This window comes from Impatiens glandulifera, chromosome 7 (genome assembly GCF_907164915.1).
Source record: "Impatiens glandulifera chromosome 7, dImpGla2.1, whole genome shotgun sequence".
Lineage (NCBI taxonomy): Eukaryota > Viridiplantae > Streptophyta > Magnoliopsida > Ericales > Balsaminaceae > Impatiens > Impatiens glandulifera.
In genome coordinates, this window is record NC_061868.1 from 35,093,137 (window position 1) to 35,165,225 (window position 72,089).

The window sequence follows — 72,089 nt, forward strand, 5'->3', positions numbered from 1 at the left end:
GTGTTGTGTGCTAGGAGTTCGGAAATAGGCAGTGTTCTAAGTTCTGGTTGTCCGACTGGGTTTGTGTACGCGTTGTAGTCAAACCAAATCTTCTAGTAAAATTATTCTCGAGGTTGAGAAGAAGGGGTGACGTATGAGAGTTTTACTCCGAACATCCATAAAAACTCTTGTGTCTTGTGTTCCTTTTAATTCAGTACTTTCCATCCCTTTTATTTGTTGCTTCAAGTCTAAATAAACACTTCCGCGCTTGACTCCGTTCAAGAGTTTGTTACGACTTGTGAAGAATAGAAACGAATATTAACTTTTAATAGAGTTAATATCAAACGAAGTGTGTAAGCGTTCAACATAGTAAGACCTCCGTCTCTATTGTTGTACCCGACCCTAACATACCTAGATGATATGATATAATCGAGGTATTATACTTAAATGAATGTTATGTCTTTTGAAAAAATAAAATGAAATAAAATGTAAATATCATATTCTTAAAAATTAAAAGAATTTATAATAGAGGACGTCTTTTAGACGAGTACGAGGGAAATATCGTGGAATTATTTTCTAAGTGTAACCAACATCGAACCAATCATAATCTATTTATTTGGGTTTTGACGCAACATCATTCTTTCTTGGTTTCTAATTTAGAAAATCGAATTACGACTTTTAAAACTAAGCTAACATAATTGAGTTTATCATTTTTTTCATCTCATTTTATGAGACAATCTCCAAACATTGTCCACTTTCATTTTATCTTATATAGAATAATATATATGTGATAATATTTCTACTCAAACGCAAGATCTAAGAGACTTAAACAATTTAAGATTGAAGACGATATTATGAAATGTTGATAATATAATCTTTAAGTTTAATGAACTTGTGAGTGTCAAGATCCATCCAACGACATAATAGTAATGTGTTGACTAAATAAACTAGCGAAGAAGTAGAACCCCATTAGAATAAAATGTTGGGGGTAAAACAACTAAAAAGAAAATCAATCATAACGATAGAATGACAGTGTGTTGATTAAAAAAAACCAGCGAATAAGTTGAATTCAATGGTTATAAAATGTTTGGATAAAACAACAACCGAAAAGAAAATTCATCATAATGATAGGATGACAATGTATTGATTTAATAAACTAGTAAAAATTAAATCCTATAAGAATATAATGATGGGGTGAAACAACAACTAAAAATAAACTTCAAAACTATGATAGTTGAAGAAATAGAAACATCAATAAGAAAATCTTAAAAAATAATGAAAAATTATTATTAAAAATAAAATATAATAATAAATTTATGAGAGCTCTCAATTAATAATTAGAGTAATAATTGATAGAGGCAATAAAAGACTATTGACTTAATGTGTTCAAAACCAAAAACAAGGATATGATACAATGTTAGAATATAAAAAGATTGTATTAAATAATTAGATATAAATGATTTATAAAACTACATCAATCATGTATATATATATATATATATATATATATATATATATATATATATATATATATATATATATATGATAATAATTGATATTCAAGATCACAACTCAGTTTAAGCGTTAGATTTCTTAACTATTGTAACCCCTGAAAAACGTGTTCGCTTTATTCGTAGCTTAGCACGTGTCGTGGATGCGTGGAAATATGGGGGCACATCGCGGGGTGGCTCGAGGTTCGATGCGTTTTAACCTTGGTTTGCGTGTCAATCATATTTTAAAATGAAACATTTAGTTTTAAAAGATTTTGATAATACTTGGAGCGGTATGCATTAACTATGTAAAAATAATTAATTTTTTGTTCAAATTTTAATAATTTTGGGGCTAAACAACAATTTAACCAGAACCTAGTTTAAATTAATAAAACATAACTAATTTAAATGATTATTTATTTGAAAATCAGAATGCCAAGTGATTTTATAATCAATAAAATGATACGTGTATAAACGTATTTATACCAGAATTTCTTAAAAAATGGGTTCGTGTTCCGGTTACCCTCGGGAAAGAACTTTCGCGCTATGTCGTCTATGCCCGTCAAATGACGATATTTTTTTTATTTAAAAAAATACTCTAGCTATTAAAACTTTCTTTATAACATTTATTTTCTTCAATTAGTAGTATGAGGGTATTGAACAATGATGGACTTAGGTTACATAAATAATTGTACAAAATTATTTAGAATGACATACTTGTGATTGCATTGATATATATGAGTAAAAACCCTGAAAATATCAGAAAAAGTGTTAGCCAAAACATTGGTTTAGGAAGTATCCCGAAAATATTAAAATATCATTTTTTAATCTTTCGGGATTATTTGAAAATGGATTTAGGTTCCAAAATTATAAAAATAGTTTTGGATTTTAAAAAGTGGAACCAAACAGGCCTTAGGACCCGATCCTAGGTTCTGGTCTGGTTTAACCGATTTAGGCTCGGTCAAGACCGGGGTGGTCCGGACTAGGGCTCGGGCGCATGGGTCAAGGGACTAGAGGGCTCGGTCCTGGGTTCCAGAGGCTCGGTCCCAGGTCAAGTTCGTTGGTCGTGGTCTTCGGTTCTAGGTTTAGGGTTAGGTTTATCGGCCCTAAGATAAGAGAATGGTTGGTCCTAGGGTTAGAATCATCGTTCTTAGGCTAAATGGGGTGCTCGGTCCTAGGTTAGAAACATTGGTTCTAGGGCTCGGTCCTAAGCTAAAAACTAGGTTGAGTTCCTCGGTCCTAGGTTCGAAAAATCAGCCCTGGGCTAAGTGGAGGACTCGGTCTAAGTTTAGAAACTCGGTGGGTTCCTCAGTCCTAAGTTAAAACCATCGGTCGTGGGGCTCTGTCCTTCCTCAAGAACACCGGTCATAATTATCGGTCGGAGTTGAAGAACACTAGTCCTGGTCCACGATTGGAGCTGAAGAACACTAGTCATGGTCTTCGGTTGGAGGCTAAGTTTTCTCGGTCACAGCTGAAGAATAAGACCAATGTGTTCTTATTTTGGATGAAATTTCAGAAGTCCATAATTTTTTTTCAGGTCATGAAATCATGATATGTAAGCTACAGTTAGTTCATATGATCATGAAGAACAAAAGCCCTAACATAAATCACGATTTCAAGATCTTTACAAAGATCAATTTCAAAACACCATTTCTAGGTTAAATTTTAAGATTTTTCAAATTAGGATATTTCAAGTTCTGATTTTTGTTCCATTAGTTTTGAAATGATGAATATAATTGAATTCAACCAAAACAAGAACATCATTCAAACAATAAAACAATTTTTGAAGATTGAATCAAAATCTAAAAAATTTTAAAAACACAATTTGATCAAACATGCTTCAAATTGATGTAATAGTTGCTTGAAAATCATTCTAACATGTTAACAAACATGTATACCAACTAATTGGATCAAAAATCTATATTAAAACCAAGAACACGAAATTTATAAAAATCCAGTTTTAAGCACAATTTTTTAAAAGTTTCAGTTTGATCAAACATGATCAAAACGTTGTTACAGTTACTTGGAAATCATTCTAACATGTTAACAAATATGTATAGCAACTAATTGAATAAAAAAATCAGATTAAACTCAAGAATATGAGATTTTAAAAAATTCAGTTTTAAAATTTCAATTTTCAAAATTCTTAATTCAAGTTGATTTGATTTGTTTTTCTTTCAAAAGAAAGTTCATACATGATATATGTAATGATTCTAAACAAAGAAATCACACAATCAAGCTCAAGAACATATCAAATATGATCAAACAAGAAAATTTGAAAACCTGCAATCACATATCATGATACAAATGATATGGAAGCATACCAACAGCTGAAGAACACTCACGAGGCGTGTTAGAAGCTATCCCAAGTCCTAGATCGAGGCTTGGATCATCTGAGTAGGTTTAAAAAAAAACAGTTCGCCAAAATGTTCAAGGCTTTGATTCAGGTGGTGATTGTTCGGTGTTCGTTTGATCATCTACTTTACAAAGAAAATGGGAGTATTTATAGTCGAGAGGTTAGTTGAAGAAGGCCAATTCAACTCGAATTCGTCGATTTTCAGTCTTATCCCTAATCATATCCTCAGTCGTGGCAGCCTATTTCCAACGCGAGGTGTATAATCTAACTAGGGAGCTATTGTAGGCGATGACGAGGCAGAGATGTGGGTGAAAAAAATATCGGATAAGATCAAATATCGAATAAGCTAGAGCTTCTAGAAGAAAAACACCGACAAGATCGTGTTTTCGGCGAGGGTCGCAATCCCAATGAAGAAGAAAACTAAAACAACATCGTTTTGTCTGACGTCGTTCGCGTTGCATCCGCGGTCAGTGGTTTTGACTAACGAGGTTAATCCATCCCGTTAGTTGATCCGGTGTGGCAGGCGCGCACAAACTTGGCTACAACCGATTGTGTGGCGCGTTTCTGAGCACTGGATGAAAATCCAGATCGATTTGATGGCCCAAAATCCTACTACAAAAATTAAAAATAACTTTTGTTACACCAAAATATCATATTTTATTTTTTTTATTGAAAGTTATTAAAAATTGATTTTTAATTGATTTTTAATTATTTATTAACCAAAATTTCCACAAAAATACTTCTATCAACACAAGAACAATTATGTTCATATTTTATTTTATTTTATTTTGAGTATTTTAGGGTATTTTATTTAATTGGTAGATTTAAACATATAATTCATGATTAAATCACAATTAAATATTTTTGACCTCTTCTGGTCTAATTTGGATAAAATAAATACAATATTTTATTCTCAAATTATTTTTGGAATTCTGAACAATTTTTCTAATTATGGTTTAATTATCACAATAATTAACTCTTAATTATGTTTTAATTCCTTTTAAAATTATTTTAAATAAATAAAATAAAAAAGTTATTTAATATTATCTTGAATATAGCGTAAGTCAATTTTTCATGCTTACAACTACCTCTTAAATTAATAAACAATAATGTTAAGAGAGAAGTATGAACAAAGGAAAATAATTTAATTGGACCTATTTCTTTAAACTTTAAATTGTCAGGCTGGACCAATAATTTATAGTTGGGATGAACTTGAAAAATATTTAAAGTAGACTCAAAAAAATAATGAAAAAATTTTGAACAAAATGAGTGGATAAAAGTAATTTTTATCATTATTTTAATAATTAGATAAACAAACAGTTAATTATAGTGAAAAGTTTTTAAAAATTATAGGTAATGTCACATTTCTACTGTAAAATATAAAATTGGGTACACTCTATTCCAACCAAACTCCTCTTTAGATCCGTCTATGTAAATTGTGCAATAATCCTAGTCATACTCTTTCAAATAATATTCACATGCAACAAAATTTAATTTATAAATTATTTGAACGTTGAAATCTTCACTTATTTATTAATGTATGGACTAATTGACCCGTCACAGATTCATGAAAGCAAGAAATTATGCAGTTATATGAAATTAGTCATTCTAAATTAATAATTTCTTTAGAAAATATAATTATTTCATTAATCAATTTTTATTGTGAAGTTCACAAAGAAATGATGAAAACCAATAAAAAAATAATTTATTATAAGTTTTAACATAATTTGTTGTGAAATATTTATAGATACAAAATAATCATTTAAACATATTTTTATTAGTCCTCAATGTATCAATACAAATTTGGCACGATTCTCTTTGTATGGTCATTATGATGTTCATTTCCAGACATAGTTAAGATTTTATAATCTTTCCTTTCTGTAGACGTTATCTTTACCTTTTTAGTCTATCACATTTTCAATGAATTCAACTAATTAATCATCATATTTTTTTTTGGGAACACCCTTTATAAAATTGGTAACCAAAGTTAGTGTGAACAAGATTTTTTGTCACGATCATGTTTCTTTCATTCATTGAATTTTTGCTTGCGAGATAATATATACGTTGTCATCATGACAATACCCTTGACTCATTTTATGGTGTCGTCTCTCATATGTGGTCTTCATGAAATCCACTTAGTCAACACAAAATTCGCTCGAAATTCCTTAATGTTCATCGGTTTCATTGACAATATTCATCTCTGTTGCAATTTGGTCCTTCGGGTTGAGATGCTCTCCATGTCGCTCTTAACCACATTGTTAGTGATAGTAAGAGTGGTATTTGTAAGTTGAACATGAGGTCTTTGAGAGACCTTATTTGTAGCCTTAATTACCAATAGGGTTTCCATCTCCATGATATAATCTTTTATTAATTAGATTCTCAATTGATTAATAATTCATACTTTTTTATTATTATTATAATCAAACGCTCCTTTCTCAACGGATGGATTGGTCCTATGTTAATTTCAATGTTCACAATTCAAACAACATACAGGCTGTTTTCCTTTTTTGTTTGAAAATTTGGTATAAAAAGAAGAATTTCAATTGCTTTGAAACCAGAGTTCAGTTTCCAAGTTTTCAAAAATATTGTCACATTTAATTAATACGGTCTAGAAATCTAATTATTTCTTAGTATACTAAATCTTTTCTTACCTCTCCCTCTATTTTCTATCTAAATTTGAATTAATATATATTATTAAACTTTAATAAATATGTTTATATAGTTCAAAATTTTAGTTATCAAGATTTTTTTTAATTTACTTTAATTATAAATGGTTCTTTGAGAGGCAATGCCGACGTTAAATGTCAGAAATCTGTTTCTATTGATCTTTAGCTATAATAAATTTTCCATTGCCGGGGATTATTATTGGTTTGTGCCCTTAATTTTGTCATTTAAATCTACCGTCTCAAAAACTATTTAATGAATCGAGTACAGTCAGTGAAGATTTATCATGACTTGTCGATTTTAACATTGTTTCGTGAGGTTTTCAATTCCAATCAAAGCGATGATAGTGTTGTTGAAATTGAATCTTAATTTTATTAAATTTAAGTAAATGTATTTAATTTTTAAATAATTGTAAAAAAAAATAATTTTATGCAATGAATAAAATGACATTTAATACCTACTTAAGAAAAAAGAGAGGAAGAATTAGTATTAAAATAAATAGATAGGAGGTGGTTGTTAGTCTATTCTTGCCATGTTTTATAATATTCTTAATTATTGGTAAAAAAAAAACTAATATAAAAAATATTAAAAGAAAATAATAATTCAAATATCAATATTCAATTCAATATTAAATAATAAAATAATTCTAGATTATGTGAAACAATAATTTGCTACATCTTAATTTTGTTTATTGAATTTTTAGTAAAGTTTTTTTCTATCAAACTTTCTTTGTTTATTATCTATATATGTGACCAAGGAGCCGTCATTTCACCTTGTGGAAATCATTGGGCATCCCTAACATGTTGTAGATGAGGTGTTATTTATGTGAGTATTTTGAGTAACGATTAATAGAAATATATCAACGACGATATTTGTGTCACTTACTTTCTATGAATCGGCTAACATTTATTGATATTGTTCATACTTCTCAAGATTTGGAAATACCCTCTAGAACTGATCAATAACCATGCAATGGGTTGTGCCTATTTCATTGATATGTTTTTGGGATGATTATCAAATGTAATCGATATCTATTTTTTTGATAAATTATTTGGTTTGAGAACAATTTGTACTTCTGTGTCTTATCATGATTTCTATTCTTATGACACTTGTTGTGGTGCGATCGAGTGTGTTGCTTTTGCATGATGGATCATTGTGAATCAAACTAGGATTGAGATTTTTTTTGATAAACCAATCAATATCTTTACGAACATTTGATCCGCTTAAAAAGTTATATCTAATCCATCTAAACCAAAGAAGTTTACTGTTTCTACATTGGTTTTTAAGTATTTGATCAACATCACTTTGTTTTATCATCATAATTTTCAGTTTTTTTAGCAATGTTATTTTCTTCATTTGTCTTGCAAAATAAATTTTTATTAGATTTTATTGTCACATCTGTCTTAAACTACAGGTGCACATTAGTTAATAAGCCTAACTACATTTTGTAAATTATAAAATATGGATTTTCTTAAGTGGTAAGAGGTTGGGCTCAATTCCTTCTTTTGGGTTACGTCTTTGTCATCAAGTGAAATACATGTCTAAAGTTATCGACAAAAAAATTTGTCTAAATCACCTCGTTTTGTCCAAGTCATTTTTTTTCTGTCCAAATTGCTTCTCTTTTTGTCTAACTCACTTTCTTTTTTCTTTGTGAGTTTCGGGAATATTCTCATTCATAGGTCCGAAATCTACATCTATGAATTGAAAGGTCTAAATGATCAACTCTGCAGATAAAAATCACGGGTTCAATTCCCAATTAAAATGTTTTAAATTAAAGTTTTTTCATAACACTCCGTCTCCAATCTAACATAAATTTTGTCAATGATATACTAATGTCACAAATTCCTAATTAATCACATCCCTTGTTGACAGTCTAGAGAGTAATATTGTTATGTATTTTTTTAATGTCTTAAACGATAATAAAGACACTTCAACAACTCTTCTAGCTAGAATGAAAATAATTATTTTTATTTGACATTATTCTTAAAATGCCCTTATTAAATACCGATCACTTAAATAATTAAATTGTGGTAGTGGGTGCATTGCAGTTGCAAGTCCTGTCTGTGGTTATTATATTATAAATTTAAATAGTGTGACAACAACGGCATTAAGAGAAATTGTGGTGTATTTTAAATAGTATTAATTTTCAAGGTCAAGTTATTTTCACAAATAAATAAATAAATAAATTCTAGAAACTATCTTCTAAACATGGACGACTATATATACTATAAGTAGTACAAGTTTATTATCAATCACATCATTATAAGTGGAAATTTGAAAAACTTACAAAAATGGACCAATTCAAGTATTTTATATTCATTTAAATTCATAAACCATTTATTCTTTCATAAATTGCAATTTAATACCAATTAAATAAAATTCAAAATTGGACGGATGAATGATGACTTTATCAATCCATCTCCACCAACTAATTCAGCTATAAGAAATAAAATATTTATTGACCCGATCGATCAGACAAAAATTAATCAGTGGATTCAATCAAAATATTTTAAATATCTCTAAATTTACAAATAAGCTGTAGACAGATTAATAATACAAATTAAAGAATATATATTTATAATCACATTATTATATATAAAAGTATACATATATAAAAACTATATATTTGGGATTTCCCACAGTCTTCCCCTCCTTCAACTTGTATCATTTGAAAAATAATATATCCCTCAGTCTTCCCCTCCTTCAACTTGTATCATTTGAAAAAAAATAAAGAATAAATATAAAAGAAGATATAGATACATGAATTAAAACTATATCGTTTTATAAATGTTTTTCAAATAATACATTGTTAAAATGGTAGAGTTAAAACTTAGACACACAATCCTACATTTTCTTAAGAAAACAAGATTCATATATATATATATATATATATATATATATATATATATATATATATATATATATTATATTAAAAGAAAAAGGTTAAATATATATATAATTTTGTATAAATTTAAACAATTATTAACATTATTTTTTTTTTAAATAAATTGCTCGAATGTGAATATCAAAATCATAACTTTAAAAACATAAATTATTGTGGATCACTTAATTATGAGTATACACTTAAACAATAATTAACATTAATAATTAACATTCATAAACAAGTCAAATTTGGGATTTTGAGTGATATATATGTAGGGTCGGAAAATGAGTTTAGCGGTATAAACTCTTATTAATCATTTTCTTATTTAAAGATGTTACAAATTAATGAAAAAAAAATAAAAGATCAAGTCTTCAACCATAAAATAAATCATTAAAATAATTTAAGGGAGAAAATTGGTTGAGAGACCAAATACCAAACATTTAATTCTCAGTCTTAAATAAAAAATAAAAATCATAGCTTTGTAAGGTCATGTTAACTTTTCTATATTAAAAAAATGTTATTAAACTAAAATTGGGATAGTTCAAATATCCTAACATAATTCAAAATTTAAGTCTTATTTGATAAAATAAAAAAAGTAATTGGAATCTCAAATAACAATTAGTATATAATTGATTAAATTACCCAACAAATACACTTTTAAGAAATTTTTATTAAATTAATAAATAAACAATAAGATTTTTTATTAAATTTTGTTGCTCCTTTAATTAAAAGTCTTATTTTGATGTTTGCTTGGTTTGACGAACATATGTGTATGTATTCTACATGTAATAATCTATTTTTTGGGTTTAATTTTATATAATTTTGGGGTTTTACAACTCTAAATTATTTTTTTATGAAAAGATTAGGCTAAAACATCGGTTTCTTTGAATAAATGATTTAGATATTACAATAACATAACAAAATAATGTGTTAAGCTTGAAATAATAACCGAGCCTTTCGAGTTCTTAATTCAAGAAACGAGTTCTTGATAGTTGGGACCGATGATGAAATTCAATACTCAAGCGCATCGGACATAAAGTGAGAAGAGAATTCGAGGTTAAGGAGAGAAGAGCCGAAGGTGAGAAGAGAAATACTACTAGAATACACCTAGTAGTTCAAGATAGGGGTCCAAGACCGAGAGAATAACTTAGAGTAACAAGTTTCACAAACTTCAATTCATAAGCCAAAAAGTGGGGTGGGCATCAGCATTTAAAGCGGCTGAATTACCCAAGAGTATTCGGTTACAAACTTGTTACAACAACTTTCAAATAACAGAATTCGGTTTAAGAGAAATAAGAGAGAAAGGAAACAAAACGAAATTATTCAATAAAAAACATAAACCGGCCCAAGTGTTCCATAGGACCGAGAAGGGTGCACTTTCTTATTCGTGGATCGTAACATCATCTCCCCCATCAGAAGTTTGTCGCCCTCGACAAAAAGACCGTGGACTGGTTAGCCTCTAATGCGCATCTTCAGCTTCAAAAATATTGCTTCGGTCGGGCTTCAGTAAATTCAGCAAGGGTCGCAGCATAGGACCGGACTTCTTAAAAATTTTCGGCAGAATCATTTCAATAGTGTAGCTGGTCGGGACCTTATAGTCTTTTGCACTGCCGGGTCACTTGCCACTCCGCCTATGTAAAGAATTTCTGTGCACCCAAGGTCGAGTTTTTCATTGTTTAGAGCTGACCTTTGTTGCTGCAATGTCTCCAGCGCCTGGTGCAAAAATAATTTTTCCAGCTTCGATTATACTCTATATTGTCTTCAAAAATCCAGGCCAAGTCTTTTTCCCGAACCAGCATAACATGGGCAGCGAAGGAGCCATAGCTTCTAATTAGATCTTCAGAAATATCTTCCAAGGTCATTGCCGCGAGGGAAACAATTTGGCCTTCGGGTTTACTCTTTATTCGCACTTTGACAGCAACACTACATTCATCTAAAGTCTTTTCCATCTGGTTTCCATACATCAAAGTGGCCTGCAGCCGAGGAATCCCCTTTAGGACCGTGGTTATGTCTTGCTTCTCATAGGATAGGGTCAGCTTTTCGAAGTCCCAAGATGACGGACCTAGAGTAATCAGCCATTCAATGCCCAACACAATATCATATTCGTCCATGGAAATTACCTTCATTTCTGTTTGATATTCATTGCCTTCCATCGACCACTTCAAGTCTATGCAAACACTAGAGCATAACACATTAGACCCATCGACCACTCTAACCGATTGCACCCGGGTTGCTATGCTTTTGTGGTCTATTTTTTCCAAAATCCTGCTATTGATAAAATTCTGGGTGCTGCCTGTATCGATTAGGATTACTACCGGCAGGTTCCCAACTTTGCCAAGAATATGGAGCGTTTGAAAAGCTTTAGAACCGGTCAATGCATGTAAGGATATGGCCGGTTCTTCCCTTGGCCCGAGCAACGAAGGTAGATCATCAAAAACAAGTTTTTGATCGGGTTCTTAATCTTTTTGATTGGCCGAGACCATGAATAACTTTGATTTACACCTATGGTTTGGTTGGCATTTTTCATTGCAAGAGTAGCATAGGCCCTTCTTTCGCTTTTCATCAATTGAGGCCGGGTCTAATTGCTTAACATGGCCCTGGTTTGCACTTAAAGGGGACACATATGATGAATTCTTGAAGTCGGTATTGGTGCTCGGCCAGGATGTGTTGAAATTGGATGGCGTGGGCAGCAACGGTGCTTCAGCGCTGTACAAGTTACCACTGCTCATTAAGGACTGATACGTTGCTTCTTGGACTTTAGCAATGACCGAGAATCTGGGAATCACAACCTAATGTAGTTTGCAATCTCCTCCCTTAGACCGGACAAGTAGCAATCTATGACGTATTCCCTTGGCATGTTGTAGAGTTTTTTAGAGATCGACATGTATCGCAGATTATATTCTTGAATCAACCCAACCTGTTTCAAATTCATCAGTTATCTCATTGGTGTGTCATGTATAGAGGGCCCGAATTGAGTCATAAGGTCTCTCTCAAACACGTCCCAAGATAAGGCCTCTATATGGTCTCGATTCTGGAGATAAGATCCATACCACATTCTTGCTTCGCCAGAAAAGTGAATAGGTGCAATTTCTAGTTTCGTGGCATCCCTAGTTTTGTCCACCCTGAAAAATTTCTCGGCGGATATTAGCCAACCCTCGACATCCGACCCATTAAACCAAGGAAAATCGACCTTTGTTAGCCGAGTGGGAGGAACATAGTGTTGGTCGCGGTTCTGGCCAGGGTGCTAGGGCCTAAATAGGGAAGGAATGTGGCAAGAATTATCATCGTAGGGTATGTGGAGGGGTTCTTGCACATTTCCAGATGCCCCGCTCTCAAAAGCTGCCATTCGTTCTTCAGCCGCATCAAATCTTCGGTCTATGGCAGCTTGCATCGCAGCTGTTTGTTGGGACATATTTTCAATAAGGGCCTTGAGCGCATCCATTTCTGATTGCTGGCGAGTTTCTACCATGTTGAGAATCGACCAGCTCTGATACCAATATGTTAAGCTTGAAACAATAACCGAGCCTTTCGAGTTCTTTAATTCAAGAAACGGGTTTTTGATAGTTGGGACTGATGGTGGAATTCAATACTCAAGTGCAGCGAACATAGAGTGAGAAGAGAATTCGAGGTTAAGGAGAGAAGAGCCGAAGGTGAGAAGAGAAATACTACTAGAATACACTTAGTAGTCCAAGATAGGGGTCCAAGACCGAGAGAATAACTTAGAGTAACAAGTTTCACAAACTTCAATTCATAAGTCAAAAAGTGGGGTGGGCATCAGCATTTAAACCGACTAAATTACCCAAGAGTATTTGGTTACAAACTTGTTACAACAACTTCCAAATAGCAGAATTTAGTTTAAGAGAAATATGAGAGAAAGTAAAAAAAACAGAATTATTCAACAAAAAAACATAAACCGACCCAAGTGTTCCATAGGACCGAGAAAGGTGCATTTTCTTATTCCACATAATGCTAGACTATTAGAGAACATTTGATGTTGGATTTTGTTTACTAAATAATTTCCTATTACAACTTATTAATTTAATCATTTCATTTATCAAATAAATATTTTTTTTATAAAATTTATTTTTTTTAAATAAAAGATGATTTATATTAATTGAACCAACTAAAAAAACTATATTTTAATTGAACAAACAAAATTTAAAAAAAAAAAAAAAACTCAAATAACCCAACATCAAACAATTAGGAATAATTGTACATGAGAATGAAATAAACGAAAATCCAAGTTGTAACTAAAGTATAAAAAACTATTTAAAATTTATTTTAACAAATTTGTTCTTACAATTTTATTTTTTTAACTTGATTAACAAACTTTAGATTTGTACGTTTTGTAGCAACAATTATTTAAGATAATATTGAAAAATGAGTTACAAAATCTTAAAAGAAAATAAATTTGGCAACTTTTTGTTTAAGATAATATTGAAAAATGAATTGTAAAATTTTACAAGAAAATAAATTACTAAAATTTAAAGGTGTCAAATAAAATATTACAAACAAGTTGAATAAATTATTTTGTAATATTTTACTCAAATATATAATCTTTCCTTCTATTATAGCACTTCTAGTATAGCGGAAACAAAATTGGAATATTTTTGACTTCCACGAGATCTTGGATTCAAGTCCATTAGACAATGTGTTTGCGAGATATTTGCTTAATCTGTTATTCTATTTTTTTTTTTTTTCATAAACTATTCTAATGTGAATATATATAGTTGCAAATATTGATATCCTCATTTTATGATGGACAATTTAATTTGCATTTTTATGTTATGTAACATTTTGTCCATGTTCCCAATTAATTGCAATCTATTTTTCAGTCAACCCTTCTTTTTTATTTAAGTTATTATTATTCTAGTTACAATCTCCAATTAGATTTTAAAATTACTAAACTAAAGTTAAAGCCATATATTTTGTGGTATAAAGATGTCAACAATAGTATATCTGACGAGTAAAATATATATTGTTTAGTTATTAATTGTGTAATCACACAATTAAAAAAAAATGTACAAGTAACACAAATTAAAATTTGAAACTAAATATATAATTTTAAAGGATGCATCATATTTCTTTAAATTAACAAAAAATACGTGATAAATGTAAATATAACAACTAAGCCAATACAAATGTTAAAATAGCAAGTCATGAATTAATAACACTTACTTATAAGAAACAATAGAAATCATTCACAACATGAGATTGCCTCTATTGCTGCCCAACTAAATCAAAATACTATTTAATATTAATTATCTTATTTGTTACAAATTATTTTTTTATTTTATCAGAAATTAAAATTAATTATATCAGTTAAAAGGGGTTTGATCATGAAAATTTATCAAAAAAATATGTTATTTTTATCCAATTTTCACCTAAGATAATCACATATTTTATATAAAATAAAAATAAATTAACCTTAACTTTTTACTTTGACAATTTTAAAAAGTAAATGTGATTTCGATAATAATGACAAAATATTATTTTTCAAATAACTTTATTGTTTATTTTTATAAAAAAAAATAAACAATTGAGTTTCATTAACACCATTCATGTTTATGCTATATATAATGAGTTTCAATTAATTTTTTTTTGGTTTATTTGAAAACATGTTTATATTTATATTTAAAAAGTTTATCACACAAAGAAATAAAATTATTAATCATTTTAATTCAAGATGAATGATAGGGAGCACGACTTTGGGGAGCGACTCGTACAGCGAATGTGACCTTGCTGTTATACTAAATTGACCTCGCTTTTATACAAAAGAGACCTCGTCCCTTTTGTATAACAACGATGTCTCTTTTATATAACAACAATGTCACCTTCGTATAACAGCGATGTCACTTTCGTTGTACGAGTCGCTCCCCAAAGTCGTGCTTCCAATCATTTTTCTTAATCCAAATTCATTACTCCATACTAAAAATAAAAAAGTTAGTCCAAACAAGAATTAAAAGTATTTTTCTAATCAATAAAATTTTAAATAAATTTGAGAAGAAAATAAGAAATTTGTTCATACACATCTAGATATCGATCACCGACCGTTGACGCGCGATTTGGCACATCGTCAACAGTACAATATTACGGTTTTGATTTCTTTATAGAATCTCCATGTCTCTATTTTGTGTTTCTTTTTTCTCATTTCAAAGGTTGAACGGTCAACAGTCAATAAACACTTCTCTCTCCTTCTTTTTCTTTTTTTCTCTTTTACTATTATTATTATTTTTATAATTAACGAAAACCTCCCATGATTTGAATGTTGAACCGCGTAATACTTCCACACGGGAACCGGTACAAAAGTCTTCCTTCTATCTTTTATATATAAACACAAAAACCAGACATTCTCTCTCCATAGAACTCTCAAGAACTAACAACAACATCATTAATTTGAATTACGATCCAAATTAACCCAGATATGATTTCATCGTGGAGAAAACGCAGAGAAGATAAGAGAGCCGGCAAGATGAAACAATCCATGAAAGATCAAATTGATTTCACCAGAGGATTGGAACTAGAGCTAACGAATATTCCTTCCCATTTCAAATGCCCCATCTCCTTAGACCTAATGAAAGATCCAGTAACTCTATCAACCGGTATAACATACGATCGCGAAAGCATCGAGACATGGATCGAAACCGGACACTCCACATGTCCTACCACCAATCAAATCCTCACCTCAAAGCTCGACCTGGTTCCTAACCATGTTTTACGTAGAATGATCCAGGACTGGTGCCTTGATAACCGATCCAACGGTGTTGAACGGATTCCCACGCCGAGGATTCCACTCACGTCGGGTGACCTGTCTCAACTGCTCTCCAAACTAGAGACAGCTCGTCGGAGCCTGGACAAGGTTTTGGCCGCGCGAGTTGCGGCCAAGATCCGAGACCAGGGGAGGGAAAGCGAGAGAAACAAGCTTTTCCTTTCAAGGAGCGGAGCGGGTAGAATCCTTGCCTTGGCTTTTGACGCTTTCTCGGGAGAAGAAAAGATGTCGGTTTTGGAGGAGACGTTGATTTCGGCGTTGGCAATTACGATTCCTTTAGAAGACGAGGCTAAGGTTACCTTAGGATCGACGCGTTCGTTAAACCTAATCCTCCGGTTCTTAAAGAATGGGGATTTTTCGACGATGATGAACGCGTTGATGTTGATGAAAGAGATCGTTTCAACGGATAATGGAAAGGTGGTAGAATTCTTGATGGGTAATGAGTTAGGTTGCTTAGAAGCTTTGGTGAAGCTAATCAAAGAGCCAATATGTCCAATAACCACAAAGGCCTCACTAGTGACAATCTACCATATAGTTTCATCAAATGATAAAGCCAAATCAAGACTTGTGGAGATGGGTATGGTTTCCGTGATCTTAGAAATGTTGGTGGAATCCGATAAGAGTATATGCGAGAAGGCGTTGGGAGTTCTTGACGGGATATGCGAGAGTGAAGAAGGGAGAAAGAGTTGTGTCGAGAATGCTTTAACCGTGCCGGTTTTGGTGAAGAAAGTGTTGAGGGTTTCGAATATGGCAACAGAATTTGCGGTTTCGATTTTGTGGAAGTTGGGGAAGAAGGAGGTAGTGGTAATTATTGAAGGACTTCAAGTTGGTGCATTTCAGAAGCTTCTTTTGTTGTTACAAGTTGGGTGTTGTGAGAAAACAAAGGAGAAGGTGACTGAGTTACTAAAGCTTTTGAACTTGCATAGAGAAATGTTATTAATGGAGTGTGTTGATTCAATGGATTTTAAGAACATTAAAAGAACTTTCTAAGTTCTATATTTGAAGTTTTGGGATGTTGTTTATATATATATAAATAATAATACTACAACATGCTTATAAAAGGTTGCTGCTTGTTTTGGGATTTAATCAAAAAAAATTTGTTATGATTTAATATGTTTTTTTGATAAAATTGATGTTGGAGACAATTAAATTCTTTTATATAGAGCAAATTGATAGATGGGTCAATTATAAGAGTTTAGTTAAGTGTTCAATGTTTTATATACATATTGTAAATTTTAGGTTTTCAAAATTTTGTATAAATGGATCAGTAATTAATTAAACGTGTCAAAAAGTTAGTCATCAACATAATTCTTGTTAAGATATTTTGTAAAACAAAGAGAGAAAAATGAAAAAAGATAAATGAAGTGATTGGTTTTAGATTAGTGTGTAATAAAACATTAAATTATCTTAATTCAAGATAAAAATATATATATTATTTGAAACGCTTTGTGACGAAAATATGAGACAAGTTAAAATTTACAAATATCTTCAAGAATAAGTAGATAATGTTTACGAATATTTGGGAATTTATAAAAATGCGGTTTGGTTGAAGATGAAAATAGTTTTTCATTTAGGTGATTCTAGATAAACATTTAAATCGGGCATTGAATGTTTAAACAATTCTGGACTCACAAGTTAATTATGGGACAGAAAGTAATTAAATATTTTAATTTGAAAAATAAAACAATTATTTTATGTCAACAATAAAACTCAATAAACAACAACAAAAACAAGTTTCTAAGTTATTTCCAAATAAGTTCATTTAATGAGTCCATTTAAAAAAAAAGGTATAATACAATTCAACATCAATCTATGGAAAATTAAATTGTGTTAGAAAACGATGTTATGTGATTATAAAGTTTAATAAAACTTATATATTAATTGATAAATAAATTATTTTTATTGTTTTTATTTTAAATATAAAAAATAAGTAAGCTATTATTTAATTATTTCAAAACTATTTTACTCTAGTAACATTAGAGTCATAAGCTTTATTTTGTCAGATAACAAACTTAATAACATCAATTCTAATTGATTATACTGTTTTTATATAAACAATTTAATTGATTAAAATAATTTCTTAATATAAACAAAATTGTTACTTATAATGTTTAATTATATTATAAACTATACATTCTCTACAATAATATTAGAGAGGTGCAAACAAATCGGAAAATCAATAACTCAACCGAACCGATAATTTACCGGTTTCATTTTACCGATTTATTGGTTAACCGGTTCTAACGGTTCTAGTTAACCGGTTTTTTACCAGTTGAACGGTTCAGTTTTCGGTTGAACTATTTTTCTAACGGTTTAACCAGTAATAATTTAATCATATATATATTTATATTAATTATTTTGTAAATATTACATATATTATAAATAATATTTAATAATATATATATTAATTTTTCTTTTGATTTTAAAATATAATTTGTATAGAATTATTTGAAAAAGTAAAATAATTTATATGGTTATTAATTTAAAATCAATATTTTTGAAAATATATTATATTGTTAGAATAATATAATATATTATAAAATATTTCTAAATATATCTATGAAATATTATTATAATGTATTATATTATATTATAATAATAATATAATATATTATAATATAGATAAAATGGAGAATAACCTAAAAGTACGATACAAACAAGGATTTTGAAAAGAAAAAAAATTATTTAACAAGTTTAATACTTTGTTTAAAAAATTGAATTATTGGTTTACGGTGACTGGTACGGACTGAAACCAATGGTTCTAAAACCGGTAAAATCGATACCAATACTGATCGGTTAATCGGTTGGTAAATAAAAGGTAAAACCGGACTTAACTGGAACCGATTAACGGGTTGAACCCTAACCCTAATATATATATATATATATATATATATTATATTAATTTACCTTTAAAAAAATTAATTGTTTAGGAGGATTTATTTTCTTAGGCGCACTTTTAAAGTAGGTAATGACATTTCAAGTGAGAGTATTATAATAATATTTGATCAATCCAATTTTGGACTTGGACCACAATTTTCCAAGTAGAAGCTTCTGCTCTAATTGAAATAAAGCTGCTTGACCTTACCTAAATACAATTTAAATATTTTAAAATTTTAAGAGTTAGCTCAATTTATACAATTTATGATTTGAACATTTTAAGTGAAAATATAATTTAAAACATTTGATTTCTTAGACAATAATTTTATTATTTAAAATATCCTAAATAAATTATATGTGAGTAAATTATAAACTTTGATTAAATATTGTGAAAATAATGTTTGAAAGAGAATCTTGTCAAAATTAATAAGTGTGACTATAAGTTATTATTAAGCATTTTGTTATTATCTTATTTATTTATTACTTTCATATTTAAACTCTTTTGCAATACTATTATGTCAACTATTTGAATGATATTTTATTTAGCCTTCATTAATTTGTTTCATTCTCTAAGTTAATATATCTATTATTTATATATATATATATATATACATTTTAATATTTTAATATTGTGATCGTGTCTCTTGTGTTGTTTTGTTAGTTGTCTTTATTCTTTTTACATGCTTCTTATAAATTGATTTTAAGTGATATAATAGTAAATTTAAGTAATGTGTAATGGACAATTATAATACAGTAGTAAGATCTTGTATTGCTTGTTTAGAATAAACAAAATAACCTCTAAAGGTGTTATACTTAAATATGGATGTCTTATTTAATTGTATTATTAGGTATTAGTACAGTGAAACATATATTAATATGAGACAATTTCAGTTTAATTTAGTAAAATAGATGATTAAATTAAAATAATTAAATAATTATCAGAATAATTCAAAATTTTATTAATATTATTTATAAAGTTTTAATAAAATATTATGGTTGTTTAATAAATATTTCCTAGTTTTAAAAAATAAGTATATATATATATATATATATATATATATTGTTAATTATATATTTGTGAAAATAGTAATTATGGTAAAAGATTTGACAAAAATATTGAAATACTAGGCAGGCCATGTAATTTTGAATTAATTACTAAGGTGCCATTTTATGTAATTAATTGATTTACATATTTTGGCCAAAGTCTTTTTTAAGAGTAATTTTTTTTCGTCATATCACATATCATAATGTTGTCATCAACCATATCATAAGAAGTATTAATAAACAATGTGTGATCTACTTAACTTTTAGTTCATAAACTTGACAAACTAAGCTTGTGGAGATTGTTTGAGTTCATACAATGACTTGTGAAGTTTACAAACTTTACTTCTTTGTGAGCCTAATTCTAAGCCTAGGTGAATTTCCATATAGACTTCTTCTTCTAAGTCTCCATTTAGGAATGCATTTTTCACATCGAGTTGGTATAATAACCAATCCTTACTCGCAACTAAAGAGAATATTATTCTGACGGTACTTAGTTTGGCCACTGGAGCAAAAGTTTCTTGGAAATCAATACCATATGATCCATGTACCATTTTTCCGAAAAGTTTGTAATTCTTCAAAAATCGTTTCTTTCCAACGAGGATGTTGTAAAGCTTCATTAACATCCTTAGGAACTTGTATGTTATCATGAGTTACAAGACATGCTCGATAATGTGAGTACAAACTTTTATATGAAACAAAGTTACCAATTGAATGTTGAGTACATTTCCTCCTTCATTTTCTTCACACAATGGGTAAACCAATAATATCATCGTCAATATAAATAGGATCAAGTAATTACCTAAGTGACCTTCTGAGTTTGGTTCCGACAATGGCTTAAATGTATGATGTGATGTTGTTCGAGCTTTAGGCAATTTATCTTTAGATGATTGAAGTGGTGGTGATTGAGGTGGTGGTGATTGATTTAAAGATTGATGTGGAGATGAAGAGTGAACTCGATTGTAATTGGGAATTTGAGGATTGATATGTGATGGAAGATTAGATTTGGATGGAGGATTATATTGAGATGGAGATAAAGAATGATATTGACATTCATTAAAAAAAAAACCCCTAAATACGAGACGCACAATAATAAGGTTGATTTTCAAAAATTGTAATATCCATCATGGCGTAAATTCTCTTATTAATGGAAGAACAACATAGACATCCCTTTAGAAAGGCTAAATATCCAATAAAAATGCATTTGATTGATTTTGGATCAAGCTTACTTCGGTCGTGAGAATGGATGTGTACGAAACAAGAGTAATCAAAGACTTTAGGAGGAAGACTAGAAGAGACTATCTTAGTATGTGAAAAAGATTGTAGAAGATATTGAATGGGAGTTCGAAATTTTAGGACCTTCGAAGGCATGAAATTTATGAGATAGGTAGCGGTAGATACGACATATCCCAAAAAATATTTAGAAACATTGAAAGAAAATAGTAATGAACGAGTAACCTCAAGAAGATGTCGATTTTTACGTTCGGTGACACTATTCTGTTGTGGAGTGTCGAAACATGAACTAAGATGAATAATCCCTTTCGTCGAGAAGAATTTTTTAGATTGTGAGAGAAAAATTTATTTGCATTGTCTATTTTGATAGCAAGAATCGGGCTTTGGAATTGGGTATAGATCATTGAATAGAATTGTTGAAAAGATTTCATTGACTTCATACTTATTCTTTATGAGAAAAAGCCATGTTAGTCGTGTATGATCATCAACAAAAATAACAAACCAACATTTTCCATTTAATGTCTTAACATTTGAAGGACCCCAAATATCACTATGAAACAATACAAATGGATTGGAAGCTTTATAAGACAATCGTTGAAAGTGAGTACGAGAATGTTTAGCATATTCGCAACCTTCACATTAAAAAGCACCAAACTTTGGATTAATAAATAAATTAGGAATGAGTTTAGCGAGGTAAATGAAGTTGAGATGACCTAATTTATTATGCCACAATATGAAATTTGCATTTCTATCTTAGACATAATTAAAAGTTGTTGAAGAAAATGGGACATTGGAAAGATGTGGAGAATTGCCATGGATGATATAAAGACCCGAACACAACTCATCACTGTTAATCGTCGTCCCCGAACCCATGGCTTGAAAATAACAACTATTTGGTGAAAAATTAGTAAAACAATTTAGATCCATAATTATTTTTATGGATAATAGATTACACTCGAGTTGAGGTACAAAGAGAACTGTGTCTTGAGAAATAATTTGTTCAAAATAAATTTGATCTGAATCCAAATATTTTAATCGACGGTCCATTAGCAATTTTAATTCTGGGAACCCAACATGACCTTATAATCAGTTATTTCTACATATTTAAATAAAAGTATGTTAAAAATAAAAATATAAAACTTATTTTAAGAGGGAATAAAAACTAAAAGTATTGTTATATAAGATTTTTCATTTTCTTTTATCTTCTTTTCTTTAATCATAATTCATCTCATAATGTTATAAGAATAATTTTAAGCATTATCTAAAAATATAAAAATATGATTATATATCTAAACTAATTTAATATACATGTTAAAAAAGAGTGCTAAAGTGAAGAAAATTGTCAAGAAAATGGGAAGGGAATCAGAGTATCGTCTTATTGGTTGTAAAAAAAGTATTTATTTTAATTATTTTTTATTTAATATATCAAATTAAACAATTTTATATATTGAGATTATTAAACTAATATAATTAATTTATAAAATGTATAATACTTCTTGAATATATTTTTCAAATATTAGTTTTAAATATCATAAACTAATTTAAATATTAAATACTTCAATTTCAGAATGTTCGATAATTCAATATTTTATCTCGAGATATTTAAGTCAATAAAATTTTAGAATGTAGTGTTTATTATTCAAATTTTAATTTTTTATTTTATCAAAACATTGCCTTAGACACTATTTTACTTATGGTATAATTTTATATATTATTTAGATAATAACATATTTATAATCACCTATTTTTATAAATTTAATAAAAATATGTTAAATATTAAATATTAAAATGCCAAACTTATATTAAGAGAATAAATAGTTAAACACTTAGTCCTAAAAAAACCATCACCAAAAAGATCAATTTATCTTTTTAGTTTTACTAAAATTATTAATATATATATATATATATATAGCTATATTCACTTTTTCACTTTTTTCTTCTTAAAAATACAACAAATCTACTCTTTCATCTCTTTGATCATAATTCATTATATTTCAATATTACAAAATATATATATATATATATAAATAAATGTGATCACCTATATCCTCCCTATTTTATTTTATAATTCCTTTAGAGGTGATCACATTTTTATCTTCTAGAACTATATTATAATATTGAAATATATATTCTCAATGCAAAATAAGTTATGACAAATATATATAAAATCTTAATAAATATTATATAATTCTAACATATATATATATATAAAATTTTAACAAATATATATATTCAAGATCATATTAATAAATATTAAATGAGGTTTTTAAAAAAATATCTTAACATAGATGTTTACTAGCTCATAATTGAGCCTAGCTAAACGGACATTTTCACACGAACCTCTACACAAAATTTTTCGCGAGTCCATTAACGAGCCTTTAAACAAATATGTTCGCGAGCTAACGAGCGGAATATCTAAAAAAAACTAACTTTAATCGTTTAAATATTTTACTTTTTAAACGAGCTTGAGCTCACTCATTAAAACTAACAAACGAGCTCAAACGCGTTTTTATACCGAGTCAAGATTCGAATAGCTCGTGGCCAACTCTGTTTCGTTTACAACCCTAATCAACTCTGTAAAAAATTAATATAAACTATGTTTGTTAGAAATTTTGCATAGATATTAATTTCCAAATATCTTCAATTTTCTGATAATTACTTCTCCATTACATTTACAGCTACATGATTAAATAGTAATTATCTGATTGGATGAAAACTGAAGCTACAATTTAGGAATTATAAATTATAATCAATATTCTTCCTTCATTTTTGTCAAACGTAATTTTTGAAAATGGCAATCTTGGGGTGAATATTAGAAATCACCTGGAAGATCAGCTTGTGGTTGTCATGGGCTTCGGAATAGGCCCACTGTGGCTAATATGTTATTTCCTACCATTTGCCATAGATGAACCATGTTTGAATTTAGCATTTTATTTGACATTTTACCACATGCATTGAAGCTTATGTCATTCATTAAGTAAATGTTTAGTATGTGCATTGCACACAAAAAATAAAATCTTTTTTTTATATCATATATAAAAAATAAATTCATAAAATTTGCATCAACTATATTAAAGAAATAAAAAAGACAAAATCTTAATATCTATAAATTTACCAATCACAAAATTTATGAATAAAAAATCATACAAAACAAAATTATGTCTCGCGTATGTTATAAATAATATTATAGACAAATTTGCAGTATGCTTGTGAGATAAAAGACGTACACTAGTAAAAAAAAGGCAGATGGCGACCATCTTCACCGAATGGTTGTAACACCAATCGGTAAAGTCCCATTAATACTACCGATTGGTAGAAAAATCAATTGGTATAGCCTTAAAAACCCCAGAAAAAGGGCGGCAATTTCACCGTTATTTTAAGTCTTATTACCGATTGGTTTTCTTACCAATCGGTATTTCTTAAGCCATTGTACCTATTGGTTTTAATACTAATCGGTATTTTCTATTTAATTAGCAAATATAGCTTCTCTTCTCTCCCATCTATCCTCTCTAGGCACGCTGCGACTCGGCAACTTTATCAAGGTTTAGGATCCTTACAATGTTCTCGCTCCACCCCATCGCTACCTCCTCCGTCTCAATTCAACATAACCTTCTCAATACAGTTGTTTATGGGCTAATGTGGAGAAAGTGATTGAATGGATGAACTGTATTAGGAACGACAGCGAAAAGAGTAAGCTTTACATATTGTGGGAGAACCTAAATGAATTTGAAAATTATGCAATGGGAATGGTGATGAGGAAAGAGGTGTCAAAAGATGTGGTGAAAGAAAATTCAAGTTATAGTTTATGGTTGAGAGAATGGGGAGAATTGAAATCACAATTCCAACCATTTCAAAGCCATTCAATGATTGCTTCCTCCACTTTCTCCCAGAAACAACTGTCTTGAGAAGGTTATGTTGAATTTGTTGGAATTTAGACTATGTAGATTATTTCCATTATATGAATGGAAATGAGAATTCAAAAACAATTCTGAGAATGGGTGAGTCCCAAGAATAAAATCGAGTTAGTGGATTTGTCCACATTAGAAAAATAGCAAAATGTAGCATTTTTCCATTAATCCAAGTGGAATTTAATTTATTTTCATAATGCATTTTATTGCATAGAAATAAATAATATATTTGGATTAAATATTAATTGAATGAGTCAGTTAAATGAGTATTAATATCAATGTGCAAATGAGGAATTTTCAATCAAATGCAATGATAAATGCATACGTTTGAAACCTTTCACATGCAATTGATGAAAATGCAATTAATTGCATTAATTGATTTTACTCCTACGTTAAAAAATTAGTCATTATGTTGATTGACTAATTTATCTTTATATATCTCAATTGATCACACGTTGTGAAGAAGAGATATAACAATTGCAGAATTGAACATAGTTTATATCTTTCAATCACCCTAAATGAATTTTAATTGGTTTTATTTTCAACATCACAAGAAGCTAGCTACTTCTTAGTTTTTCAGAAAAACCTTCCATTGATCATTTTAATTGTGGCTTCACACAATTCTGTTTTGATCCCGGTGATAGTTCAGGTACGTTGGTCAAGTTCGTTGTGTAGTGATTCTGATGCTGAATCACTACTAGATTTGTTGTACCCTGGGAGACAGGCATCTACGATAAACTCCAGCACAAACAGGAGACGGTGGAACTGTTTTAAGAGAAATGTGCTAAGCACATGCCTCGAATCAACATCTCAATCGGTGATTTCGTTCTTTGTATATCTTATTTATTTTTATTTATTTGTAACACCGTTTTATATATATTTTCTATTATTTCAAGACAAGATTTCTAACAATCTTAAAACAGTTTCTTTGTGCTAAGCTATTTAAGAGCTTGCACCATCGAATATATTTTTTGTCTTTTATGTTTCGGAAATAAGAGTCGCGGTGTTGCGGAAGAGATGATGTTCATTTCGAAAAAATGAAAAAGATTCATCTTAAGGAATCAACAAATAAAGATAAGTCTTTATTGCATATAAATATGTTTGATTATTAACACATATGTTCTTATGCTGTTAAAGCTTAGTTTTATAAGCTAATATATTTTGATATGAAAATTTTCTCAAGAAACATTAATTTGTATATTCATTATACAAATGTTATATAGAAAATAAATTAGAATACAATAATTTAATTTGTTCTAGTCTTATTTAAAGATTTGTTTGGTTATTAAAATTATTAATAATAATGAATGAAAATAAGAAGCTAACTAATATGTTAGCTTTCAATTTTTATAAAATTTATGGTGTTAAAATTAATTATAATTGAAACATATGGTTTCAGTTTTAAAATAATTAATTATAATATATACCTTCTTTTTAATTAAGCAATATAATTAATAAGAATATGGTAGAATGATTTAATAAATAAAGAGAGATGATATCTTTATTTATACATATCTTTATTTATACATTGTTTTATATATTACATTTTATTATGGTAATAAGTTATCGTTTTAAATGTGTATATATATTCATTGGTTGACAGAGTCTAGTCAAATATGAAGTATAAGTTGTCTCTAGAAAAAAGACAAAAGGTCATAAAAGTGGTACAACAATGAAATGGCGCATTAGTGCAGTGGTTCAAAGTTCAGAGGCAATGGTGTGTGGCGGAAGGGAGGTCCCCGGGGACGTGATAAAATGACACTAGTCATTTATGTTGAAACCATTCCAATTTCTTTTGTAGAAATTATGAGTTGAAAGGGGGTAGTCAATGATTTCTTTATAGAAATCAGATTTGTTAAAATGACTTTAGTCATTGATATTAAAACCATTTCAATTTCTTGTGTATAAATTATGAGTTGAATGTGTAGTCAATGATTTTTTGGTAAAAATCAGACTCGTTAAAATGACTCTATCCATTAATGTTGGAGATGAATGAGATAGTTAATGATTTCTTTATAGAAATTAGACTTGTCATTGATGTGAAAATCATTATAATTTCTTGTGTAAAAATTATTAAATGAAATGAAATGGGGCACTATAGAAATTATGTGATTCATAATGACAGAAAATGAAGGTCATATGTATAATGAGATTAAATAAGTTATTTGTTTTAGAACTTATTCTAATCATGTATTTAAAGAGACTCGGCTATGTTAGTCAAAATTGTCTTCGCCAAAATTTGTCTCGGTGAGAACAATTTTTCCAGATTTATTTTGAGCATGCATAGTCGTTTCACGTCGATTATTGCTCAAAACATGGCAATGTAAGTGCTTCGACTAATATATGAAATATATTTGATTATGTGCTAATTGATTATTAATATAAATCATGCATATTAGCTAATAATACGATGATTCATGTTATTCATAATAAGTATGATTATCTAGAAATTTATATATATATATATATAAATTAAGATTTATTTTCTATCTATTTTTATTTTAATAGATAATTTTGAAATTTGTCACAAATTGTGTTCTTTGATTGACAAAGAATTGTTATAGAATGTTAAAGGTCATCTAATTAATTAAGAAACGAATAAATGATGACATGAATATTTATTTTTATAATTAGTTAGTTTTATATTTTCTATGTTATTGACTATATATATTATAGTTGTTTTGTTGTGGTGACAAAAATTCATGAAGCAATAATATACAATATCATATATATGGATATATTAATTTTGGTTTAATATAATATATTTGATATACATTGTTCAACGCATCATTAAGACTTACTTAATTTGATAATTTTGAAATCAAATAATTAAAAGGAAAGTCTTGTTTGATTTGAGAATAATGTGGCAAACGTGCCAATATTGCGGGATGCAAACGTGCAACCGAAAATAAATGTTTAGGCGGCTTCGGCCAAAGATGCTTGAAACATTATGATTTCTTTTGTAAAAATCATGTGATATGGTGAATATTTATTTGATTAAATATTCTAATTTCTTTTATAGAAATTAAGTGTTGAAATAAATATTTTAATTTCTTATGTAGAGATTATGTGAAGAATGATTTATATATGAATAAACATTCTAATCTCTTGTATAGAAATTATATTTTATTCAATTAAATATTTATGATATAGTTATCTTATTCATTGTATGATAAGTATAACAGAAGAAATTTGTAAACGAATTGTATGACAATTTCTTGATTAGAAAATCATTGATTTAAATCATATAAGTGTGTGATTTAAAAAATGGTACCAACACGAATGTGGGGGCAAATATTTTTATTGATTATAACATAAAAATAATTGTGTATATTATGATAAATAAAAAGATAATTTATTGTTAGAGAAATATGTTCTCTATAAAAGATAAAGTTGCGCAACTTTACAAAAAGAAAGAAAATAACAAGAAAATGTCTTGTTTATATTTGCTGAGTTGGTGTTCAAATCGATATTTTAGATTTGAGGATTTTGAAATCAAGAGACGTGTCATATTTTGACATTATTTTCATAAAACTATGAAGAAACCAATGTCTTCAAAAGGATTTTATGAAATAAATAAAAAAAAGAAAATTTATAAAGTCTTGATATGACTTATAACAAATTTTATAATAATGATATGAAAATTTGATCATACTTTTATTAAAAAGTGAATGTGACAATTATATATATCATGAAGACAATGAAAATTATTTTATTACGTGTCTTTTGTACGATATTTCTATCGTTGAAAATTACGATAAAAATGATTAAATCCAAAAAGGATATGAATTGCACTAAACGAAATATCATGTTGTTATCAAATGATATATTGATATTATTAAATGAAAGACTTTACGTCTTAAAGTGAATATGTTTACACTTAGAAGTGCAATCTACGTATGGAAATCTTCTAAGAAACTTATGATGGATAGATTAAACGTTATAATCTATATTTTTTACTTATGTCGAAAAATAAAATATTTTTATGTAAAATATATAATCGTTTACACGAAGGCATAATAGTTCAAAGACATTTTGTCTACTAGTTAGCCAAGTAAACAATATTTTCATAAAAAAAATTAAATGATAAGCATGTACGAATGATATGCTTCTTATTAGAAGATGTTTCAAGGTTAACTAAGAATGTACCAACATAAATCTCTAATTATTGTGATAGTAATTAGAAATTGGACAAACTTAGAGTCAGAGACAAGTCTAGACATACACGTCTTAGACATAATGTCATTAGACTATACTCTCTAATAGAGTTATCAAATTTGACTATGTAAGTCAAAGATAACATTGTGGATCCACTAATCAAATTATTGAATAGAGAGATAGTTTGAAGTCTTTTGAGACATTAGCCTATTATAAGTTGGTATGAAGGAAAACCCAACCTATGCAGATTGGAGATCCCAAGAACTAGGTTCAATGGGACAACCTAATTGTACTGACTTGGAAAGTTATTGTGAGGATTAATCCTATAACAGAACAATATATATTTTGATGAGGATAAACATATTGCTTTTAATGATTCTTTGTGAGAAAAGAGATCACTTATGTGAGGGAGAAGTGGGGCCGCTTCGAATGAATTGCACGGCTCAATTCTAGACCCTCTCACAGAACCAGGCACGTGTTCCATGGCCAAAACGGACACAACCATGAGAGCTTGACATGTATCAGGGAGAATTTTATGTGAAAGTGTGTAATCGTTTACACAAAAGGCAGAATAGTTCAAGGACATCGAGTCTACTAATCAGCTAGTAAAGTTATATGCTTTCACAAGGGAAGGTTCAAAGGGTTACACCTACCTATCCTATGTAGAATTCAACTGTTGAACCTTCACCGGGTTAATCTTTCAATTTCCATTCATGTGGGGGATTGTTGGAATTTAGACTATGTAGATTATTTCCATTATATGAATGGAAATGAGAATTCAAAAACAATTCTGAGAATGGGTGAGTCCCAAGAATAAAATCGAGTTAGTGGATTTGTCCACATTAGAAAAATAGCAAAATGTAGCATTTTTCCATTAATCCAAGTGGAATTTAATTTATTTTCATAATGCATTTTATTGCATAGAAATAAATAATATATTTGGATTAAATATTAATTGAATGAGTCAGTTAAATGAGTATTAATATCAATGTGCAAATGAGGAATTTTCAATCAAATGCAATGATAAATGCATACGTTTGAAACCTTTCACATGCAATTGATGAAAATGCAATTAATTGCATTAATTGATTTTACTCCTACGTTAAAAAATTAGTCATTATGTTGATTGACTAATTTATCTTTATATATCTCAATTGATTACACGTTGTGAAGAAGAGATATAACAATTGCAGAATTGAACATAGTTTATATCTTTCAATCACCCTAAATGTATTTTAATTGGTTTTATTTTCAACATCACAAGAAGCTAGCTACTTCTTAGTTTTTCAGAAAAACCTTCCATTGATCATTTTAATTGTGGCTTCACACAATTCTGTTTTGATCCCGGTGATAGTTCAGGTACGTTGGTCAAGTTCGTTGTGTAGTGATTCTGGTGCTGAATCACTACTAGATTTGTTGTACCCTGGGAGACAGGCATCTACGATAAACTCCAGCACAAACAGGAGACGGTGGAACTGTTTTAAGGGAAATGTGCTAAGCACATGCCTCGAATCAACATCTCAATCGGTGATTTCATTCTTTGTATATCTTATTTATTTTTATTTATTTGTAACACCGTTTTATATATATTTTCTGTTATTTCAAGACAAGATTTCTAACAGAATTAAGGCGAGGAGATAACAATGGGGCGGAGCGAGAACATTGTAAGGATCCCAAACCTTGATAGAGTTGCCGAGATGCGGCGTGCCTAAAGAGGATAGCTGGGAGTGAGAAGAGAAGCTCTATTTGCTAATTAAATAGGAAATACCAATTAGTATTAAAACCAATCATACTATGGCTTAAGAAATTCTGATTGGTGAGAAAACCAATTGGTAATAAGACTTAAAAAACGGTAAAATTGTCGCCATGTTTTTTTGGGATTTTTAGGACTATACCAATTAGTTTTTCTACCGATCAGTAGTATTAATTGAACTTTACTGATTGGTTGAACATAAATCAGTATTATTCTATTAATAAAGATTGGTACCAATCAATAATATTAATGGGACTTTACCGATTGGTTGTAACACCAATCGATATTAACAGAATAATACCGATTGGTTTTTTTACCAATCAATATTTTTCTATTAATACTGATAGGTGTTACAACTAATCGGTGGAGATGGTCGTCATTTGCTATTTTTTTTCTAGTGGTCGTAACTCAACTGATCTGACTTCATTAAACTCTCCATCCCCGAGTTCAACTCCAAAGAGGTACATATCAATAGACAATTGTATATATGATACATGAAACTATTATTCAGTTGAACCCGAAAACTTTAAAGAATCAATCAAAGAAGAATCGTGGAAAAAAGTATTGGAGGAGGAAATCCATGTCATCATGAAGAATCAGACATGGCATCTCGTTGACAAGCCAACCAACAAAAAAGTCATTGGTGACAAATGAATTTACAAAGACAAGCATCTTATCGACAAATGATAGAAAATAAAAAATTCAATTTAAGTTAACACGAGTATTAAAATTAATGTGGTGTAATATATTAATTGTAACTATCAAATATATTAATTCCCTATATTTTATCTCAATCAAATATGAGTGAGATGATAGAATTCTTATATTATAATATTAATTACTATGATATTTCAATTATTTTCTAGTCTATATATTAAATATATTAAGGTATTAAAATAAAAATAAAATATCATTTTCTCTTGATAACCTCCCATTTGTTTGCTTCTCGATCCTGGACACACCAGGTGGGTGGAGTGAGTGACCATGTTAGAGAGCAGACAGTACCCTGCTCCCAATGCTTATCTACTCCCTCAATCCTTAGGATTCTAGAGAAGATATGGTGATATAATGCAATTTCCTATGTAATCGTCTCAAAGTTGGTAGGTTAGTAATATCTACCTTGTAGAAATGTATCATGTTTCTTTATGTAATCCATCAATTAGTATACAATCTAGTTCTATAACATGTTTCAGTAGGTATACTTCACAACGTTTCAACCTTAATTGGTTTCAACTAAGTATCATCTAACCACATTAAATATAGAGAAAGGAAAAGAGAAAGATATGATGTATGAGCTCAATAAACAGTTTCAATGTTTGATGCTCAAAGCTTCCATTGACTGGCAATTCCAGTTTGGAGAGTATTGAATATATATGTGGTGTTCATTGAGTTTCTTTTTAATTTTATTATTCTAGTACTTTGAGAATTAAGCTTATTAAATGACTACTTAACCAGAAAAGATGTTCTATCATTTGTGTAAAGATTAGGTGATCAACTTTGAACCCATTTGGTTTCATTTTGTTACTTTATCGATTCAAGACAAAGAGAAACCACCTACCATTATACTATCCAGTAGGCCTGTCATTTGATTTATCTTATTGTATGAAGTGTGATTGATGTTATCACTAAGTAAAAAATGGGTAATCGCGACCATTTCCTCAATCAATCGGTAAAGACTTATGGAGAAGCACCGAGAGATCTCCTGCCAATTGAGTCCGATTGGATTAAAACCAACCGGTATTACCTTATAGGCTTATACCGATTGATAATTAGATTAGTACCGATCGGTAAACTAAGTTTTTTTTTACTAGTGTAGTGTATAAGTGTGTTTTTCATATTCATAAGAACTTGTTTTTGGAGATATTAATTCTATTGAATAACTAAAGCTGCATTTTTTATTTTTTTATTTTGAACAAACTCAATTCTATCTAGATTGTGTATATTAGTTTCTGGATTAAATGGTCTTCTGCCACTTGACCAAATGTTTGGTTATACAAATGATGCGTCTACTTTGAGCCAATTAATATAAAGACTATTAATATTTAAAATTAGTCATATTTAATCATAGTCACGTCATTATCACCTGACTTGTCCAATAGATCACAACCAATTTTTGCACCAATGTAGCAGCATCATGCATGGAGAGCTTGTTTGATATTGAGTTATTTGTGTTTTGGGTTTGAATATTTTGAAAAAATATTTGTTACATTAAAAAGTGAATAATTTTTAATAATTTTTAATTAGTTGAATTTTTAAAACCTTCACTAAAGTAATAGATATATTTTTATATTTTAGTTTATAATTTATGTAAATACGAGAAAAATAATTAAGTCAGTCATAAATAAATTATAATAATTAAAAAAACTAAAAAAAACATAAAAAAAAACCTGCAGCTCAAATAAACCAAAAGTTCTTAAGCATTATTTGGTTTTGGATTATTTACATAATTTTAAAAAATTAAACATCAAATTACTTTATTTATAAACTAAATTAAATACTATAATATTTTTTATTTAAAATTATTATTTTTATTTTATTTTTATATATTAATACCATTTTAAATTATTTTATTAAAAAAAATATCAACATTTATTCAAAATCATCATTAATGATCATTTTCTCTCTCTAATTATTCAAATAACCAAACAAATTTTTCATCGTTTCCAAGCGAATCGTAATCATGTTTTTTCTGCATCCAATCAATTCGGGTCAAAAAGTTTGGAAATTAATGTGTTTTATCTCACTTGTATTTTTTAATATATTTTTTTTATTTATTTGACTCAAGTTTTAAATATAATATATATTATAATATATTAAAAACTATATATTATAAAAAAATAAATTTAAAACTTTTATAAATATGAAAAATAAAATAAATATATTATTAATATTATATATTTAAATTTTTATTAGTTTTTGGACAGAAATTGAACGAGATAAGTGGACCTTTTAGATCAGATTATGTATTCACAAGTAATTAAATATGTAAAAAAATATTTCTAAAAATAATGACGAAATTATAAAAGTAGAGACGGTTAGTTATAGTCCGTATATCGTTAATACTCTTTATGACATGTAATTAATCACTAAAAGCATAAGAATTTTTTTCACAAAAATATTATTGTTTAGCCATCCTTGTTTATCCCACTAAAATTTTATTTTCTTAATTTTTTTTTGAGAAAAATCATGTTACGAGTTTTAAAGTAAATTTTTTTTTTATTATATTTTATTTGAAAAGCATCGGCCATATTTTTAAACTGGTAAAATAAAAATATTTTTTTTTTAAAAAGTTAAAAAAATAAAATATTAAAGTTTTATCTAAAAAACGAAAATAATTAGTCCTAATTTTTAAAAAAATTTGTGTACAGGCAAATCAAATTTTACCCATTTTGACATAAAACTTTTGATTCATGATTTACTTATCGGGAGAAAGGTTACCGGACCGAATTGGTAAGTTGTCATGCCTAGCCAAACAATGTGTAATTAGATACATTTGTTAGCTATTCTCATTGATAGCTATTCTCATTGATACTATAACTAAAAAGTTAGCCAATTTTCCAACTACATGGACTAAAATTTTCATTTAATGGCCATATAAAAATGAATGTCAATCTTAATAACTATAAAAAAAAATAATTAAGTTAAATACATTTGCAGACTTTTATCCTCATCTAATTTCTAGCATCCGGATGTATTATTCTCATTTCATTTTCTTGATTACTTCAATTATAAATATAGACATGCTCTTGCATAATATTTCTCTCACAAATGTTCGAATCCCATTTTCTCAGGGACTTATAAATATCACATCTTTAAGAAATCTGAAATTGCAAAAATTGTAGAGAAATTCTACAATCAATACTCAAGAGTTATAAGTAACAACCACATTCAAGGAATTGAATATTGCAACAATTAAAGATAAATTTCATATACCTATTATCGTAAAATTCTTTTTGGAAGAATTACATTGTCATTTTCAAGGCTGTCAAAATCGAGAGTTTACGTAGAATCGTTAGCCGGTTGTAAACTCGTCAAATCTAGAGTTTACGTGAAATCGTAAGAGTTTAATTTGAAAAAATAATAGTTATATATTATTATTATTTTTATATATAATTAAATATTCTATACTTAACCAATTTTAAGAAATTATATACTTTCATATAAAATTAATTAAATAATAATAATAAATAAATAATACTATAAAAAATTATAATTACAAAATTAATTATATTAATTAATTAATTTAAATAACCAATAACTTTATTTTTTAATTTTTAAATATAAATTTGATTTTTTTAAAGTAAAATCGTATAGAGTCGTAAAATCGAAATTATTTATAAACTCGTAAAATCGTAAAATCTTATTATCGTAAATTTAAAATCGTAAGAGTTTACCTATTTAAGAGTTTACTTAAAATCAGACTCGTTAACCTAATGTGAAATCGTAAAATCGTAAGATTTTAAGAGTTAACTCGAGATTTTAACAGCCTTGGTCATTTTATTTTAGAACCCACTAGGGATTATATGAATTTTTGGTCATGTGCATTAGATTTCAAGGCCTCAAGTTGCAACACAGAGAAATGTGGTGTGGTGTGGTCTTCTTAAATTTGTTTACCAAGATTCAAAGAATGTATTGTTGTACCTAAACATATTTATACTCATCTTCACTTGTATATTCTTTTATAAAAGCTTTTGAGGTGGTAAAAATTGATAAGTTTATTATAATTTATGTAGACATTAGTATGCCCATGTTTTTTTATTTATAATAGAATAAGTTATTAGACAATTTACGATTGTATTTGATCTTAACTACACGAGAAACAATGATACACTTGATAAAAATTAATTAATCATTAAATGAACTACTTCAATTGTAATTTTGAATATTTTTGTTTAACATAATTCGTCGCTAGCAAAATAAATAAATACACACGTCTGAAACTGAAATTCTAATTAGAAATTACAGACATAGTTGTCATAATTAAAAATAAATCATGTTAAAGAAAAACACAACCTTGCTGTCCTTAATTAATTAAGTTAGTAATATCTTAATGTTAGATTAGATTATAGTAGAGAAATTAAATAAAATAAGGAAAAAATATAAAATTTATTAATATTTAAAATTAATCAAATATTTAAACATAGTCACATCATTATCACCTGACTTGTCCAATAGATCATAACCAATTTTTGCACCAATGTAGCAGCAACAAATGTAACAGCATGCATGAATAAATTTTTCTCTCATCACTTCCCAACAAGAAATATTTAATCTTGGTCAAATATGCATATTAAATAATTTGACTAGTAGATTTTACACTTTAATTCATCGAGATCTGATCCACTTTTCATTTACTTAATTAATCTTGGTCGTCCGTTTTTGTATAAAGGAAGGAAAATATTTAGTTTGTAAGAACATATGAAGTTAAAGTATGGCAGAAATAGAAGAGAAAAAAGTGAAAGGAGGAGAGTTTAATACTAGTTCAACTGATCTTGATAACGTTCCTAGTGAGAAAGATTGGTTGATAAATGGAGTTGGTCTGAATCAATACAATGGTTTTTGGTGCTCTCCAAGGTTCTTCACTCGAATGTTATCTTTCCATCATCACTACAAAGCCGAGTCAAGTGATATCTGGTTAGTAAAACTCCCTAAATGTGGCACCACCTGGTTCAAGGCCCTTGTCTTTTCCATCGTGAACCGCCACCGTTTCTCATTGTCCGAAAGCCCTTTGCTCAAAGCCAACCCTCATGCCCTAGTAAGGTGCTATGAGACCGACCTTAACTTGCACGACCCAATATCCTACCTCGAAGGCCTCACTCATCCCCGCATCATGTCGACCCACGTTCCCTATTCTGGTTTACCTCCATCCGTAAGAAGCTCTAGCTGCAAGATTGTCAGCATTTTCCGGGACCCAAGGGATCAGTTTGTTTCCTATTGGCATTTCATGGATAAGTTCTGGCCAAACTCAACCCTTCGCCCATTCGAGGAATGCTTTGACTTGTTCTGCCGTGGAGTCCATGAGTATGGTCCTTTTTGGGACCATATCCTTGGTTCTTTCAATGCAAGCGCTGAGAACCCCGACAAGATCTTGCTCATGAGGTACGAGGAAATGAAAATGTCGCCGGTTCTTCAGACCAAGAAGTTGGCAAGTTTCTTAGGTTACCCATTCTCGGAAGAAGAAGAGAAAGAAGGAGTGTTGGATGGGATAGTGAAGCTATGTAGCTTTGATAACTTGAAGGATCTAGAAGTGAACAAAGAAGGGCGGCGTCCACTTGGGGTTCCCCACAAGGCGTTCTTTAGGAAAGGAGAGGTGGGAGATTGGACCAATTATCTGACTCCTTCCATGGCTGATCGCATTCAAAATCTCATGAATGAAAAGTTTTCTAACTCCGGTTTGACATTTGATCAACTTAACCGGAATGGGGATGAAGCTTCTTAATCCACTCTCATCAACTTAACCGTTAACCAATATTATCTTGAATCCAGCATCTTTTGAACATGTAATAGTATGCTTAAGTTCATTTATTGGTTTTTAGGTTACTTGAGAGTACTTTTTTATCATTGTATTTCCCAAAGTTTCGTTAATAAAACTAGATGCAATAGGGTATTTTGCACAAATAATATGTTATATTAATTGACACAAACACTTTACAAAAGAACATTTAATATTAACCTTACAAATCAACTATACAAAACAAAAAAAAAGTAAAGGCTATAAATTTAAATTATGTTTTAATTATGATCAATAACATTTTATTATTTTGATTGACTTTCTTTTAGTTTAAAAAAAATTAATATACCCAATTTGAATATTTTTTATTTCATTTATTAAGAATTAATACTTTTAAAGTTTATTTTTATATGACATATTTAATCAAAATTGTTTATTTACACAATAATTTTTTTTCATCATAAAATGTGTGTTTCTCAATCTTAATAATAATAATATTATATAAAAATATGAATATGACAAACAAAATATATAACAACAAAGTAGATCTACACAATAAATTAAAGACAAAGATTACTATAAATGAAAAATGAATGTCTCACACTTCATTAATTTAAACATTCTAAAACTAAAATAAGTTGAAGACTTTTATATTCTAGTATCCTTGGACTGCCTTGGATAGATAAAACAAGAGGTTTTTTATCCTGTCAAAAAAAGAATGGTGGTCTTCCTGTTCCGGCGCGGTGTTTCTGTAATTAGATAACAAAATATTAGTCTAATTTTGTTTTTTGTTATGGGTATATTAAAAGATAATAGCAAATAATTATTTATAAAGTTTAATCTAAAAACTATATATATATATTTAAATTAAAAAATATATTTTTATAAGTATTTTTATTTCATCTAGTTACAATATTAATTGAGAAAATTCTCAAACCAAATTTAAAAAAAAAAAAATGTATTTTGAGAACTCATTTCCTTCCATTGTTAGTAAATTTAGAAATATTTTTTTTACCAATATTTGGTTTATCATTATGGAAGAACATGTCATTTATTATTTTTTTTTTATGAGTACAACAACTCTTTGTTTATTTGTCGAATCCCAAAAAGAGATGCTCACTCTCTCATATTTATTTTATATGCATATGCATTACATTTATACTTTGTTAAAACTGCAAACTCCAACCTCTTTCTCTTCGCAGCAGTCCACAACTACGACAAGCCGTTACAGTCTCCAGAAAGAGAGATAAAAAAAATCGGACGTTTTATACGCCACTAGATGGACGAAGAACCCTCCGTACCTGAAACGGTATTAACGACTGAGTTCAGTGAAATGAAGGTAGCTTTGCAACATGTAACGAAGCAACCGCGGTGAACACAACTTCTTTAGCTAATCAACAAAATTTTTCTATACCCTAAAACATACCTTCTTCTCCTCGATATCCTAACTAGGCAATCTTGTTTATGTTCACTCTCGTTAATACCCATCATGTTGATAAAAAACTCAAGAACAAGTCTCTCTCTACGAAGAATCCGAATAGAATATCGACATAACTACACGGGTACAAAATGAGGAAATAATCAACCCCCTTGGATCACTGGAAAAACAAATTTCAGCGGCTGACCAACCACCGCTAACGGAATATGAACGTCAGATGGATCAAGTCCAAGTCATGCAGGAAAGATACAAGCCCAGCAAAACAAGTTAGCAAAGGGAAAAAGAGGTGGATACCAACCCTAAGTTCCTGGGTTCGAGCCCGTCGGGCGGCAAGTTCTGCGCCTGGTTAAATGATTAAGTGTGTTTGCGGGCTACATACTTAATCCGTTGTCCCATTTTTTTTTCCCCCAAAAAAAAAGTTAGCAAAGGGAAAAACATTAATGAACACCATGACTGAAAAGACGCTATGAAAGCTACCGAACGAGCAATTATTCCAGTAGGCGTCAAACTTCCAACTCTATCCAAGTATATAAGAAAAAGTGATCCGTTAGTCTTTTTTAAAATGTATGCCTCCACAATGACCCCATTGCGACTTGGAGAACCAACAATTCTCCACCTATTCCCCTAGTACCTCGATGACGCTGCTCTGCTATAGCATTCATAGAACGCTTCTCAATGCATCTCAACCTTGAATGACCTGAAAAGAGGTTGAAAAATATCAAACAAGCAGAAAATAAGTAATTCTCCGTATTTATCGAAATATGGAAAGTTGTCGCCAAGAAAATCGATTCCCTCCCGAGAGAATAGTGACAAATCAATATGATTTTGGAAAACGTTAACGAATGATATTCTGTTGGATCCGCCGTCAACATATTCCAAAATATGAAGAAATTGCTAAAGATTGGAATTAATCTCAAAACAACCTTTTTATCTTAATTGTGCATTTTCAGCTTCTTACGTTATCGAGAAAGAAGGGAAAGAGGGAAAAACAGTCAAAGCTACCCCACCTCCAAGTCCTTTCTCGAGAAAGGAAAAGACTGAAGTACACTAGGTAACTACTGCATGATAGGAGCAATCGCCTCAAAATGCGAGCCCATGTAAGTCTCCACAACCCAAGGTAGGTACAACCACTCCTACTAAGGTCACACCTCCAAAGGAACTTAAACCTCCTAAAGTCTTTGACAATCTAGGAATGCCTTTGAGACAGGTGATGAAGATTCTTCAAGAAAATAATCTTATCAAACCTCTCTCCCCAAGAACAGACAGACCATTCTTGGGAAAATATTAGAATGATTGGTGCGACTACCACCAACAAAAGGGTCACACTACTAACAGATGTAGTACCCTCAAACACCTGTTTTATGACTTGATTGATCAAAACGTGATCGCCAAGCCAGAAATAGTAAAAAATCCGCTACCAGATGACCAAGTCAATATTCTCACCACTAACGAGTATCCCTCAACTTTAACGTGTTATTGGACCTGATCCATAACACCAAACTAGAGAGTAACATGATCGATCCCTGGCCAAAAGAGAAGTCCATAGCCCACTCTAATGAGACTTCAGAATGGTGGACATAAAAAACGAATGCCCACATCTACGGCCCAATAGACATCACGACAACACATGGTGGAACGAATTTACTACCTAGTTTCATGAAAATCACACCGGTAAATGTGCCACCTGCCTCCCAACTTCCTCTAGGAACCAATAGGGAAAATGAGCCCAAAACACTTAACCTAGGAGACAGCCTCCTAAGTCAACTGAAAAGGACAAATGCTAACATTTCCATTTGGGAAATCTTGATGTACTCTATCGAGCACAGGAAAGTAGTTCTCAACGAGTTAAATAAGGCCAATGTCCACGCCAACACTACCCATAAAGAACTAGTAAGGATCATATCCTCTAGTTCACAACACAACATGATCGACTTTGAAGACAAGGATTCATCAGCAGAATCAAACCATGACAAAGCCCTCTACATTTCTATGCAAATGGAGGGAAATATCGTTCCGATGGTATTAATAGACAATAGATTCGCTCTCAACATATGTCCTTGGAGGACTCTTGAAAATATAGGAAGATCCCGAGACAAGATTATACCATCTGATCTGTACATTGTCCAAGTTGTCGCCATCCCCTTCCAGGTTGACCTTTGTGTCATCAACATGCAGTCTCCTTATAACTTGATCTTATGAAGACCATGGCTTCATCAAGCCAATTCTTTAACCTCTACCCTACACCAAAAACTCAGGTTCATTGTCAACGACCAAGTTATCACATTTAACAACACAAATGACACTGCAACAGTCATTGGGTCTACCCACATTGACGCCCTTAAGGTTGAACTAAGAGGGTTCGAGATATGTCCAATCCTCTCAGAAGGTATAGACTCATCTAAACACCCTAATTTTAGTACATTTATCCTCCATTCCATCAGAATGTTACGTCAAATGGGATATTTCCTTGGCATGATATTAGGCCCAAACGCCAAAGGTATGATATCATTCTCGCAACCATGTTATAACATTGATCAACACAATTTAGGATACATCCTTACAAGATTTAAAGAAATCCGCAAGGAAAGGATATTCAAATGACGCATAACTGTTCCTCCAACCTTGAATGGACAGTTCATCCGTGAGGGACAAAGCACCTTATGCTTTGACTTCCTCAAACCCTTTACCAATCCAGATTTACAAAGACGTTTTCTAGGTCTCGAAATCTTTTTATATTGTCCTCATAATCTTAACCCTTCTTTTTGTGTGATTGTCAAATTGAAGTATCGAGAAGGACATGTCCTAAATTTCAAAAAATTCTAGCAACGAATCAAGAAATATCAACTACGACTCAACCCGAAGAAATGTACATTCGAAGTCACAACATGTAAAATACTAGGCTTCTTAATCACACAAAGGGGCATCGAAGTCGATCCCTCTAAGATTGAAGCAATCACAACTATGCTGGTCCCTCGAAACGAAAGAGAGGTCCTTGGATTTTTAGATGAAATCTAATACATTCGCCAATTCATCGAGAGGTTTGATCGATGTTCTTGATCTAGGACCGAGAAATCCGATCGAGGATTTTAATCCAGGACCGAGAGGTCCGACCAGGATTGAGATGTCTGACCTAGGACCAAGAATTCTTGAACCTAGGACCGAGGAATCTCGATTGAAAACCGAGAATTCCGGGACTGAGGGACTTAGTCTGGAGCTAATTAGGACCATGAGATTTATACACCTCGACCGAGGGACTTAACCCCAGGCTAACCCAGGACCGATGAGTTTATACACTCACACCGGTAATCCTAGCCTAGGACTGAGAATCCTTAGCACCCAAATTGAGGGTCTCTAGACCCCGACCCATAAAATCAGACCTAAGGCCTAGGACTCCGGTCATAAGGCCTATTTGACTCCACTTTTCAAAACCCAAAATTATTTTTGTAATTTTTGAACCCCAAACCATTTTTAAAAAAAATCCCGAAAAAATAAAAAATAATTTCAAAATATTTTTGAGATATTTCTAAAAAAAATATTTTTGCTAAAGCGTGTTTGGTGTTTATTTCAAAACTCTAACACCCTTAAAATGACTAATGTTATTCATGTATAATCCTCCATAGTTATCATCAGCAACTCAATATTTAAATATTGTTGTTTCAATATTTTAAATAACGTTAAACCTAGAAGCATGACTAGGATCGGAATAATAATTGGTTATAATTCAAACGTTATACAACCAATTTTTAAAATCTAACTTTATAAGTAAAGATTATTTTGAAAACCGAGAATTCATAAACCCGGGACTGAGGGACTTAGTCTGGAGCTAATTAGGACCATGAGATTTATACACCTCGACCGAGAGACTTAACCCCAGGCTAACCCAGGACCGATGAGTTTATACACTCACACCGGTAATCCTAGCCTAGGACTGAGAATCCTTAGCACCCAAATTGAGGGTCTCTAGAACCCGACCCATAAAATCGGACCCAAGGCCTAGGACTCCGGTCATAAGGCCTATTTGACTCCACTTTTCAAAACCCAAAATTATTTTTGTAATTTTGGAACCCCGAACCATTTTTAAAAAAAATCCTGAAAAAATAAAAAATAATTTCAAAATATTTTTGAGATATTTCTAAAAAAAATATTTTTGCTAAAGCCTGTTTGGTGTTTATTTCAAAACTCTAACACCCTTAAAATGACTAATGTTATTCATGTATAATCCTCCATAGTTATCATCAGCAACTCAATATTTAAATATTGTTGTTTCAATATTTTAAATAACGTTAAAACCTAGAAATATGACTAGCTAGGATCAGTATAATAATTAGTTATAATTCAAACGTTATACAACCAATTTTCAAAAGCTAACTTTATAAGTAAAGATCATTTTTAAAACGGGTATGGAGGATGATGCACGAAAGTCCTTTCCCGAATTTCACCAAACTACGAACTGAAAGAAAACTCTAGTCAATACGTTTGTATACGTATGCCAACTTTTATTATTTTCAAAAATCATTTAACGACTCTATTTCAAAACAAATAATATTTTAAATTAATTATAATTAATTATTTTAAACTAAAATTTTTTCTAAAAAATCAAAAATTGATTTAATTATCATAAATCCTCAAATTATTTAAAATTGAATCAAATTAATTATTATTTTTAATTAATTTCAAAAGCGGTAAGGAATAATTGGAATCTTTTAAAAATAATGTTTTATTTTAAAAAAAATTCCTTAAATGCAAACCGAGATTGAATTTCTTGACCTCGAGCTTTTTACGAAAACTGATGTAAAAGTGTTTTTCTAGTTGTTATATATATATAATCTATTTAAAATAATTTTAAAACATAAACTATGTTTTCTGAACCAGATAATCCGATAGGTAAAAAAATTACTTAATAGATATAATATTATAAATTAAAATCAAAAATCATAAATGATTTAGCAGTTAAAGTGTTTACCTTTTATATTCGAGACCAATGCTTTGAATAAGAATTGAGATGCATCTTTGAAGGATAATGTATGGTAGTATAAGACTAAAATGACAATGGTCAATGATGGTGCTAGGGAGGATCTATACGGGGACTCGGATGGGTTAAAGCCCACCCAAAAAAAATAAAATAAAAATGAATTATTTTTTACGGTTCAAATTTGACATTATCCCATAATTTCTTAATTTTTTTTAATTTAACACACTATATATTTTTTTTAAAAAGACAAAACTTACATTTATTAACTCTCGTTTTATCCATAATTTTCTTATTATTTTTTAAGCCCGCACCAAAATATTTTAATGCCCACTCCAACTCAGATTCATCTTTGTGAGCTACAAATCAATAGTTCCCGCCCCCAACCTAAAAAGAGACATGTAACTAATGATGATAATTTGAAACTATCTTGCGATAATCGAACCAAATTGCCCCGTTTTGGGCGGTTTTTCTCTGGTTTGACTGGTAGTTGATCGGGGATGAGGTGGAGATTATATTTGTGTCCCCCACCATGACCCGTCTCGATCACCCAGATTCTGCCCCGAACACTATAAATACAATTAAATATATAAAATCACCAATATATTTTTTTATTCATTATATAAGACTTTTAAGTTTATTTCTTTATAATAATATAAATTTTTAATATATTACACAATATATTATATTAAAAAATCAGTTTATATAATTTTATTTTATAATTATTTTTTAGAGAATATGTATTAACGTGTTCCGTAAGGATTTCCTAAAACTGAACGAGACAGAGATATTAAAAAAATAAAATTTTGAAGTAAAACTTGGCGGGAAAAAACTGAACGAGACAGAGACACTACAACAAAAAAGACCTCTGGCGACCCTTAAAAAGACTTCTGCCAACCCTTAAAAGCGTCGCCAAAAATATTACCGACCCTTATTTTTGCGTCGCCGTAAGCAGGGTCGGCGCAAGTTATACCAACGCTTATTTAAGCGTCGGTAACATGAATTTAAGCGTCGCCAAAAGCCCATTTAATTTTTAACCATTTTTATTTTTTATTTTTTATTTTTATTTTTTTTTATTTTTATTTGTATTTTTTTTAATTAAATAATCATTAAAAACATTTAAAAATCACTTTCTTTTCATTATTAAACATTTAAATAATAACAAAAAAAAACATAAATTTTCTCATGAAATAATATCATAATCAAATAAATAAATAATTGTCACAACTCAATGTACAGAAAAGCTCAATCCATCAGCAGCCCTTATTTTCATAATGTTCACACCTACAACCTCACCATCAATGCTCACAAGAGGTCCAACTGAATTACCCTGTTCAAACACATGTTTCTTAACTCTTTAAAACTGTATTTAAAACTGTAATCAAATCATATATAATCGATGGACATCAAAGTGAGGACAATCAGTATGTGAGTATTCCCTCCGCATTCCTCCAATAACCAAGTCGTTGCTTTTACAAATCTTCAAAAAGAGTACCATCAAGCCAAATGGTGAACTACAATGGTTAAGATTAATAAGAATACCTCATAATACCAGCTGTAACAATATTCTGAAGGGAAAGAGGACACCCCATTGCAAGCACCCAATCTCCAGGACGAAGGTTACTTGAAGAGCCAAGTTTTGCAGATGAAAGCAGGGTTTTGGAGTCAATCTTCACTATTGCAATATTATTGCAAGTCCGCGTTGATCAATTATCCTTCAAATGTCCTACCATCTTGTAATGTTACATCAACCTGTAAAAAAACTACTCTTACAGCTCATACAAAACAAAATTAATAATCTTTACACTGACTCATACAAAACTGACTGACCTTCCCCACTTTGGTTGACAAGCCATGGTGACTCACAACCAAATGAGCGCACGTCAATATAGTACTATCAGAATCCATTATGGTGCCAGAACCAACACTCTTTCCCAAGGTAACTCTGTGTAAATCTGTAAAATGAGAAACCCTTTGAAAGATCAAACACCAAAAACTGAAATGTCAACTTCTTCTTTCTACAGGTTCACTATAAACACCTTGTGAGACAGACAAATTAACTACAGTAGGACCAGTTATTGCAGCAACATTGGCAATTGAATCTCTACTGAAGCACCCATTATAACCTTTAGCTTCTTTGCTCGTATCTGCGGGTGGTGGAATATCTCCTCCAGACCTAGAGAAAAACAATGGCACATTTCCTGCCATTACAGAACCATGTATACATATTGAAGATGAAAATGGGTGGTGGCACAAGATGAGTACAATAATTTAAAAATAAATAAAAGCTAGTAAAAGATGATAACCATATTGAAGAGACCCACCTAGGCAATTAAAAGAGGGCTGAAGAAACATTGGTCCCCAAGTTCTCCATGGCCACCAAGATGGATGATCATGCTTTGGGATATTAACAGAAATCCATAAGGATGGTCCTAAATGAGCAGAATAGTGTCACAGTCAAAATCGTAGAATGGTGAGACAGGTGAAGATTAGAAACAACTAACAACTATTTACTTGTTGGGTCTGTGTCAATGTTTGAATAAAAATAAAGACCGGATTTAGCAGCAGCAATAGAAGCAGACAAAACGAGAGATCGAAGAAGAGAGCTTTTGTTGGATGTAGGAAACCTCTTCTGTGAGTTCAAATAAGAAACAAAAGACTTATGAGGAGGAATAGCGAAAAGCAACAATCTATGAAAAGAAGAAGAAGATGAAGCCTACCAGAATAGTAACTTCCGAGTTCAACATTTTTCCCACCAATTTCACTTGTCGCATCAACCGACGAAGACAGTTTCTGTAGCAATAATGGGGATCTCTTGAAGAGTCTCACAACAAAACTATTAGGAAGCTTTCTTCTATCAATAGAGAGATGGTGTATGTCAGGTTCAATATTACAAGTGATCCATTATGTTTTCCTTATCCCTGCAAGAATAATACAGATTGTTGCATGCTAAAGTTCAAGAAATATAATATGTGTTGTTGTTTAAGAGAAATAATCATATGCACATTGGTACCTGGTTGACATAGATAATGGTACCTAATTGACTAGATAAGCTGCTCCATCAGAAGATCTACAAAATAGAGCAATGTAGTGATGAAGGTTTAGATATAAGACTCCAGATACAGAAAGAAAACAGGTGGGTAGGTAACAAAAGAAGACATATACCATTGTCTAGAGAATTCATAATTGAGACAACTGGGCACTAACTAAAGAACACTTCATATCTGGGCTATACTAGAGCTTGGGTGGATATAAACTGTCTGGGGATGTTTGAAGGTCTTGTAAGCTCCACTCTTTTGCAGTCTTCCAGAATGGGGGAAGAAACCTGACCAACAAAATCTCAATTACCAAAAGAAGAAATGCTTTGAGGAAATCAGAATTAATCCAGGAGGGCCATGTCTGTGGTCTATACACTTATTTATTGCTTCAAAATCATTATCGTTAGATGTCAGTTCAATTTCAACCCACTTTTGAGTATAAACCACACCCAATGGTGAGGACTTAAAGAATACTTGCAATAAACAAAATTGACAACAATATAGTAGAGACAAGAATGAAGATAATAGACCATAAGTTGCATTAGTACATAGTTAAAGACAACAACAATCAGTAAACTTAAAAGGCCATTTTTAAGGGCATAATTTTTTAAAATTTTGAGACCAAGATTTTACCCTAGAAGATAATAGACCGTAAATTGTATTATATTGTGGTTAAAGACTGGAACAACCAGCAAAATTAGAAAGCCATTTAAGAACATAGTTTTTATTATTATTTCACTCATGTTTTGCATACACACAAGGTTAGGACCTAATCCCAGCGCCATGACCTCCCATTCAATCAAGTTTCTTCTATTAAAACCTCAAACTCATTGAACCTAAAACCTAATCCTCCTCTTAGTTCAAGACTCTTACCAGTTGAGCTAACATGAGTGATAGAACATAGCTTATATTGCATACAGTTCTTAACATCCAGAAAATATATCTTATATAGAACAAGAGAACTTGAAAAAAACTAAGAAACTCTATTAAAATTAATAATCAGGACAAACAATCATAGAAAACCTGTCATTTTAAGAAATACTACTATGTAATTGCAATTAATTGAAACTTTCAGGAATAGAACAATAATATTGCAGAATATTTCAGCAAATTTGCATAAATTTCAAAATAAAGTCAATACATTGAAATTGTTTCACAGCTACCCAAACAAAAATTGCAGAAAAATTATGATCCAATCTCTAGCTATATATGAATCAAGGAGTTACATTGATCGGTAAAAAACAAAATACAGTAGGCGTTAGTTTTCACCTGGAGTTACTGTTGTTTCTGCTTCTTCTTCCGAATTAGAATCGAGAGATGTTGGAGATTATTTTGATCGGTGTTCTAGATCTCAGAAATTGATTCGTTCGTCTTAGGGTTCAACTTTATTTATAGGAGTTCGATCCCTTCCATTAGGGTTCCGTCCTCTCCCTCTTCCCCGTGATCACCTTGCAGAAGTTGCGGCGTACGGTGTTTGTAGGTGAGTTCCCGTCTTTTTCCTTTCTTGTTATCCTTTTTTCCTTATTGAGTTGAAATGGTTTGTAGAAAGAGGAGAAGATTGGGAATCTGAGAAAGGTAACGAACCAGAAAGAAAATGTAGATTGATCGAGGAGAAAAACAACAGGAAGCACAACGATCTGACGCCTAGAGTCTTTCATCTCTATCTCTGTGAATTCGCCCAGGCTTCCACTGCTCCATTGTTTGGCGGTGAAGTCTGGAGGTCGATTTGATTAGGTTTTAAGAGAGAAGAGGAATTGGGCTAGTGGTTTCTAATTTTAATATAATATTTAATTTGTATTATTTTTTACATTTTTATTTAATTAAATTTAAATAATAATTAATTAAAGCACAAATATTTATAAAAAAATTAATAATAAAATTTAACAATTTTATGCTATAAAAATTTAATAATTAATTTTTAATGTTAATAAAATTATAAATCAAATTTAATTTGAAAAATTAAAATAATGAAATAAAATATTTATAAAATTAAAAAGAAAAACATAAAAATATTAAAATTTACAATTGTTAAAGTATTAAGTTCTCAACAAGTATTTATATAAAAAATTAATAAAGGTTGGTGCATGTACAAAGGTTGACAAAAGTTTATTTTCTTTTAATCTTTAGCCACGCTTAATATGCGTTGGCATATAAAGGTCGCCAAAGATATGTTTTGTTGTAGTGAGATATTAAAAAAATAAAATTTTGAAGTAAACTTGGCGGGATGATAAATTCATTATCCGCCCCGGACCGTTCAATTTCTTTCCCTACATATAACTATATAATTAATCTTGTTTTTTCATGGTGGTGTTATTTATAGTGTGACAATATAAGGATATACTACAATGATGAGAGCTTTAATTTAAATTTGAGACTCAATTATTGCAGAGATGATGATTGAATATATATGAGAGGAGTTTCAATTTAAAATTTCATATTCCACAATGAACCCAATGTATACTTCTTCTTTCACACGTCTTCTAAACAATATAACAATTATGATGTATTAATTTAGATGCAAAAGAAAAAAAACTGCATATTATCAAAAACATATACACAAGAAGTTACAGATCTTTCAAACTCATTTTCTTTTTATATTGTAATACACAAGTAATCTATTTTTTATGTTAATAGCTATAGGACATATCTAAGAGCCTCCTTCAGCATATAGTAAAATCATTCATTTTTTAACCTTTGCATTTTAACCTTTTTACTAACGGAATTCATAACATCATAGATTTATGCATGAATCTAACTGATATTTTGATATGTCTAAACAAAAATATTCTAATCTATATCAATGTTTAAATTATTTTCATATTTTTAATTTTTGTACAAGTATAAAATAGTTAGTCTTAAAATACCACTGATCCGTTAAAGAATGTTTATCGCTACAACAAAATATTTGGGGGTTAATATGATTTTATTTTAATTTACCCGTTTTACTTACTTATTAGGTATAGTATTTAAAATGTGTTCATATTTATATTTTATATTTACAAGACATTAACCATTTTTAAAAAGTAAATATAATGCATCGCATAATGTAATATGATAAGATGAATTTATAAAAAAATATAAATAATATGAGATGAGAAGATACAGTATTGATTAGAATAATTAATATTTTTACTTCGATTTTGTGCTGGTTATTTTATTTTTCATAAAGTATATATTGACCTATTGTATTTTATTTTCCTACATTTACTCAGATATTCCTTACTAGTTTTACAAGTTAACATTGTTATATAGTTTATTTATTTTTATTTATAAAATATTTTTATTGTTTTAACTTTCAGTTTATTAAATTTAATTATTATTTAAAATAATAATTCAATATTTCTCTTATAAATATATATACATAATATTTTTAATTAAACAAAAACATTATAAATTAAAAAAAATATAAATATTTATTAACTATACAAAATATGTCAAAATAATATAAATTCTTTTTTAAATTTACTTTATATTATACTATATTTTTTAAATAATAATTTAATAATGAGTTCATTTAACTATTATTAAATATTATTTTTTCATAACATTATAAAATATTTTATAATAAAAAATTAATATGTATAATGAAATTTTAAATTAAATATTTATTGAACATATCTAGTAAAGGGATTTGACCCATTTTATAAACATATTTAAATGACTCAACTTGTCCTTGTAGTATTTATGAGCTCTTATTAATATCATATCTTCCCAAAACTTTCCAGGTCTTTCCTTCAGCTTCCATACCAGTTAGACCATCCCACGTGAAATACTTCCCATACAAGCATGGGCCAGAATTTATTTATTTTTATTCTTATTTTATCAATTATTATATTTAAATTTAATTATAGTAATTTTTATTTTATTATCTTAGTGAATTTCCCTCTTAATCAATTAAAGAACCGAGTAATTTAACAGGAAAAAATCTTAAAAAGAACAACATAAGATTAGATATCAGAGTTCGATCAAAATATGGTCTACGTCTCCGTCGAGTTCAGTTAGAAACTCGACTCCACTATCACAATCAAATGTTTCAATTACATCATTGTTCTTTATATATATGACTCACACATATATAAAATCTCAATCTCTTAGAATTGTGTGAATTATTTATCTATATATATATAAGCAACTTGTCATAACTAACTTAAGAAACTTAAGCCTTTGACACTTCATTTAAATTGGGTCTGACATCCTATTAACTCAATATCAACAATCTCCACCTTGGGATGACAGGTCGTTCTCTTGTTCTAGGGAAATCGAATATGTTCATCACTTTATTGCTCAAAGTCTTCATTGCACTACGTTTCTTCAACTCTAAGCAAATCTAAACAATTTCTGAATTTACTTAGAGGTAGTACCTTGGTTCCAAAATCAACCGAGTTGTTTTCTGATCCAACCTTGGTGATTGAAACCACCCCTTATGCCATCTTCTCTCGAATGAAATGGTGCTTGATATACACGTGTTTTGTTCTATCATAGTACACGAGATTCTTGCACAAGTGTAGTGCACTTTGGCTATCTGTAAACATTGTTGTAGGTCCTTTGAACACCTCCAGTTCTTGCAGCAGATCCTGAATCCACATTGCTTCCTTTACCGCTTCAGTTGATGTGATATATTCGGCTTCTGTTGTTGATAAAGCCACTACAGATTGCAATTGACTCTTTCAAGTGATATATTTACCAATCACCAAAAAATAGAAAGCCGAAGTTGATTTCCTTGAATCTTTATCTCCCACATTGTCTAAGTCCACGTAACCAATTACACTAACCTCTAAACCACTTCTTTTCTTGTAACATATCCCCACATTAGTAGTTAAGGCTATGTATCTCAATAACCACTTCATTGTGAGCCAATGTTCACGGCCATGATTGACCATAAACCTACTCAAGACACTAATCCCATGTGCTAAGTCTGACCTGGTACAAACCATTGAGTACAAACCATTGAGTACAAACCCTTGTCCATGTAAGTCTGATCTGACCTTGTTTTTTGCTGAGTTCACAAACGATATCAGATATTGATTCGTGGTCGACAACTTTGTTGGCTTGGCTCCTCAAATATCGAACTTGTCAATCACCTTCTCGAGATAGCCATATTGACTAAAAGTCATTACACCATTCTTCCGGTCTATACTAATCCTTATCCCAAGAATCTTAGAAGTTTTGCCTAAGTCCTTTATATCGAACTCGGAACTTAGAATAGTCTTCAACTTCTTCACACTCGAAACTTTTTTTTGCTGATTAGTAGTATATCATCTACATATAGTAGAAGATAATTAGCTTCAAATATACTCTTCCCTCTGAATTATAAACAAGTATCATAGTTGCTCATCATAAAGCCTTGTTGAGTAATAAATGCATCAAACTGTATGTACCACTGTCTTGGTAATTGTTTGAGTCCATACAACGACTTCCTAAGCAAACACACCACGTTCTTCTCTTACTGAACTTTGAACCCTTCAAGCTGCTCCATAAAGATGGTTTCCTCTAAATTTCCATGAAGAAACGCAATTTTAATATCCATTTGTTCTAGCTCAAAATCGAACTAAGTTACCAGCAAGAGCATGATCCGAATGGTTTTGTACTTGACAACTGGTGAGAATATCTCATTATAGTCCACTTCTTCTTTTTGAGAGAACCCCTTAATAATTAATCTTGTTTTATATTTGACCCCTTTCCGAATCGAAATACCTCCTTGATCTTATATGTTAGAAAAATTAGGAAAAAAGTTCACTTAGACGTATGTACTTGTACAACTAGCTCACTTAAACGTATGTACTAATAAAAAGTCATTTAAACGTACGTACTATCAAAAATTGGCTCATTTAGCCTCTTTTAGTAACCATGATTAACTTTTATTTTTAAATTTATATATTTATTAATTAAATATTAATATATTTTCTCTCTCTTTCCTTTTCATTTATTATTTCATTTATTACTAATAAATGAACTCTCTAGTTTTATCTTTTTTATATTTTATTTTTATTTTTATATGATTATTTATGATTGATTATTTTAATTTTATTTTATATATACGAGCACTCATTCTTAATTATTTTAACTCTATATTTCTTTTATATATATATATTTTTTTATATTCACATTAATTATTTTAAAATTGTTTGATCCCAATAATTGAATATAACAATCAAAATTCTTTCAATAAAAAAAATCATTCAACAAAAAAATAAATTAATTAAGAATTTAAGAATTGAATAATAATAAAACTCATTCATCAAACACTAAAAGAGTAATAATCAAATATTAGACAAAACAATTCATTTACTACTAATATAAGTCGGGAATAAAAATTAAATTAAAAATTATTAATTTCATTTTTATTTATATTAAACTAAATAAGAAAAAACCCTTTTTCATTTTTATTATATTAAATTAAATAAAAAAAACCTTCAAAAAAATATTACAGTGAAACATAAAATTCATAAAAAAGTTGTTAAATTTAAAAAAAAAAATGAGAATTTAAGAAATATGAGAAATGAAAACTAATAAAAAAGAAGATGAAATATAAAAGAGAAATTAATATTAAAATAATAAAAAAATTAAAAATAAAATAAATTACCTAGTTTAATTAATGAAAAAGAAAGAGAGAGAAAATATATTAATATTTAATTAGTAAATATATAAATTTAAAAATAAAAGTTAACCATGATTATTAAAAGAGGCTAAATGAGCTAATTTTTGATAGTACATATGTTTAAATGATCTTTTATTAGTACATACGTCTAAGTGAGCTAGTTGTACAAGTACATACGTCTAAGTGAGCTTTTTTCCGAAAAATTAAGTAAGTTAATTTTAAATCGGCCAACGATTACAAATTTTGAATATTTATTCAAAATAATCAAAAAGGTAGAAATAGTTAGAACTTATGAAAATTTTAATGAATAGATCAAACTAAGTTCAACCACTAAGTCATATCAAGTATATTAATTGGTTAACATATAACAAAAAGGTGATGTAGTGTAATGGTAAATACTATTACTTGTTACACAGGTGACCAAGGATCAAATCTCACCGACTGCGAATAATATTTAAAGTTTTGCTCGGTCAAGAAGTTCGGTCAAACGACACTTAATGAAGCATGGCTTCAGTCATAAATGAGCTCAGAAAACCAGAACAACTCAAATTAATGACCGGTTAAGTTGTAAACCGAAAGTGTTCGGCTAGTTCATTGAAAAATCCTAACGAACATCTTCAACGGGCAGATTATTCAAAAGATATGAATATCTTGAAGATAACGTGTTAAGACAAACAAAATATTACTTGGGAATATACAAAATAAAGGTCTAAAATTAGGCATGGGGTAGAATAATGATTACTGTTTATCCAAGATCTCTAGCAAATCTCTGAAACAGGCGGTCGGCTAATGCATGTCTGCCATGTGTCTAAAATGGCAAAGCGTGCACGCCACCTGAACCTAACCGGTGCATGCATGTCTGCCAGATGTCTAAAATGACAAGGCGTGCACGCAATCTGAACCTGACCGGCGCGGCTTCAGATGACCAATCCAGCGGAGAGAGAAAATTATGACCGTTGTCATATTTTCCATATAAATAGAAGCTCGTGGTGCCGAAGATATACACGCGTGAAATCACTACGAAAAGTATAATAATACAACGCGCGCGAACAAGAAAATCAAGTTTTTCATATAATAAAGCTCGAAGAATATCCTGAGTTCACATAGCTATTCTGTTCTAAAAGTGAAAATGTTCTAAGAAGAAATCTGTGTATTTTACCAAGTATAAAAGTATTACATCACTGTGTGAGTGGTGTAACCGACGAGCAGTAAATAAGACTCGTTCGAATTGTGTACTGTTGTGTAATATTCTAGTTAGTGAATATCCTTCTCACTATTTGAGAAGAAGGGGTGACGTAGGAGATTAAACTCCGAACATCCATAAAATCTTGTCTTGTGTTCTTCATCTTCACATTCTGTCTTACCTACTCTAACCGAACCGAAATACCTAAAATCTCAACCGAAATAACTAATAACTCCCTTAACCGAACCGCCTTCCTCCTTAAACCGATATCTCCTAAATACATTCCAAACCGAATTGTCTGAGTTGCTTCAGATTGAAACGGACATTTCCGCACTTGAACTCGGTTCAAGAGTCTGTGACAATCTGTGTAGTGTTAAGAGCGGTTCTAGTCTTTAACCAGATTAGTTCCAATTGTTGTGTGTTGTTGTATGTGATCTACCTTTAGCCGGACTCCGGTTCTCCAAGGGCGATCCCGATCCTAACATTATATATCCATTTGCACTTGATCACAGATTGCTTGACAAGCCTCAAAACTATCTCCTAAGTTGAATTCTTATAAAGAGAATTCATTTCTTCCTTCATAGATTCTATCCACTTTGATCTATCACTCTAACTCAACCCCTCTTTTGAAATCTCCCGGTATAATTTTGTCTAACTCAATTGCTGTCATAAAAACATATGTCAACATATCAGTATAAGCTGAGAGCCCATACCGCTTGGTGAATTTTGGTTGCCTCATTATCCTATCATTTGTGAGTTGATAACTTGCTTCTAATTGATCTATAACTCCCACGTCTTGTTCCACAACATGTTTAACATTTGTAACAATAAACTCCTCACGATTATCAGTAACCATTTTAGTGTCTTTATCTGACACTAATGGCTTCACGTGACTTGATGAAACATTAATGAAATTGAATCTGCATTTGTCCCCTACTCGCTTATACCCGAGTCACCATGATTAATTCTATATTGATTTTGAGAGACACACAAAACTCCAATTTATTAAATACTACGTCTTTGCTGATTATGGTTTAAAACCACTAGACCGTCTCAATCACAACCTATAATCTTTTACTCTTTGAGGATACCCAAGGATAGGGGTGAGCATAATATGGGTTTACCCAAACCTAACCCAAACCCAAAATATTAATTTGGGTTGGTTAATATGGGTTGGGTTGAGTATGGGTTGGGTATAGGTTGAGTTTAATTTGGGTTGGGTTAGGGTTACCCAAATTACCCAAATTATATAAATTTAGTTTAATTCTCTATTATTAATCAAATATAAACTAATCATCTTCCAACTTTAAGTCGAACACGTTTTTGACATGCTTAACATATTTTTCATCGTTTAAAACGTTTTCCACGTATCTAACATGTTTTTAATATTTTTAACACGTTTCACTTATAACATGTTTTTCACACGTTTAACACATTTTTTACACGTTTAACACGTTTTCACATTTTGACACGTTTTCACGTTTTTGACATATTTAACACATTTTTGACATGTTTAACACGTTTTTGACATGTTTAACACATTTTCACAATAATAACACGTTTTTCACATTTTTGTCACGTTAAACACGTTTATGACATATTTAATACGTTTAACGCGTTTTTGACAAGTTTAACACGTTTTTTTACGTTTTTGGCACGTTTAACACGTTTTTAACATACTCAACACATTAACACGATTTTCACGTTTTTGGCACGTTTAACACGTTTTAAACATATTTAACACATTTTTGATAAGTTTAACATGATTTTCACGTTTTTGGCACGTTTAACACGTTTTTAACATTTTAACACGTTTTTGATATGTTTAACACGTTTTCCACACGTTTAACAAGTTTTTAATATTTTTAACACGTTTTCACACTTAAAACACGTTTTTCACACGTTTCACACGTTTTTATGTTTTTGGCACGTTTAAGAAGTTTTTGACATGTTTAACACGTTTTCATACTAATAACACGTTTTTGACATGTTAATACGTTTAACGCGTTTTTGACAAGTTTAACACGCTTTTTTTTACGTTTTTGGCACGTTTAACACATTTTTAACATAACTAACACGTTAACACGTTTTTGAAAAGTTTAACACGGTTTTCACGTTTTTGGCACGTTTAACACGTTTTTAACATTTTAACACGTTTTTGTTATGTTTAACGCGTTTTCACACGTTTAACACATGAAAATAGTATCCAACGTGTCAAATGTGTTAAACGTGTTGAATGTGTGAAAAATGTATTAAACGTGTCGAAAACGTATTAAACGTGTTGAAAACGTGAAAAACGTGTTAAACGTCTCAAAACGTGGAAAACGTGTTAAATGTGTCAAAACGTGTTAAACGTGTTAAACGTGCCAAAATGTGAAAAACGTGTGAAACGTGTCAATAATGTGAAAAATGTATTAAACGTGTCGAAAACGTGAAAACGTGTTAAACGTGCCAAAAACGTGAAAAACGTGTGAAACATGTCAAAAATGTGAAAAACATGTTAAACGTGTCAAAACGTGTTAAACGTGTTAAACGTGCCAAGAATGTGTTAAAATGTGTTGAACGTGTCGAAAACGTGAAAAAACGTGTCAAACGTGTCAAAAACGTATTAAACATGTTAAAAATGTGTTAAACATGCCAAAAACATGAAAAACGTGTTCAACGTGTCAAAAATGTGTTCAACGTGCCAAAAACGTGTTAAACGTGTCAAAAACGTGTTAAACATGTGAAAAACGTATTAAAATGTAAAAAATATGAAAAACGTGAAAAACGTGAAAACGTGTTAAACGAATAAAAATGTGTTAAATAAGTCAAATACATGTTAAATGAAAAAATAAAAATAAAATAATTTGGATTACCCAGCCCATACTCAACCCAACCCATATTAGTAAATAATATGGGTTGAATTATGGGTTGGGTAAATTTAATTTGGGTTGGGTAATACGGGTTGGGTTTACCCGTTTGCTCCAAATGTTCTAAGATGAGCAAAGGTTGTGCATCCAAATGTTCTAAGATGAGATAGATCTAGAGGCTTACTAGTCCACATTTCTTTAGGAGTTTTGAACTCAATTGTTGTCGATGGACATCGATTCACCAAATATGTTGTTGTCATTACAGCTTCACCCTAGAAGAACTTGGAAAAAATGTCCCGAAAAGCATGCATCAAGACTTATCCATCAAAGTTTGATTCATGCGCTCATCAACTCCGTTTTGTTAGGAGTGTGGATCAAACTGTTTTATGTCTCTAAACCCCTAGCTCACGATAACAACTATTAAACATTCCGTTATCGTTATGATCAATTAAAGGGACTTTAGGACGAACTCCTTGACGAATTACATGGAGTATAGGTTTTTTCTAAGCTAGACTTGCGCTCGGGATACCATTAAATTCGAGGAAGAGGTTAACGTAGTCAAGCCTTTCGGACTCATTCGGGCCTTTATGAGTTTCGAGTCATGCCCTTTGTATTGTCCAATGCGGAAGCTACATTTTAATCTTTGATGAATGATATTTGAAGACCTTTTATGCTTTGTATTGGTATTCTTTGATGACATACTTGTTTATAGCCCATCAATACAAAACTGTAACCCATTATCTGTTCTTAAGGTCTTTAACTTTCTATCTGTCAGATTCTCAACAAAAGTCTATCATGCTTTGAACTTCTCAAATGCATCACTTTTTGTGTTTTAGAAGATAAACCCATACATTTTGAGAATAATCATCTAAGATTGACAAGGAGTACGAGTTACCTCCATGCGTAGATGTTTTCTCAGAACCCCATAGGTCTGAATGGACATACTCCAACACGTCCTTCGACTTGTGAATCTCGATCTTAATTTTTTATCGATGCTGCTTGCCTAACACACAATGTTTGCAAAAGTTTAGACCCTTAACTTTATCTGAGCCTAATATCTTCTTGTCACTGAGAATCTGCAAACCCTTTTCACTAATGACCATGCCTTCGATGCCACATCGTGGCCTTCTTGTCTTAATCTAAAACTTACTAGTGTAGACTACCTCGACACAGTCTCACCAATCAACTGATACAAACCTTCTTGCTTGATTCCTTTCATCACTTACCTTTTTCCTTCATAATCTTCATCTTCCCAGACACTATCTGATTTGTGCACCAAGTCATCAAGAACCCCAAGATAGATGATGTTTCATGCCAACTGAGGCACAAACCTGACTTGTTTCAGGACCCTCATAACAACATCGAACATTTTTATGCTGACATTTCAATTTTTTTACACTTGACATGCATTATTATTTCCCATTAAAACCTTGCAACCACTCAAGATTCTAAAACTTAGAAATCCAATCTTTTATGTACGTCATGTGGAAATACAACTAGAATCAAGAACTCAGTCCATCATAACATCTTCTATTGATGTGATTAGGACCTCTCCAATAGCATAGTCATCACCATAATTCACAGATTCTTTAGTCTTCACTTGTTTCTTCAGCCAAATATAGTAGTGGTTTCGAAGATGACCAACCTTACCACAATGATAGCACTTTCTTGTTTACGTGGATTCCGATTATGATGTTTTTCTTTTATTCTCTTTCGAGTTGTTGTTGGTTTGAGGTTGCCCTTTGTATAAGTTTTTCCCTTTGGCCATGTAATTCTCGTCATTCGAGCTTGCTTTTTTGTTTGTCCTTAATTCCAACCTTTTCGGCTTCAATGCCGAAATCACTTCTTCAAGAGTGATACTTGTTCGTCCATACTTGATAGCATTACAGACTTCCTTGTAGGATTCATGAAGAGAATTGAGAATGATTATTGCTTGATTTTCATTGCTCATTACTTCATTCTCGCATGGGTTTTCCAACTCGATATTGAGTTTCAAGAACTCATTAAGATTTTGAGTAAGAGTCTCTCCTAAATCATCTTGTAACTGAACAACCTCTCCTTCCAATAAATCTTGTTGATTAGAGACTTGGATTTGAGCATGTCGTCTAAGCGCCTCCACATCGACGTTAGAATCTTTTCATTGTCCATCAACCATAGAAAATGATCGTGCCAATCGATGTCTTTGTCATCTCGCTCTTTTGATCTTTACTAATCTCTAGTGGCCACGAGACTAGTTCTTCTATGGTTCACATAAGATGTTGTTGTGCCAAGAGAACCCTGATTTTTCGCTACCAGATGCGAAAATCATCTTGCCAGTGTTAGTCTTCATGCTTGAGATTGGCTGCCACTAGAATTCTCAAGGTGAAAATGTCTTTGATGATCTATTTCTTGTATATATTGTTGAACCTTGTCAACTTTGTCTCTACATGCGCCTGAGCTGGACTCTTCCTTATCCGTATCTCTAGCCAGCGTTAAAAACTTTTCCATGATTCTTCAAAAATGATCTTAATCTTGCCCAAACCGAGCTCTAATACCACTGTAGGAAAATCCCCTCATAATCAATCAAAGAATGGAGTAATTTAACAGCAAAAAACCACAAAGAGAACAACAACACAAGATTTGATATCTGAGTTCGACCCAAAAATGGTCTACGTCTCCGTCGAGCTTTGTTAGGAACTCGATTTCACTATCACAATCAAATATTTCAGTTACACCCTTATCTTTATATATATCACTCACACATATATAAAATCTCAATCTTTTGTGCTTGTGTGAATTACTTATATATATATATATATATAAATATAAATATAAATAAATAAAGTAATTTGTTTTAACTAACTTAAAAAACTTAAGAATTGGACACTTTATATAAATTGAGCCTTACCCATTAAATTATTGAATGATTGAAAAGATTTTATTATAATAAGTAATAACCTATGAAATTAACTCAACTATTAACGAGAGTTCTTAAGTATTCTATTTCCGTTAAAGTGGATGTATGTATGTAGGGCTGCAAATGAGTCAAGCCGATCGTGAGCTGCTCGCGAGCTGCTCGGTCAAAGCTCGACTTGAGCTTGACTTTAATCGAGTTCGAGTCGAGCTCGAGTCGGCTCGTTTAATATTCGAGTCAAACTCGAGCTCATATAATGTTTGTTCGAAGGTTTGTCGAGTTTTTTCGAGCCTTATAATATATAATATTTTATTTATTTATTTAATATTAAAACTTAAAATTAAAACAATATTTTTTTATCTCTTTTTAAAGCCCATATAGAAAGCCCACAATCTATATTTTATATTCTATTATCCTAAATCAAACCCTAATTTTTATTGCATCAATCCTACTCTTCATCTCCTTTTCTTCTTTCTTCTGTTCATTTCTTCTTCTTCCTTCTTCACCATTTCTTCTTTTCATGTTCTTCTTCTTCACCATTTCTTCTTTTCATCTTCTTCCGTCTTCACCATTCTTCACCATTTCTTTCATTCATTCATAACACCATTTCTTTCACTCATTCATAATATATTGATTTATTTTTTATGTTATCTCTCATATACACTAGTATAGGCGCTTTTATCTCTGAAGACTTCCTCTGTCCTCGCAAATGCGTTTTTTTCTTTCTCCAACATATGTTTCACCGAGACGCGCCGATAATGTTTATCGCTCTCAATGAGCTACTTCACCGAAGGCTTTTAGCCTTTCTTCGAGAGATTCTGTCCTCCATAATAACATATTTTCTACTAGTGACTATTTATTTCATTCATTCACAAAAGGCTTACAGGTAAATTAAAATCTATTATTTTCACTTCTACTATAACTATTGCTATTTGTTTTAGATAACTTTAATTTTTTTTTTGTATTATGAGAAACTTATGCTTATATAGATAGCTCATTTACAAATATAGAAAAAAACTATTATATATATTCATCCGTTAAGAATAAAATAAGTTTAAGGATTTAAGGCGTCAGGATAAATATATAAAAACACTATTATATATAATGATTTTTAATTTATATTAGGGTTGGATTGATAATAGAAAAAAGGCTTAGACAATATTAGGATATAATAATTAGTATATCATATATAATATTAAAAGAGATAATAAAAATGTTAATATATTATCTATAATAAAAATATATTATATATAATATTGAAATAGATAAAAAAAAATTAATATATTATATATAATAAAAGATAAAAAAAATGTTAGTATATATATATTATATATATAATATGTTCAGAGAAAAAATGAATTTACAAAATTAATAATATATTATAATATATAAAAAATTTAGTGAATTCTTGCTATAAATAATTTATAGATTCTTGTTAATTCAAATATATATAATAATATTTAATAGAAAACAGATAGAATTTTTTTTGTCGGTATGTAGTGTTGGGTTTTGCAACAGCAAAACTATGGATCTTCTTAGAAATTAAAACCTGTAGCAAATCAGATTCCAAATCGTCTATGACGATAAACAGATTACCAAGAACTGAAATAACACAAAGCAATAAACGACAACACAATATACGTGGTTCGGTCAAAATCGACCTACGTCCACGGGAGAGATAAGTTTCACTAAATCAAACAAATGTCAATAGTAGAAACTTATATGCCCTGCTCTCAAATGAAAGAAGTGATTACACTAGGAATGATTGGACTACTCCACAATCAAAATCTCCCCCAATCTCTCACTCTGGATCAGCCAAAGAACAACAAGAAGAAGAAAACCAAAAAACCCTAGATTTGTAATTCACTCTCTCTCTATTTGCTCTGTTATGAGAAAAATACCCAAAAAAAGTATTTATACTCTAACCCGTTTTCTAAAAGAAAACCCTGATCCGTTTACCCGGAATTTAAAACCCGCCCGCAATGGCAAGGAACACCTCAACAATTCTCCCCCTTCCGAGCCATGGGAGAATGTTGCTATAAACATTCATCATCGTGACGCTCCTGCCAGAACCATTCCGGCTTTGGCACAACATATCTCATGCTTGCCTCTTGGCAAGCCCTTTGTCATCATATCTGACCCGTTCTCATCTGTATGCACTTTCTCCAAGTATAACTCCTTATTCTCGAGCACTTCACGGATCTAATGGTACCTTCTTTGGATGTGTTTTGAACGTGAATGGAAACTTGGATTCTTGCTCACATGTATAGCACTCTGTGAGTCACTAAACACCACAAACCTGTCTTGTGCAATGCCAATTTCTTTCAACAATTCTTTCATCCATCTCATTTCTTTACAACATTCAGTAATGGCAATATATTCAGCTTCTGTAGTAGACAAAGCAACACATTTCTGTAGACGACACTGCCATGATACAACTCCTCCTCCAAAAGTAAACAAATACCTTGAAGTTGATCTCATTGTGTCAATATCACCACTCATATCTGAATCAGAAAACCCTTCAACATGTGACTTTCCAGTACCATAACACAAAACGTATTTGGAGGTCCCTTGAAGATATCTCATTAGCCACTTAACCGCTTCCTAGTGTGTCTTACCAGGATTTGAAATAAAACGACTAAGTACTCCAACCGCATGAGCTATATCCGGTCTTGTAAAGACCATTGCATACATCAGACTGCCTATTGCTGAAGCATATAGAACACTGCACATTTTTTGTCTTTCCTCTTCATCCTTGGGAGACATTGTCTTGTTTATTTTCAAGTGTGTAGCCAATGGACAAGCAACTGGCTTTGCCTTGTCCATACAGAATCGTTTTAGAATCTTCTCAATATATCTCTCTTGAGATAACCATAGCCTTTCTTCACCCGATCACGAATGACCTGTATTCCAAGAATTTGTCTTGCTTGACCCAAATCTTTCATCTCAAAAGACTTGGCCAAATCCTTTTTCAACTTGGCAATCTTGAGCTTGTCTCTCCCAACAATCAGCATGTCATCAATATATAGGAGAAGTATAATAAATTCATTAGAAGCAAACTTTTGCACAAAAACACAGTGATCTGTAGACGTCTTCATGTACCCATGGATGGTCATGAACGACTCAAACTTAAGATACCACTGCCTTGGTGCTTGCTTCAAACCGTACAGACTTTTGACAAGTTTGCACACCTTGCTTTCCTCACCTTTCTTATTATAATCTTCAGGTTGCTCCATATAAACATCTTCATCCAAATCACCATGGAGAAATGCAGTCTTGACATCAAGTTGTTCAACCTCAAGATCCATACAAGCAGCTAGACTTAACACCACCCGGATAGAAGTCATCTTCACTACCGGTGAGAAAATCTCATCATAATCGATTCCATGCCTCTGGCCAAAACCTTTGACAACCAGCCTAGCCTTGTATCTTGTCTTGCTATCATCACCTTCTTGCTTGATCTTGTACACCCATTTATTTTTTAATACTTTTCTGTTCTCTGGTCTTTCAACTATATCATATGTGCCATTTTTCAGCAATGACTTCATCTCTTCATCCATGGAAGCTAACCATTCTTTCTTATGAGCATCCTCAAGAGCCTCCTTATAGCATATAGGCTCCCCACAATTAGTTAGAAGGACATACTCTATAGCAGGGTACTTAGAACTTGATCTTTTCTCCCTAGTAGACCTCCTAAGTACCTCTGTTTATTGATTCTGTTGATTTCCATCTTCTTGTTGAACTTCAAAATCAGCCTCAACATTATCACCAAGATGAGTTTTAGTATCAGTATCATTTCCATGGCCTACAACTTGACCCTGAGGAACATCATCATCACTATCTGAGTCTGAAGCTACATGTGGCCTTGTCTCCTTAACATCATGAGACAGCTCAAGACCAGAAAGGTCACGTATGTATGAATCAAGCTTTTCACCATCTTCAAAATTCTCAATAGTCTGATCTTCAAGGAATACCACATCCCGGCTTCTTAAAACCTTCTTGTCAACTGGGTCATAACACATGTATCCCCATTTTTCATCACCATAACCCAAAAATATGCATTGCCTGGTTTTTGCATCTAGCTTAAACCTCTCATCTTTTGGAACATGCACAAAAGCTCTACAACCAAAAACACGTAAATAGTCATAATTAACATCTTTACCTGACCAGACGCTTTCTGCACACTTATTATTCAATGGCTTGGAGGGAGAACGGTTGATCACATACACTGTAGTGCTCATGGCTTCAGCCCAAAAATGCTTAGCCAACTTGGCATGGGAGAGCATACTCCTCATTCGTTCCAACATTGTTCTGTTCATCCTCTCTGCCACACCATTTTGTTGTGGAGTCTTGGGCACAGTCTGTTCATGTCGAATACCCTGCTCTTTGCAATAATCATCAAATGAGCCTATGTACTCTCCCCCATTATCTGACCGCACCCTCATCAGTTTTCTTCCTGTCTCTCTTTCAACCAGCTTGTGAAAGACCTCAAACCTTGCTGCAACCTCATCCTTGGACTTTATAGCATAGGCCCAAACCTTCCTAGATGCATCGTCTATGAAAGTTACAAAATAGGAAGCACCACCTATTGATTTAATCTTCATAGGACCACAAACATCTGTATGGACCAGTTCAAGGACATTCTTTTTCAGTTCAACTTTTGACTTACTGAAGGAGACTCTGTTCTGCTTACCCTTCAAGCAATGCTCACAATTTTCAAGATGAGCATCCTTAAGATTCAGCAACTCATTCCTCTTGATCAAAACATTCAGCCCCTTTTCACTAATGTGACCTAATCTCTTGTGCCACAACTCAGAGGATGATTCCATCAAAACATAATATGCTGCATCATAGACAATTTTCAAATTTGTCTTGTATAAGGAACAACATTTCTTACCTCGTGCAACAACCAATGAACCCTTGCTTAGCTTCCATGCTCCACCACTGAAAACATTATGGTAGCCTCCATCATCAAGCATACCTGCTGAAATCAAATTCATTCTCAAATCAGGAACATGTCTTACATCTCTCAATGTTAGGAAACAGCCCATGTTTGTCTCGATTCTAACATCACCAAGACCAACTATCTTGGACACAGCACTGTTACCCATGTGAACATCACCATAATCACCAACTTTGTAGGACTGGAAGTAACCTTTGTATGGAGTAATATGGAATGAGGCACCTGTGTCAACAATCCATGCTGTTTCATTTGAAGATGTGCTAAGACAGGAGTCTTAACAGTTAGAAGCATATGTCAGTTTACCATCTGAAGCATAAGCAGATGTATTTGCACTCTGTTCTTTCTTTTCTCTGGGCTTCACTGTACCCTTCGCTTTATCATTTTTAAATTTCCAGCACTCATTTTTCCAATGACCCATTTTGCCACAGTAATGGCAAGCACCATCCTTCTTTGGAGCTCTAGACTTGCTTCTAGACTTTCCCCTGCTCAAACCACTTCTATTATCTTTTGATCTTCCTCTATCAGCCACCAACATATCAGACTTAGAGGGTTTATCCCCCTTTCGATTCTCCTCATCAAGTAAGGAACTGGTGACAAATGCCACGTTGACTTTACCATTTGGTGTTGAGTTGCTGAGAGTGATAATAAGTGTCTCCCAACTTGCAGGCAAAGATCCAAGGACTAAAAGTGCTTGCACCTCATCATCAAAGTTTATCTTCATACTACTCAACTGATTCAAAATATTTTGAAATTCATTCAAGTGCTCAGCAATTGATTTATTATTAATGTACTTCAGATTCACCAGCCTTCGTACCAGTGCTGCTTTATTCCCTGCTGACCTCCCAGAATAGAGAGCTTCAAGTTTGCTCCACACACCATACGTTGTAGTCTCATTCTCAACATGGTGCACAACATTTACACCAACCTAGGAACGAATAAAGCTGCAGGCCTTTCTATCTATATTTTTCCAATCAGCCTCTTTTGTAGTCTGAGGTCTAACACCCTCATTTTCAATTGCTTCATTCAAATCATCTGAAACTAACAGATCACTGATCATCAGTTTCCATTGCCTATAGTTTGTACCATTCAGACTCACCATATCAGGTCTAGATTTCTCCATTATTACTGCCTTAACAACTGACAAAAACACCAGCAAAGAAACCAGTTGATCTCTTCTATGAATTTCGCCAAATAACCATCAGAGCACTATGCTCCAATGTTAAAATAGATAACCAATTAATATTGCTCTAATACCACTGTTGGGTTTTGCAACAGCAAAACTATGGATCTTCTTAGAAATTAAAACCTGTAGCAAATTAGATTCCAAATCGTTTATGACGATAAACAGATTACCAAGAACTGAAATAGCACAAAGCAATAAACGACAACACAATATACGTGGTTCGGTTAAAATCGACCTACGTCCACAGGAGGAATAAGTTTCACTAAATCAAACAAATGTCAATAGTAGAAATTTACATGCCCTGCTCTCAAATGAAAGAAGTGATTACACTAGGAATGATTGGACTACTCCACAATCAAAAGCTCCCCCAATCTCTCACTCTGGATCAGCCAAAGAACAAGAAGAAGAAGAAAACCAGAAAACCCTAGATCTGTAATTCACTCTCTCTCTATTTGCTCTGTTATGAGAAAAATACCCAAAAAAAGTATTTATACTCTAACCCGTTTTCTAAAAGAAAACCCTAACCCGTTTACCCGGAATTTAAAACCCGCCCGCAATGGCAAGGAACACCTCAACATGTAGTTCTCTTAAATTAAGTTAAATTTTAGTTATTTGTTTTAACATGTATTTTTATATTAATTATTTTTAAACTTAAATATTTTATATTATTGAATGCAGGTAGGTGTACGTGTGTGCTATGGTTGAAGAACGTGACTTAAAAAGATTAATATATTGAATGTTTAAAAAAATTATGTAGTTTTGTACTTTGATTTTGGAATTTTATGTTTTAGAATTTTGATTAGTAATGGCGGTTTGATATTTTCGGACTATCATTTTTAAAATTTTGAATAGTTATGATTGTTTAATATTTTATTTTGAAACATCATGTTTTAAATGTTGAATATGTATGAAATATTGATATTTTCATTTTGAAAATAGTTTTTTGTTTGAGTTTGAGCTCGAGCTCGAGTTTGAGCACGAGTTTGAAAATTTAATTTTAGTTCAAACTTTTCGAGTCGAGTCGAGCTTATAGATAAATAGTCGAGTCGAGTTCGAGCTCAAATTAATAAAAACTAAATGGAGTCGAGCTCGAGCTCAAGCTGGTTCAAGCTCGACTCGGCTCGTTTGCAGCCTTATATGTATGTAGAAGACAGTGTTAGTTTTTAACGAAATTTATATATAATATCTCATATTTGTTGGTGGTTAAGCTTCTCATTTTAACAATTTTATATTTGTTTTTTTAAATTAAACTCATTAAATTCAAATTTAAAGTTTGTATTAAAGTATTTTTTTTTTTTTTCTTCTTAGCAAAGTGAGGCAGCTAGACCTTTCCGTTTTTCTATTTAATTTATTTAAAAGTTCATTGTATTTTATTTAAAAGTTCATTGTATATAAGATTAAATCTTTATTAAAAAATATATAATTAGATCATAAGATAATAAAAGGATTATTGATTACTTCTGTTTTTGAAGATTTAAAATAAATTAAGAGTAATTTAATAGAAAAAAATAAAATTAGTGAGAAGGTATTATGATGTGTCAACTAAGCATAATTAAAATGGTTTATTTCACTTTTCTCTTCTTTTTTCTTTCTCATTCTCTTCTTAATTTATAAATATATATTTATATATTTTATTATAATAAAATATATATTATATTATATTTGAAGAGTAATAAAATGTAAAATAAATAAATAAATAAAATTAGATATAAATTTATTATTAAGAAAAAAACAATTTTATTGAACAAATTGTGAAAAAGTAGTTACATTGAAGAAAAAAAAAAAACAATTTGATTTATTATGTTTTAGAACATTCTTTTCAATATTAAATTATATTATTGTTACTTTAAATTATATATTGTTTCTAATTTGTCTTATAAATATAAAATTTATAAGGTTAATATTTTTATAAAAAAATAGTAAAAATATAGTATTGAATGATAATTAACGACAATTTTTGATATATTATATTGTTTGATTTTTTAATAGTAAATGTTTACCTCATAAATTTTTGAATATTTAAATATATATTTTTTAATAAATATATTTCATTAGTAATTTTAATTAAATTTTGTACTTTATTGACAAAATATAATATTTAGTGAGTGAATATTTTTATTTTAGTATAATACATTTAAAAATTATTTATTTTCATTTGAATTTTTTGAATTTTTTTCAATAAATGAGAAAATAAATGATTAAGTAAAAAAAATTAATTAATAAATTATATACTTTTTTTACTTATATATATTAACTTTTTTTAACTAAAGCACTAGGCATCCAAAATACTTCTGGATAAAATTACTCATATTAAATTTAAAAGAATGTATATATTTTTTATTATACAAATATATATATATATATAAATAATTTTGAAAACATATTAATATATTAATAATTAAAAAAATATATTTATAATAATTTAATAAAGTATTGAACAGAAAGAATTAAATAATTTTTTAATAATAATTTTTTTTTTTTTTTTTTTTTTATATTACATTATTACTCTTCCACTGTGTGTGAGAGGGAACAGGATCACGGAAAATGGGAACAAGAGATCCGCCCTTTTTATTATCCTTCATAAATTAATATTTGTTTATAATAAAAAATAAAAACAGAAAAAGTAAGAAGATAAGATAATGAATCATGATTACTTGCTACTGAAACGTGGTCTTTTTCCTTTTTCTTTTTTCTTTTTTCCTTTTTCCTTTTTCCTTTTTCCTTTTTCCTTTTTCCTTTTTGCTTTTTGCTTATTTATTTTAATTGCAAATGTGGTCATGCATAAGAGTAAAGAATAAATGGTACTGATCCACTGTGAGTTGTTGTTGCTCACACTCACGGGATCATTTAGAGTGATTTCACATGGGTGAGTGAATGACAGGTGAGGGTTTCGGGTTTCATGAATGGTTACAGGTTTGTTGGAACGTAATCCTCTTAGCGGCGATAAGAGATGAATACTAACCTTAAGTTCTTGGGTTCGAGTCCGTGAACGACAAATTTTGTGGCTCATTAAATGACTCGTTAAACGGTTAAGTATGTTTGCGGACTACATAACTAATCCGTTTTTTCAATTGTTTTTAATGTAGAATTTTATAATTAAAATAATTTTATATATAATATAAAAATTATATTGATAATTTCTGTAACTTTAAATAAATTTGATATATTTTATAAAATTTGTTTCTATAAAAAAAAATATTTCGATTACACAACTTGAATTATTTTCATAATCAAATATGTTCTATCATATTTCCACCTATTATATTCCCTCAATAATAATAATAATTATTTTTCATAATATCTTGTAAAATGATTTGCTCCCTTTTATGATCATATTTAGACCATCTTCAATATCACAAACTCATTCTCATAGTAAACTTACATTAAACAGTAATTCATCTCTAACCAAAAATTTATTTCTAAACTTAAAAAAATATTTTATAAAATATTCTTTTCTTATACAACTTTTTTAACCTTAATAATATTATTTATATATTTATCAACTTCACATATTTAAACTCAATATTTTTTTTCATTTAATAAAATTAATTATATATCTATAATTCAATAATACATTTAAATAAACAAACATAATATATTAAAATAAACATTATTAATTAAAAAAATAATAATTTATATGTTTATTCGTAACATAAAAATATAAATAAATTAGATAAAATTTTAAATATAATATAATTTAATGATTTAATTATATATATTATAAATTTTTATTTTAAAAGTAAAAAAAAATAAGTTTAATTATCAATTTGCATTATAGATATATAAGGTTATATATAAAAAAAAAATAAAAAAAATAGATTAAGGTACATTTTTAACAAATGGCAAAAATGGGAAATGAATAGTGTTAACCCAAATATGGGTTGTCCGCAGGAGAACAAATATGAGTTGTCGGCAGGAGAACAGAGATGCCATTATATGCCATCTCAACATATAAGGAACACAAATAGTGTAGGAAGAAGATTATAAACTATGGAAATAGTAGAAGAGAGAGGTTCAATTGAACATCTTCTTGAAAGCCTTCCAAGAGAGAAAGATTGGGTGAGTAATGGTAATGGTTTCATTCTATACGATGGTTTTTGGATGCCTCCTAAGTTTCTCCCTCGAGTGTTGTCTTTCCAGCATCACTACAAAGCCGAGCCAAGTGATATCTTTTTAATAACACTCCCCAAATGTGGCACAACCTGGCTCAAGGCCCTTGTCTTCTCCATTGTGAACCGCCACCGTTTCTCTTTGTCCGATAGCCCTTTGCTCCGACAAAACCCCCATGCCGTCGTAAGGTCCTTTGAGTCCGACCTCGACTTGCAAGACCCAAAATCCTATCTTGAAGGTCTCCCTCGTCCCCGGATCATATCCACCCACCTTCCCTATCACGCCCTACCTCCATCCGTAAGAACCTCTGGCTGTAAGATTGTCAGCATTGTCCGTGACCCACGTGATCAGTTTGTTTCGTCTTGGAAATTCACTGATAAGGTCTGTCACGATTACACTACCATTCGTCCAATTGAGGAGTGCTTTGACTTGTTCTGCCGTGGAGTTCATAACTCAGGACCATTTTGGGACTATTTCCTTGGTTCTTGGAATGCCAGCCTAGAGAGGCCAGACGAGGTGTTTGTCACGAGGTACGAGGAAATGAAAGTGTCTCCGGTTTCTGAGACGAAGAAGCTGGCGACTTTCTTAGGTTTACCATTCACGGAAGAAGAAGATAGAGAAAGGGTGGCGGAGGAGATAGTGAAGTTGTGTAGCTTTGACAATTTGAAGGGCTTAGAGGTTAACAAACAAGGGCGCCGTCCTGTTGGGGTTCCCCATGAGGCTTTCTTTAGGAAAGGAGAAGTGGGCAATTGGACTGATTACTTAACTTCTTCCATGGCCGATCGCTTGCAAAAGATCATGGACGACAAGTTTGCCAACTCCGACTTGTTGACATTTTATCATCCAACAAACAGTAATAATGAGGATTGCGCATAATTATTATTTTGTATTTGTAAGTTCTAAGTGTCAGTTATTTTACTATCTATCAAATAAAATTGAGGAACCAAAATCTCTCCGTTATACTGGTCATTGAAATATGACCAGCAGTTCGATGGTGTAGTTTCGGCCTAGTTAATTGTGTTTGTATGCTTTTTTATTATATAAAATAACCTCTCTTTGAATCATATATAATGGGAGAATTTCTTATATATATTGATCATGGTGAAGGACTATTCTATGTTTTATATTATTTGGAATGAAGTTATTCTCCATTTCCTGTCTCACTCCCTTGGGAAGAATTTCTAATTTATGGTGAAGGACCATCATTTATTTATGTTGTATGGGAAAGGAGCTATTCTCCAACACCCTTCTTTACATTAATAAAAGATTGAGAAATTTAAAACTTTTTATTCCATATTC

General features: G+C 30.7%; 4 protein-coding genes across 7 annotated transcripts; 3 read left to right on the forward strand and 1 right to left on the reverse strand.

Annotated features, from left to right (window-relative positions):
- Window positions 1-15,771: 15,771 nt before the first annotated feature.
- On the forward strand, window positions 15,772-17,152 carry LOC124910197 (U-box domain-containing protein 21-like). The gene has a single exon (XM_047450807.1). The coding sequence runs from the start codon at window positions 15,798-15,800 to the stop codon at window positions 17,130-17,132; it is 1,335 nt and encodes a 444-aa protein (XP_047306763.1). The 5' UTR covers window positions 15,772-15,797; the 3' UTR covers window positions 17,133-17,152.
- Window positions 17,153-36,543: 19,391 nt separating this feature from the next.
- LOC124909800 (cytosolic sulfotransferase 5-like) lies at window positions 36,544-37,551 on the forward strand. The gene has a single exon (XM_047450437.1). The coding sequence runs from the start codon at window positions 36,544-36,546 to the stop codon at window positions 37,549-37,551; it is 1,008 nt and encodes a 335-aa protein (XP_047306393.1).
- Window positions 37,552-45,140: 7,589 nt separating this feature from the next.
- On the reverse strand, window positions 45,141-48,754 carry LOC124910417 (putative protease Do-like 14). Of its 4 annotated transcripts, none has more exons than XR_007096414.1 (10): window positions 48,278-48,754; window positions 47,136-47,295; window positions 46,984-47,040; window positions 46,691-46,891; window positions 46,485-46,602; window positions 46,295-46,402; window positions 46,010-46,171; window positions 45,801-45,925; window positions 45,513-45,722; window positions 45,141-45,300 (listed from the first exon to the last, which is right to left on the reverse strand). XR_007096414.1 is itself a non-coding variant. In XM_047451056.1 (9 exons), the coding sequence occupies exons 4-9, from the start codon at window positions 46,742-46,744 to the stop codon at window positions 45,681-45,683; spliced, it is 522 nt and encodes a 173-aa protein (XP_047307012.1). In that variant the 5' UTR covers window positions 46,745-46,891; window positions 46,984-47,040; window positions 47,136-47,295; window positions 48,278-48,754; the 3' UTR covers window positions 45,141-45,680. The 4 variants fall into 4 exon arrangements, 2 of the variants coding, with proteins under 2 accessions (XP_047307012.1, XP_047307011.1); XR_007096415.1 differs by having other exon boundaries at window positions 45,141-45,450; XM_047451056.1 differs by having other exon boundaries at window positions 45,141-45,722; window positions 46,097-46,171.
- A 21,870-nt stretch (window positions 48,755-70,624) lies between these two features.
- LOC124946011 (cytosolic sulfotransferase 15-like) lies at window positions 70,625-71,854 on the forward strand. The gene has a single exon (XM_047486558.1). It carries the CDS (start codon window positions 70,671-70,673, stop codon window positions 71,664-71,666), a length of 996 nt encoding a protein of 331 aa, XP_047342514.1. The 5' UTR covers window positions 70,625-70,670; the 3' UTR covers window positions 71,667-71,854.
- The last annotated feature ends 235 nt before the right edge of the window (window positions 71,855-72,089 follow it).

What these genes read in the sequence shown, in the direction of transcription:
- LOC124910197 (XM_047450807.1), top strand. Translation starts at nt 15,798, where the DNA reads ATGATTTCATCGTGGAGAAAACGCAGAGAAGATAAGAGAGCCGGCAAG.
- LOC124909800 (XM_047450437.1), top strand. Translation starts at nt 36,544, where the DNA reads ATGGCAGAAATAGAAGAGAAAAAAGTGAAAGGAGGAGAGTTTAATACT.
- LOC124910417 (XM_047451055.1), bottom strand. Translation starts at nt 46,744, where the DNA reads ATGCGACAAGTGAAATTGGTGGGAAAAATGTTGAACTCGGAAGTTACT. An exon ending in ACTCGGAAGTTACTATTCTG is followed by an intron (nt 46,603 to 46,690) that starts GTAGGCTTCATC and finishes TTGAACTCACAG; the next exon opens with AAGAGGTTTCCTACATCCAA. An exon ending in CATTGACACAGACCCAACAA is followed by an intron (nt 46,403 to 46,484) that starts GTAAATAGTTGT and finishes CTGCTCATTTAG; the next exon opens with GACCATCCTTATGGATTTCT.
- LOC124946011 (XM_047486558.1), top strand. Translation starts at nt 70,671, where the DNA reads ATGGAAATAGTAGAAGAGAGAGGTTCAATTGAACATCTTCTTGAAAGC.